This window comes from Rhipicephalus sanguineus, chromosome 4 (genome assembly GCF_013339695.2).
Source record: "Rhipicephalus sanguineus isolate Rsan-2018 chromosome 4, BIME_Rsan_1.4, whole genome shotgun sequence".
Lineage (NCBI taxonomy): Eukaryota > Metazoa > Arthropoda > Arachnida > Ixodida > Ixodidae > Rhipicephalus > Rhipicephalus sanguineus.
Window position 1 is genome coordinate 75,512,543 of NC_051179.1, and position 61,398 is coordinate 75,573,940.

Genomic DNA, 61,398 nt, shown 5'->3' on the forward strand with positions numbered 1-61,398 from the left:
GTACCGCAACGGACGTCAGCATGCTGACGCCGACGCCCTCTCGCGCTCCCCCTTGCCTGACGACAATGCCTGCTGCTCAGTGTCTCACACTGCTGTTTCTTCTATCGATGTTCGCACCATAGCTACCGAGCAGCGCAAGGATAAATGGATCGCTTCGCTAATAGACTTGCTCACTGATCCGTCGACAACACCAACCACTCGCGCGTTGTGTCGTCAAGCCCACCATTTCGCCATTGGTGACGACCTACTGCACCGACGCAATTACAACGCCGACGGCCGCCAGTGGCTACTTGTGATACCCCGAAGTCTGCGTGCTGAAATATGCGAGTCCTTCCACTCTGATCCGCAATGCGCGCACTCTGGGGTATCCAAAACTTACCACCGCATTCGACAACGATACTTCCGGCGAGGGATGTACCGCTGCGTGCAGAAATTCGTCCGCTCCTGCCTCGATTGCCAACGCCGAAAACCTTCAACGCACGTGTCACCAGTCGGTCTACAACCATTACCTTGCCCTAACCGTCCGTTTGGGCGCGTGGGCATCGATTTGTATGGACCACTTCCTCTGACGTCGGCTGGTAACCGTTGGGCCATCGTCGCCGTTGACCATCTAACGCGATACGCCGAAACCGCTGCCCTCCCAGCGGCTACAGCGCGTGATGTTGCCTCCTTCCTGCTACACCGATTCATGCTGCGTCATGGTCCACCCCAGGAGCTTCTCAGCGATCGAGGCCGTGTCTTCTTGTCGGAAGTCGTCGAAGCCATTCTCAAAGAGTGCCATGCTGTTCATCGCAAAAATACTGCTTACCACCCGCAGACGAATGGCCTAACCGAACGCTTCAACCGCACGCTCGGCGACATGCTCTCGATGTACGTCGCCGCCGATCAGACAAATTGGGATGCCATTCTGCCCTTCGTCACCTACGCCTATAATACCGCCCCTCAGAGCACTACTGGTTTTTCACCCTTCTTCCTGTTGTACGGAAGACACCCGTTGCACACCATTGACACGATACTACCCTACAAGCCGGATCCATCTGATTGTACGCCTATTTCTGACACAGCCAGGCTTGCTGAAGAGTGTCGCGAGCTTGCAAAGGCCTTTACAACGCACGAACAAGAGTGGCAGAAGAGCCTTCGCGGTGGCACCACCACTTCTGAGTCCACGTTCCTCCCCGGAGCGCTCGTATGGCTCTCGGTCCCTACCACTGCAACCGGCCTCCCTTCAAAACTACTGCCGAAATACGAAGGCCCCTACCGGGTCGTCGAGCGCACATCCCCGGTCAACTACCTGATCGAACCCATCGAACCAGCTTCGAATGTCGAGGGCGCGACATAGTCAACGTGGAGCGCCTCAAGGCCTACTATGACCCACTCATAGTAACGAGCTGTTAGGTCGCCGGACGGCTCCCTTTTCGTACCCAGGGTAATTGTGGCGAAGTAATTCGTACTGCTTAACGGTTGCGCATATATATATATATATATATATATATATATATATGTATATATATGTATATATATATATGACACAAAGAAAAAATTTAGAAGAAATCTTTTCCGTAGCGTGCAACCGGGGATTCGAAAGTGCAACCCACCGCTCCGCAGCTTGCTGCATTAAATTTCGCCACACAACATACGTCCTCTAGTATACTAACAGCGAGCTCTTTGTATGCATAGTTTACCGGGGGCAGTATACAGATCTCGGAGGTGCTTCAGCGTGTTCGCTATGACGCGCAAGATGGTGCGAAGGGAGCGCATAAAATAAGGCACCTAAATGCCAGCGTTCCTACGTACAGGGTGGTGACAGCTACATTTCACTGTAGTGACAGCCTGTCCTGCTCGAACCAATATGGCAACATCACAGAAGGCGCTAGATGTGCAATTTGAGCCAGTGCAGCGGCGGCATAGACAATCGGTGTCACCAACCTTTGTTAAGGAACGTTTGCGTCGAGGTGGCCTAGCATTAAGGGCACAGGGTAAGCCCTATACGCTCTATTATTTTTTTATCATGTTAAGGAACCATTTTTCAGTAAGTAAAAGGGTATCTGCATAACACATACATCACTGTCTTCCAAATTTCTTGCTATTTTAGCTTTACCGGATTCAATAAAATCTCACTAATACTATTATTTTGGTGATATTTTAACACGAAAGTGTTTTATGTCGGGGTCCACCAAGTACATCTGTCACGGATATGACGTTAATAAAATGGACGCCAATGGGCGAGAAAGAAAGAAAAGCCAAGAAAAAGATCCCCCGCTGGGAATCGAATCCACGATCTTGCGGCCGCGGCGGCAAGCGCCCGACGCCCTACCGACTAAGCTAACTCGGCAACAGCTGGACACGGCGGGAATGCGCCTTATATCTTTCACACATTCTCTTTCGCACGGCGCTCTCTGTTGGCGGTGTAAGTAGGCGGCGCGGAGCGGGGCGGTGCCGCCGTCTGTGAGAGGTGAAAAGAAGTAATGCTTCACGATCGACACTTACTAGCGCTTACTCCGAGATTGCGCGCGATATTGAAGGTCATGGTTACAGCGCCTCGATACCAGCGAGGTACACTGGCCGCGCTGGCGTCGCCGAGGCACCCTTGACGCAGTTACGTTCGTTACGTTCTTTCTTTGCCTTTCGCTTCGTGTTAGCGTGCGTCGGCTCATCGGAGTAGTGCAGCTTCCACATGCACCAACGGGATTTCTCCGCCGACGACTGCTTCGATTGCAAGAGCACCGACTAACAAAACTGCTGCAATACGCGTCGCAGAAAGGACGCGATTTCGACGGGCGAATGTCGTGCCTTGGTGGAGCGAGACTAGCGCCTGCGAGACGCACGCGTTTGCGGCTCAGGCTACGAATTTCTACCTCCCGTGTTCCAGAAGCGTAGTGCGTGGTAGTGTATGCATGAGGCAGGCGTCAGTCACCCATTGCTAGAAAGCGCACACCGTGCCGTTTCTCTCCTTAGTTGACGACGCTTTGAAGAAGTGCATACCGGGTACCAATGTTGATTATGAGCTTGTCGATATCTTCCTTACGCGGGATTCACGATTTGTTGTGTCCAAATATATGTTCACAACGTCAGCTACCACAACGGTTTAATCATGATCATGGGCGTTAATCGTCGCGACAGAGACATGCCGTCAACATGGGTGCATCCACGTCAAAACGGTGCTGTAGCTGCCAAACAGGAATAGACATTTTACAAGTTCTCATAGATCACTACAAAATAAGCACTGCTTCTGCGAAGACACGTTTCACTTTCGTGTTATACCGATTCCTATGACTGAGGGATCAGCCATGTTTTTTTACCACTACGACCCAAATATTGAGTTAATTTTCATCTTTCAAAATTTGTAACACGAAAACTTTGACGTGCATAATATCAATTGCGGAAGAGTAGTTCTATGCCATTATGAAGAATACAGGAAAAAATAATCAACTGGTTATGTTGGAACTCTTAGGAAATAACGTCACCTAAGTTATAAAAAAATGTTTCAGATAATCGAGTTTAAATTAAAAAAAAAATCAGCTGAAAAACGAACATCTTTTGCCACAAACACAGTTCAACTATTTAATTTAGTAGCTACGAGCTTCGTAATGATTGCCAAAGTAATTTCTTCACTTAGAGGCTTAGAATTACGACGACGAAAATATTGCTGGTTCAGCGTTCGGCAGCTGAGTATGTCGCCGGTATTTGTTCTAATTTACAAGAGAACTGTATCGGTTGCCGCGAAATTTAGGCTTCCTGCAGACCTTATTTACTCGCGGAATCTCAGCTTACCGACAGGCATGACTGACACAACATGTCATGACACTAGGAGGTACAGGTGTTCCCTCCGAGGAACAAATGCAAATGTAAAGGTGCAACACGTCTTCTGTTTACTTTACAAGTTACCCGACAATCTGACGTATACAGCTGACTCCAGACAAGTATTTTGGCTTTCGTACTGCAAAGTTTTTTGCTTTTTTTAACACGAAATTGTGTTAAAGCTCAAAATGCCATATGAAAATCAAGAAGATAAATTTAGTGTCACTAAGAACAATAATAATTCGTGCAATGGTACCAGGTGTAAACGGTTTAGAAAGAGACGCCTGCGAGCGCTAGCGTCTGGCCCTCTCTGCCACAAAGTGATTAGCAAGGCTTAGGTCAATGATGGTTTCTAAAATTTACGTCCTGAAAACATTTACGCTGGAACGGACGACGTGTATTAGATTAGATTTAGCACATTTCCATGTTACCTAAGAAAGAGCAGGGAAAAATCGAAAAGCAATTCTTCAGCAGTTATGATAATCCCGGTCAATCTTTTGAAGCTCCTATCTATATAAAAGAATAATAGGTTATCATTGTTCAACGGCCTCAGTCAATTTTACTCGATAATTTTTACCAGTTCTGTTTTTAAAATTTTTGTCTATACCCCAACTTCAGGTTCCTCGGAGCGTACAGTAGCCAAGTCAGCATTCGACGTCAAGAGAATGACGGCGTAGAGTTTCAGCCGAGACATTTCACAACAAGACAGATGTGATTGCAACCTTATTTAATTGATGTCCCAATGGATCTCACAATAGTACAGGAGGCACAGGGTGGCTTAACAAATTGTGCGAACTCATCGCGCAATAATGGCGGGCGCACGTTCAACATGGTTTACACTGTCATAACGCTAAGCACAGCTAGACAATGACATGTCTGGTATAAAAGTGCTGCAAAGAAAAGCAATGAAATATCGTGAGCAGACTGTATTGGATGTACTAAAGTTTGGTTTCGTTTCATGTAAGACTACGTGCACGAATGAGTACTCGAAATAGGATAGATGTATAACAGCGGTGGACATAATAGCTTGATGGACAACCTAATCTTCTTATAAAAAAGAGTTCTTGCGAACGATACAGGCGTCGTTGCTTATAGTTTCAATCAGGCTCATTTGCAAGAAACTGATGACTGCCGTGTGTTTTGGTGGACGTAACAAACAGAGTCAGCATATCTTATTACTGTTAACTGTACTTAACTGTCTTCAACAGCCATACCTAATGTCCGCAAAACGGAAATTTAAGCAAAAAAAATTGATACATTTAGTAGCCATGGGTTTCCACCTTCTGGAAGCTCCTTTTATGTCCTTATAAATTTAAAGAAGTAACGTTCGTATTACAATTTACAATAGCCACAATATACACAGGTCACTGAACGTGACTCCAGCATTCTCTATGCTGTAAAAACGTGCTTTGGTATTTGAATTCTACTCAGGACTTTGCAACAAAACCATCTTCAAAAGCCGATTTCATACAAGTGTATATTCGTTTGTTAAATTCATTAACGAAACGTACGTGGAGACGTTTGCACCACAAAACACGTTATTTCTTTTAGCTAACTTGGATGTCGTGAGCTCATTACAAAAGTAACGGTCGGCTGACATCTACACCCCTCCTAGAACAAGAACAAATACTTCTTAAAAGGAATTTCATAACTTAGTTAGATCTTTCTCGTAGCAGTTTGCTAACAAGGGCACGAAAGCTAAAAAATTACTATATCATTTGTGGAATTTTTACAGAGCTGTACGTTTTTAGGATGTTTCGTAGCATTGCTAAAGCAAAATATAGCCGAGCTAGCACAAACAATATTTTGCGCTAACTCGATCCTGACAAACAAAAAGAGACAGGATTGAGTGGCGTTTGTCGTCAAGTACTTGTGTTGCGGTATTATAAAGAGTAACACAGATTCATGCGTGCTCGTCGATTCGAGCATACCGGATAAAAATACTAACAAAATTATTGATTTCGGTAATTTTAACTGCACAGATAATGCAAGTAAATACCTGCCTGACAAAGGCGACATCCTTGGGATATTACAAACGTACTCTTTTCGAATTACTGTTACTCCTTTGCAGTTCCTGCGTCTTTGACAGGTACTTCCACGGATTCAAATATCTGAGAAAAAGTTAGGTTTGAAATGTGTTGCTACAATTCAAAAATGTTGAAGTGAAGGTGAACTGTTAAGAGGTTGTGCCCGAAGATGTGAGATGAACGAGGGATTTGACATCAAACTGACTCTACTTGTAGCACCATGAGCGAAAAAGGGTATCGTATAGAACAATGCATGTTCAAAGTGTAGTTTTCATCTCGTTCGGTGACAAGTGGCGTAGAGAGATATACATGGGCTCCTAAGTAAGTACATGACGTGCTTAATATGCAAATTCTAGCAGCTACAGTGCACACATTGTTAGCCGACACAGCACACTTCACGACACAAAAATGAGAAAGAAAAGAGAAAATTTGCGAAGGGCCTGAGAATGCCCTTTGTACGCATAACATAGGTCTACACCCTAAAAGCAGCAACACCTTATAAGGATTTTACTGTTTTCCCACAACAGTAATCGTCATCTGGCTTGCTCGCGTTTGTTTTCTTGTAACCTCGCCTGTTTCCAAATTTCTATCGTGAAAGCTATGTCACGCTGAGAGCACGCACGCCTTTCATGATGGGAATGTATAGGGTGCGAGGCGTAAAAGTAAGAAAAGGCAGCTATGGTAGATGACCATTATTGTTGTGGAACAAAAAGAGGCCCTTAAGGGTGCAACTATTTTCAGGGTGTGACAGGACAAGCGTAGTGGGGCGATCGCAGTGTACATACATCTCTGCCCTACCGCATTCGGTTCCACACGTTCGTGCAGATGACTCAGGACTGCGGTATAAACTACCACCTGTTATACAAAAGCAGCTAAGCCTAAGAATTGTAAATGCACGCGAGAGCGTCTGACAACCGTCAGGGTATGTCTACATGAACGCAGAATGTCCAACAATTGGCTACTTGCATAATATTAGAGAGCCTCGATCTAGTCCATTTAAATAATACGTGACGTAGCTACAGGCTGTGCTCCATTATAGGTATTGGAGCACGGGGCGTTACTGTGCAGTAAGAGCTTCCGGCGTGGATCACGATGTGTCTGATCAAGCACACGAGGTACCACATTAGTCAAGAAAATAGTAACATTTTTTTTTGTATAGGCCCTTTTCTCCGGCTATTCCGCTCGTTGTACATAGGTGGGGCATGCAGCGTGCCCAGCCATCTGTTGTCTTATATGGCACCGGCTAAATTGCGTTACAGGCACGGCGACCACCGACTACGGCTGACGCATTCCAAGAGTAATGAACTTCGAAAACGCTCCTAAATGTTCTTGGATTTAGGTACGACTTAAAGAACACCAGATGTTCAGAGAGAAATCGGATCTCAATTGCCCGTTTTTCAAACATGTTCGATTGAATGTTCTCCTAACCACTTAATAAACACTAATTATTATATGAGGAATTCAGCACTCTTCTGTTCTCGCAAAGGGTTTGTACAAAACGTTTTTGGATTTTGTACGAAATTATTTTGTCCTCCCTACCGATGTCGTAACATTACCGTAACAAAATGAAACTACGAAAGCCGGCTTAGACCAGCATGAGGGCCGTCAGCGCACGATGGAACATGGCGGTGCCCATTTTATGGGAGCGCGGTGGAAAGGGTCTATATAATTGTGTAGTCGAGCATAATTCAAGCGCTCGAAGAGATTATGCGAACAGGAGCATTAGGAATTTCGCAATTTTATAATGAACTTAACGAATTCGGAATTCGCGAGAGAGGTGTTTGCCAGCGAAGTTTACTTTTTTTTCGCGATTCTCTTGATAAAAACACCTGTCTCTTTAAGCCTTTGGGCGACTTTCAGCCATATGAACTCAGACATATTCGTTACATACCACGGATAGTGCGTCAAATACTACAAGCATAAGGTAGCCTTAAGTTACTCAAAAAAACGCAGTCACTCCAGGGTCATATTTACAACTTGAGAAGCAGATCAACATACATGAGGTATGCACACATCAACCCTGCGTCTACCGATGCATTATTGCTCTGCAAAAACCAGCTGCATCATTCTGTTAAAATGTCTTAACTTATTAACTGACTGGTATATGCTCGCACATAATAGCTCCTTGTACGTAGCACAGATATACTAGCAGTTTAATTCACAAAGACCCATATCATAATTGGTGAAGAACTGCTGCCACAACCAAGTGATTCTTGGTTCTGCGTCACATATTATACATATATTTTAATATGATCGAAATAAGTACAAATAGCTAAAGCATATGTGTCATTGTGCAAAAGGTGTGCGTCAACTACAGATTATACTTGTAAAAGAGCGTCATGACTGTTAAAGTATGAGGCGCCCAGGATCAAACATTTTACACAGAATTTCATTACTTCTGAGAGTTAGGATTGTGCAAGGCGTGCTAAAAGACTGTACAAGCGAATTGATCCCTCAACCACCTGTGTTCTACAGCGGCGCATAGTAGCGTTGCATTGTACATTCATGCGCAGATCGCGTCACGTCAAAGAATAGAGTGACTCGACTTGAGGGGACAGTATAAGAGTCTACGGATGGTGTATAGCGTGGGTGTATTGTCTGTTTTGTAGCGGCTATGCGCGCCTCTCAGTTTGTGCCACAGTGCGCCCGGTGCTGCTGGCGCCAGCTATCAAAAAACCAAATAAGTCCTATTTTTCTTCCTCAAGTTTCTACCTCAAAAAAGAAACGAATGATAAACGAACAGAACATTAAACGCAGTTTTGCATGTAACCAACGTCAAGTGCATTTTCAATTGTGGAAAAACTGCAGCATTCATTTACACCCAACAAGTTCTGTTTTTTTTTTTGTTCGATAGAGGCTTTGTTGTGGCATGACACTTCGCACAAAAAGCATGAGAAATTGGTATAGGAATGATTCCCTTGTACGAGGCGCTGCGAAGTTGTCAATCATACAAGAATAGGATGTATTTACAAGTGTATTGTGACTATTTTAGCGAACATGAGGCCTTACAGTATTAGCTACGCTATAGTCATAAAGAATATAGACAGACCCAAGTTCAATGTGAGAATACTGAAGATGCAGGCAGAAGTGTAAATACTCTCGCAATGAAATGCTCCACAAACACTGATTCTTATGGAACACACATTAGCGGCGGCTTATGTAAAAGTTGCGATGATGACTACGCAGTCTTGTGCTTCTTGTTAATGTGTTCTGTGTTGCACGTGCGTCAATAGATGTCTGGGGTTAAATTCAATATAGTTGAGCTGACATAATGCCCTCTGAGTAATGACTGCAGCGAGAAAGGTGACTGTCGATGGGCATATAGTTGAATTCAGTGCAGTTAAAACAATTGCCGACATTTCCTCATGTTGAAATTAAAACCAGTATGTGCTACAAGGCCTGAGTTCATTGCCTCAAGGACAGCAGTCCAAGTAGCAATCTTCAATATCGTCGTTTGAATTTCTCCTGAGGGAAGGTTTGGTAGGGCGCCTTCGAGTAATTAAGCGTGTCATTCAAGTACCACTATCTAGCGCATTACTTGTTACATCAGAGTGAGTCAATTGCGCTTGCCTTTATTACGTACTTGTAAATGAAGATAGCAAGGTAGACCGTTCCCTACTGAAACGTTCCGTATGCCATTCCAATAATTCCATATGTTTCCATACGGAATCCATATGTTTTCTGTATATTTTCCATACGTTTTCCATATTTTCCGTAAGATTCTTACGGAAACATACGGAATTATTGGAATGGCACACGGAACGTTTCATTAGGGTTGCATTCATTGACCTATAAAAAAAGAACTTGATCAGCCCAACTGTAAAAGGCATGTGCACGCAGTTCGTCGAACCATCGACAGTGCCGCTTCACGAAATGCAGTGGTCTCGAACACAATGGCAGACGTGCTGACAGCACTAGAATGAGGCGGCAATAATTGACATAAAGAGAAACCAACCGCGATAATAACGAAACCAAAAGACTATATATATGCAGCCGTTGGCAAGTGCAACATCTCTGCTGCGCAGAGTAAAATCGATACAAAGAAGTGTATCAAACAGATGGGACAATGAGGTGAAGCAACTGCACTCCAAGTCATATTCAGGCGCGGGGCAAAAAATGTCACATGCTGTAGACTGGTTTTTGTGGTTACTGTGCAACGATGAATACAGCTGAAATGGGAGTCGCGCCAACCGCGTGTGAATGAGGTGTAATGCTGGCTTTCGGAGGTATAGGCACCGGGCAGTCGCAACGCGTTAATGTCCATTCGTCGCGGCTGCGTTTGCACCGGACAGTCGTGCATGACGTCCAAGGCTTCTTTCTTGCTTCGTCGCCATCGTCGTCGCATTCATCGTTAGACGTCATCTACACGTCGACCGCCCACCAGTGGTCAAGTCCGGCCACGTTGGCGATACAGCAGCCCGCTCTTCGAGCTGCCGCTATGTCTGGTCCAGGAAGTTGATTTCGTTGAGGGCCGGCAGCGGACTTTCCAGAGAGACTTTCCTGCGATTGCGTAAAAAGATATAGAACGCGCGGGGTTAGGGTGCTACGCGAGTCAATTACTCACGGTTGCTTTGATTTGCTCAAGCTTTGTTTGGAGAACGTTGAACATATGAAGATTAAATTAAGTGCGTTTCGCACTATGAACATTAGTGCGAACTGGGCAAAGACGGAAACTTTGCATGACACAATTTTAAATTAGTTTTTTGGTTACATTACACGCTAGGCTTTGGAATAAAAACGTGATGCAGGTGGGTTGAACCGGCTGTCTTCCTCAGCAAAGTTATTTTAATCGCAGTCATGCCACTGGATTCAAGACTGTTAGAAATGTCGCGTCACAGGGGAGCGTTTTTGTCGCAGTCATGTACATTGTCGCCTTTTTAGTTCGCAATTTTTTAAACCCCCTTGGTTCACAGCAGCGCATTTCGATCTCCAGCGCTAGCATGGGGAAACATTCAGCATGCAAGCAATCTAGCTACTCTGAATGTTAAACGCGCTTACATTACCATCGTATACAAGAAGCGTTTAAGTTTGTAAAAGTACCCTCTGTAAGAACAGAAACCTTCACGCAAGTCGGCGTTCCAATGTGACAGAATACACAAGGTGATATCAAATTCATGTAAGCTTGAGACAGACGGGAGTGCACTAATAAGTATTAGAGGAACTGATACCTTGCTAAGTTGCTACCTTCCCACGTTGCTAGTAATGGAAGTTAACATTTAGAAGATAAGGTGTCGGAGGCTTATTCTCCGAATCTAAGAATGGGTATAAGCCGGCAGCCTAGAATGATTGCCAGTACTTTAATTTACTAAGCGAGTGGCGTACGCACTTTGTCAGGCACGTGATATGTAGATTTGGCACTGTTCAGAGAAACTTTCGGTGTAGCGACTATGTGGTTAGTGAATATACCTTCGGATGAGACGTACCTTTCGAGGAACAGGTCGAAGGAGGAAGGTGCTGAATTGGAACGAGTTGCCTTGGTGAAGTGGGCGCGATGGCGGGGAACGTCCTTGTAGGGATGTCCGAATGAGTGCTTCTTCAACATGCTCTTAACCAGGATCTGCAATTCAAATAATTGCAAGAACTTGAAGAGACATCGCTAAGCAAGGCAGTAACAGAGCCAGAGGAATATTTAACAGGGCCCTATTTCTTCGTTTACGCATAACATCCCCTCCAGTTTGTGAGTATAAAATGCAGATAAATAATAATAGGAAGTATGTAATAGATTAAAATTTCAAGGTTCCCTACACATTGCGTTTGCTGAAAGTGGTTGATAACTACTAGGGAACGTGTAGGGCAGCGAGATGGACAATGTTTTGTAAACTTCTCTGCATTTCCTTCACCTTCCCTCTCTGTCTATGCGAAGTTCATTTTTTTTAAAGATTGCGCTTGTTATCACCCCTCCCGGGACGAATGTGTGCCGCCACCCGTGGGACGGCATGGGTGCTGCATAAAAGAGAGCATACATTTGGCTTCAATCTTTTCCTCAATAATACTCTGTGGGCTTACAACTTCCGTAGCGTTTGACACGTTTTTGTTTCGAGTTGGATTCAATGAACTTTTGCGAAAATCTTCAATGTGTCTTTCACCCTAGAAGAAACATTTGAAAAAAAAAAAGAAGGCTGCTGCATTTTTTCTACATCTGTGAGCAAGGTTACAACTTGTCAAAACAGTCGTTTCAGAAAGAAGCGGTCCAAGGCGGGCTCCTTACACAGAAGCTTCGAGCTTGCACGTACAATCGGCGTCAAATGAAAGTCGAATAGCAGCAAGCTTTCGCACGGTATAGTGCGCGCCGTACTGTCATCACCATTGAGAGGCGCGCGCATCCGGTTTGACCGCACTGCGCATATGAGCGCCTGTCCATGCTGATAACTGGACGGCGCGCACTATACCATGCGAAGGCTTGCCGGTGTTCGGGTTTCATTAGACGCCGATAGTACTGTCGCCCTATGATGTAAGACCTAAATGCAAAACAGGCAGACAGATATGCTAGTTGCAATGGAATCATGTGCAACGGCATATTCAGGTTTTCTTTTTTTTCTTTTTCGTCATGCGCACTCGACATGCACCGCAGTTCATAAAGAATACAGGTGGTTTTCTGCATCCTTACCAATGTGTCGAGCTTGGGTATCGTGCGCACACAGTTGTCGATCTCCTCCTCTGTGACTTCGACAAAGACGCAGTTCTCGCCTTCAGACGGCATCGGGAACATTCCATTACGGGTAACCCATGGATGCACCTGAGAAATGGTGGAAAGAAAACGCTGATGGTATCCTATGTCTCTAACTGGCGCATGTAGCGAAATGAGTGCTACGCTGTGAAGCAGCCTCAGGTTCTGTCGAAATTGGCGACTAGTATAGCACTCGTAGATACTCAGTCAAAGGAATGCGATTTGACTGAATATGTTCACCGTGTGTTTCTTTCCCCTCGTATTTCACCTAGTTAATTGAAACACAGTCCGATACACTCTCAGTTATGGTGCTTTCGCTTTCCTGAAGTATACTGCTAACAGCAAAATTACTGATGAATGATCGCATGCATGTATATACAGTATATACAGGGACTGAAACGCGGCATCATAATTTTCAGTACAACGACTTGTAAGCGCAATATCTCGAGACAACCACGTCATATCGCTAGGAATCTGGCCTCCCAAGATAATATATGTTCGAATCAAGCAGTTCGTGCCAACATTACGCCGATATGGCCCTAAATCAAGGACGGTGGAACTGAAAGTATCAGCGTTACTTAGCACTAATTTTTGCGATCGCTTCAATCCGTGAGTACCAGTACTGTATGTATGTATGTATGTATGTATGTATGTATTGTCACGTGGTCGTGACGTCGATGAAGACAGCAGTCGGCGTTTGCAGGATGAAACTGTTTATTTGGCCGAACTTGTGGCCGGAAAATGAGAACTAGAACTACAGCAATACACGCTGTACAAATATAGCGGCGAACAGGGCGTCGTCCGTCGATCAACTGACAAGCGGGCAATCGCGTCGGCTTTTATACAGGCGGTATCGAACTTTCCAGCAATATCGCTGGTGGCGGCGTTATCTCTAGACAAAGCTGGAACGTTCGCGTGCGGGGCGCAATCTTAACAGAACGATCTACTAAAATCGTTAAGCTTCTCGAACACTGCTTCACGGCCAGCGTCGAGCGTTGATAACCGTCCTTGCTGGTCAAACTCGAACACATCAAAATAAAAGAAGCGGGCGTGGCATTGCCCTCCTCTGAAAAAGCATCGTCTCGATGCTTGCAACAGAACATGCAAAGGAAAAAAAAAACAAGTGCATACACAAATAAATTACAATAACAAAGGAAAAAGTAGAGTTCTCAGGTTCGCTAACGCGCAAAAAACGGCTTAAGGCGCACGACATGGACGACTTCAGGTCGTGCGCGGCGTCGCTGGGAGTTCGTAATGCCGTCCGGGATCACCTCGTAGTCAAGAGCGCCGAGGCGTCGAAGAACCTTGTATGGCCCGAAGTATCGCCGAAGGAGTTTTTCGCTAAGCCCACGTCGGCGTATCGGCGTCCACACCCAAACACGGTCGCCGGGCTGGTATTCCGCGAAGCGTCGTCGAAGATTGTAGCGACGGCTGTCGGTGTGCTGCTGGGTCTTGATGCGCAGGCGGGCGAGCTGTCGAGCTTCTTCGGCACGTTGTAAGTAAGCGGCGGCATCGAGGTTTTCTTCGTCGGTGACGTTGGGTAGCATGGCGTCGAGCGTCGTCGCCGGGCTCCTTCCGTAGACCAACTTGTACGGAGTCATCTGCGTCGTTTCTTGGACGGCCGTGTTGTATGCGAAGGTCACATACGGAAGGATGGCATCCCACGTCTTGTGTTCGACGTCGACATACATGGCCAACATGTCGGCGATGGTCTTGTTTAGCCGCTCGGTCAGGCCATTTGTCTGTGGGTGGTACGCTGTGGTCCGGCGGTGGCTTGTTTGGCTGTATCTCAGTATTGCGTGAGTTAGGTCAGCAGTAAACGCCGTACCTCTGTCGGTGATGAGAACTTCTGGGGCGCCATGACGCAGGACGATGTTCTCAACGAAGAACTTCGCTACCTCGGCGGCACTGCCTCTAGGCAGGGCCCTCGTCTCGGCGTAGCGGGTGAGGTAGTCTGTAGCTACGACGATCCATTTGTTTCCGGTATTGGACGTCGGGAACGTACCCAGTAAGTCGATCCCGATTTGCTGGAACGGCCGTCGAGGTGGCTCGATAGGCTGCAGAAGTCCGGCTGGCCTAGTGGGCGGTGTCTTGCGTCGCTGACAGTCCCGGCAGGTCTTCACGTAACGAGTGACGTCGGCGGGAAGGCGCGGCCAGTGGTACTTCTCCTGTATTCTTGCTAGCGTGCGAGAAACACCCAGGTGTCCAGCCGTCGGGTCGTCGTGCAGAGCCTGGAGGACCTCTGGCCGCAATGTCGAGGGTACCACGAGAAGGCTATCGGCTCGAAGCGGTGAGAAGTTCTTCTTTAGGAGAACACCGTTGCGCAAGAAAAATGACGCCAGTCCCCGCGTGAATACCTTCGGAACAACGGTGGTCCTGCCCTCGAGGTATTCCACAAGGCCCCTGAGTTCTGGATCCGTTCGCTGTCGTTCGGCGAAGTCGTCGGCACTTATGATTCCCAAGAAGGAGTCGTCCTCCTTGTCGTCCTGCGGCGGTGGGTCGACGGGGGCGCGAGACAGGCAGTCAGCGTCGGAGTGTTTCTTTCCGGACTTGTAAACGACGGTAATGTCGAATTCTTGAAGTCGTAGGCTCCACCGTGCGAGGCGACCTGAAGGGTCCTTCAAGTTAGCTAGCCAACACAATGCGTGGTGGTCGCTCACAACTTTGAAGGGCCTGCCATAAAGGTAGGGGCGAAACTTGGCTGCAGCCCAGATGATCGCTAGGCACTCCTTTTCTGTTGTGCAATAGTTCGTTTCTGCCTTTGATAGCGACCGGCTAGCTAACTTGAAGGACCCTTCAGGTCGCCTCGCACGGTGGAGCCTACGACTACAGCAATACACGCTGTACAAATATAGCGGCGAACAGGGCGTCGTCCGTCGATCAACTGACAAGCGGTCAATCGCGTCGGCTTTTATACAGGCGGTATCGAACTTTCCAGCAATATCGCTGGTGGCGGCGTTATCTCTAGACAAAGCTGGAACGTTCGCGTGCGGGGCGCAATCTTAACAGAACGATCTACTAAAATCGTTAAGCTTCTCGAACACTGCTTCACGGCCAGCGTCGAGCGTTGATAACCGTCCTTGCTGGTCAAACTCGAACACATCAAAATAAAAGAAGAAGCGGGCGTGGCAGTATGTATGTATGTATGTATGTATGTATGTATGTATTAGCAATTTACCTTAATTTCAGGAACTGTGATCCTCTCCTCGGGGTTTTTCTTTAACATACGTGAAAGCAGATCTTGCAGTTCGGTGCTGATGTTGGAGCTGCAATCGAGCAAAAAGAAAGTACAACAATATATGCGAAGGCAAATGCTAATCAACGCTCCAGATTACCTAGCCATTTGAAGCAAAGAAGTGTTGATATCGCGTGGTACAATAGATTGGACGCTAACAGATTTGGCGTACGCCTATTTGATCTTGAGCATATTTGACTCAGGCTTTAACTACTCTGTGAATATGCCCTTGAATCATATGAGTACTCCTATGTGAAGATCCATCAGCCCCAGTTTCTATCGTGTCGTTCAAAGAATGAAATGTCAGTCGTCGATTCGTTCCTTACGCAAATATATTAGGAGACATTAATCACGCGCCTGCATTTGGATCACGTCAGCGCACGCCTGAGTCTACCTGTTAAATGGAAGCCGTCCCCGGAGGGGAGAATTAATTAGCCGGTATACTGATGAATCACTCTCAGAACTCGCAAGACGAGTATGCCCATCAGAGAAGAAGAGCAATCAGTAATGTGTCATGTAGCGTATGTCGTGCAGTTAGTGAATGTTTGGCCTTGTTCAATTTGCATACTATTGTGAGAAAGAAAACGACTCTATACTGAGAAACACTTCACCGGCTTGAAATTTGGAAAAAGTACGCAACGTCGTCGGTGTCTGCTCTGCTACTTTATTTCCTGTCGCTTTAGATTAAGCGTCGATTGTGCAAGACGCCTTAGAGAACGGCGGAACGCAAAGGTCCGCAACGGTAGATGCTGAGATTGCGATACAGGAGTGGATGTTTTATTTGCGTATGTTTTTAGCAATTACCGAACTGTCGGATGACAGTAACTGTCGGGACATTCTACACTCAGCGTCAGAGGACAGGGTAGAAGAACAAAACCAAATCGTGAGAGGCGACCATGTAGGACAGTGAAGGTAATAATTTACAGAACGGAAATACTTATTAAAACCTCAGTTCAAGATATGCACTGTTTCGTAATACGATTTATGGACAGGGAGTGCTGTGCATAGTCTATGGCTTAAGATTGGGAGAAGGTCAGAGCTAGACGGTTTCGGTCTTCTGTTCGTATTGCAGTGTTGGGATCAGCGGTAAGTTCGCAGCTACGAGCAAGCTCAACTTTGGGTTTCGCTTCACACCTACCGATAAAGGGCGTGCTAGGGACCTTATACAGATTGTGTCATGGTTGACAATTGTCGCAACTGTCACAGTTAGAGGAGTCAATACCGTTGAAACAGGTGCAAGTACATATTTAGGCGTACATGTGGCTACAGCGTAGTACTCAACACGATGCAGTACCCCTAAGCGCAAAGCTCGGCTGCAAGCTTTCCTACTCACAGATTTGAGCTTTTTATTGCTCATCATGAACCGACGCGTGCTATCTTCGTGCTCTGCTTCATGGTCGTCCTCTTCACATTCTGCTTCGCCACCGAAACACAAGCACCGTTTTCTCCGGCGCGGGATGCAATAACTCCGATGGGGGGGGGGGGGGGGGGGGGTGATTCTTAGAAGGAAGAAGGAAATGAAAAATGAAAATTGGGGTGTAGAGTGCACGATGACTGTCTCTCAAGTGAGGACACCTCAACCGATACACTCACGGGGACTGGGGAGTGAAGGGACAGTGAGAGTGAAAAGAGATGGTAAAAGAAGAAAAAAAAAAGAAAGGTATGAGTGGAAAAAAAAAGAAAGGTGAGGTGGGGGGGGGGGGGGCAGGAGAACGGGCGTCCGAGTCACCGTGATGAGCGGCTAGAAAATTCGTTCGACTAGGGCCGGCATCCTCGAGAAAAAGCGAGTAGGGGCCGCAAGGGCTGATCGGCGACGGTGCACGTGGCCGGTGGGATGGAGCAAGCCTGTGGGGTCGCACACGGCAGTCCGACGAGTCGGTACTTCATGACGAGCCGCTTCCGCGCGGTGTTGAGAGAAGGGCAGTCAAACAATAGGTGGCACAGGCTTTCGATCGCGCCGCAATCGGTGCAGTTCGGTGCAGCGGCGCCGCGAAGACGATGCCTGCGTTCCGCGGGCCACACTGACCCGGTCCTCAGGGCAAGAAGAAGCGCGCGCTCGCGGCGAGTGAAACCAGTGGCTGGGATGGAGGAGGAGGGTGTCCGGCGGCGACCCGTGCGTCCGGATGCTCGCGCACCAGCTCCCGGCGAAGGTTGTTGCGTGCCGAGTCGAACGAGCTGGCGTAATCTGTCAGCGAAGTCTCGGCGGAGTGTGCTCGTTTTGCGAGCTCGTCTGCAGCCTCGATGCCCGCGATGCCGACGTGTGAAGGGAGCCACCTGAAGGACCACGTCACAGCCTCGTTCCTGGAGGGCCAGCAGGCTGAGAGCGGCGCGCTGAGCAAGAAGGGGGCCCCGTTCCTCCCTCGCGAGCTGGCGCAGGGCAGGTTTCGAGTCGCAGAAGATTGCTGCGCTAGAGACGGCCGGCGAATTGCGCAGGAGGTCTGCAGCCAGCTGGAGCCCGACTAGCTCAGCTGTTGTTGAGGATGCACAGTATCGCAAGCGGCCGAGACGACGAGTACACAGAGGGAGAAAGAAAGAACATATAAATAAAGATAGACGAAGAGAGAAGTCCTTGGGGAAATAAATTCCTTCGCGAGGAGAGATTCAAACCCGCGTACACACCATCCCAAGGCTATAGCGGCCAGCAGAGCACAGCATGGCCTTTTATAGTGCAGTATAGCAAGCGGGGAAGGAAAGGAAAGGGAGGAAGGGGAGTACAGATGTGAGGGTGAGGAAAAGAGAAAGGAGGAGAGGAGAGTAAAAAATAACATAGAAGGAAACAGATAAATAGGGAGAACAAAATGCAGAAAGAAAAAAAATGCAGAGAAAGAGAGAGAATGATATGAACAGCGAGAGAATGAGATAGTAAGAGGAAGCAAGAAATACAGAGATAGAGAGAAAGAAATGAAAGATAGAGCGTTAAAGATAGAACGACCGAGAAAGCAGAAAGAAATGGAGAGGGTGAAAGAAATAGAGAGGCTAGGCTGAGGAAGACGGGAACGCCACCAGCTGCGTTGCTACCTCAGTCTTCGTACCACTAGTGCGGAGCTGCCCTGCGTTTTTTTTTAAACGTTACCGAAAATCGTTGCGCAGCTACGTTAAACATGTTTCCTGCGGTAAAGAACAGTACGGGCAGAGGCCTTGTGCACGCGCAAGGAAATATGCCGGACTTTCATTTCTCGGGAATTCGTGAGCATGGTACGCGTATCGGACACTCACGGAAAGACTACGGGCTGGTTTCTGATCTTGTTGTACAGGATGAGCACGCTGGGATCGTGGAAAGGAACGTTACCCACGACGAAGGCGTAGAGCGTCACACCCATCGCCCACACGTCCACCGCCTGCGCAGACAGGTGCAAGGGTAAAGTCAAAGTCAGACAGCTTAATATAAGAAGTGGAAACCAGATTTTATATTTACAGTTTATTCTTTTGATGAACACCTTGCACATACAGAGAATCAGAGCTTAATAGTATAATTATTATGCCTAAGGGCAGACTTTCGAAAAAAAAAGTATACGTTGCTGGGCTAGTTGGTTCATAATCTTCAAAATTCGCTAGCGCGAAATTGACAAGGACTACAAAGGAACACAGAAGTACAGGACAGGCGCTACTCGCAACCTGAGTAGCGCCTGTCCTGTACTTCTGTGTTCCTTTGTAGTCCTTGTCAATTTCGCGCTAGCGAATTTTGAAGGAAAGAATCAGAGTTAGCGAATACAGACATACATACATACATGCATACACGCATACATACATACATACATACATACATACATACATACATACATACATACATACATACATACATACATACATACATACATACATACATACATACATACATACATACATACATACATGCAATCACTGGACTGGCACAACGGAAGACACATTAACGGGGACATTGTAGAACCTTTCTTGAGCTGCCGGACAGCACATATTTTCCAAGCGCAACGCGTGTTTTGGTACACGCCATAGCATGGGTGCCACTTTATTTACAGCAGCAGCATACCTATCTAGCCACCAAACGAACACCACTGTACGCTCCAATATAGCATCGGTGAGGTGTCGTCCTTGCGACATTACTGAAATTAGTGGCGGCAGTCTACGTCCTTATCTTTGGCTGCGTATATCTTGGTGCAGCAATTGCAAATGTTTTTTTTTCTAATTGATATCTCGTGTACAATGTTATGTTGCTGCTTCGTGACATTTTGAAATGTCTTTTTGCTTCATATATTAATTTTGCGGCAACACCCACAATTTCATCGGGATGATGATGATGAATGACATGTTACCCGATCAGTGAGAGCTACGTTCTACTTATATTACAGTCGTGTGGCATTCAGCCTATATGTGTTTTATATCGTAAATTTCTGCATGTCAATGACGACTCGGCTCCTCTCTCCTGTCTGTTATTATCCAACAGTTTCTGCGGTGACCTTTATTTATCTCAAACCGTAGGGAGTGAACGGCAACCTTGAAATCGAATTACAGTATGTTGAATCATCTCCGAATTTCTTTTTATGCAATACAGACAAGTCTCGCGCTGCAGGGAATATTTTAACACACGTGTTTTATAATCTCGGGCAACAATCATGCTGTGCAAACAACAAGGTGTGGCCCTTAGTGTCACTGCATAAAATTTACTTGCTAATGCCTTCCTTGTGAACTTTATTATGCCTTTTTGGTTTCCATTTTCTTGCGCCCTATTTAGCATCTGCGTTTGCATTTCTTATTTGACAACGTCATATTGCACGCGCGTGCTTTTATTTCCGATCAACCTGGGTACCTCCGTCTCAATTCTGTGCACGATTTTTGAGGTACCGATTTTATGTACTGTAGCTGCCATGCCTTATCATACGCGTTCCTTGCGGCCAGCCATGAGGGATGGTGGTCTTTGGCAAGAAAAGTCTAGTGTAACCTTCTTACCCATTTGTCTGCAAATGTCAAACAACAAATACGTCTGCATAAACAAAGAATAACAGTTAAGTGTTCTATGTGTGCTGGTGAGTATTTGTCACACCGATCGCGGTAGCTCAGTGCTCTCCTGATCATCGCAAGGTCGTGGGTTTGGTTACCGACTATGCCGGCAATATTTGGATGGAGGAGAAAGGAAAAGGTGTTGCTTTGAGACGTTTTGGAGAAAGCCTGACATTGCACAGTAAGACATCTACACAATGGACACCCGAACGCACGTATACGAACACAAACCCACGGGCACAGTTGTCGCTACGAAACATGTTTGAGCGCGAGTAGTTAAGCATGATAAAAAAATGAAGGGGATAATTTGAAACACAAACGTGAACCAAGCTGATGGAGCTTTAATAAATGAAGAATTCACACTGGCGTAAAAGTTTCAAAATGGCGTCATCCTGGCCGTCGCGGCAATCATTCCGGTGTTAGAAACTTTTCAAATACTTAAACGCACAATTTTTTGTAAACTGCTCTCGGCGACCCAGGATGTGACTGGTGCCGACCTGTACAAACAGCGACGTTACTCATATTCGTTTCCTTCACTTTAAATACTGCTGAACGCTTTAGGGCGCATGTCATGCGCTTTCATTAGTGCGGAAGAGGATGCACTGTTTATAGGAAACATAGCTGCAAACATAGGATGCAAACAATCGGTGTAATTCCGCAGGGGTGACCCAGATACCAGAGGTGCCGGCTTTGCGTTATTAATAAGCACCCGCTGCAAAATAATTGCAGAGTTGCCCGAGGGTTCGCCGTAAAACCCTGTTTAGAAGGTGGCCCGCCCTTTCTCTTCGTCAACGTAATTAACCGGAACAGACGCCTCGACGGCGCCTCAGGGTGTGCCAGGAAACATATCACCGGATAATGAAGAACTCACTTTGCCGCTGTACTCGCTTCGGTTCTCTGCGACAAAGAAAGAAACAAAAGAAGAAAAAGAGTCAAACACAAGTCTTTGTTTTGTCAAAGCAAGAGACTTAATGCTATGGTCATTCGAGCAACACGCACGATTCGAAAAATAAGTGGCCTGCAAAACAACCGCGACAGCAGCAAGTGGCTATTTTTATTTGTTCAGTGGTTTATAACTTGTGGGACGCTCATTAGGGAGTAAACAACGCTGCAAAACATTTTCCCGGCGTAGTCATAGGGCTTGTTTACATTCCTGTACATGTGCAGCGTTGCTCGGCTTCGCTCCTTCAAATTACATGGAGCAATCACCCAGAAGTTAATAACGACAATGACACGCAGTCTGCGCATGCGAACGCCGGGAAACAGCAACAAGAGCTGCGCCAAGGACGTCATCACGGAGCCGCAAGTTTGTGGTACGTTCGGTTTTCATCTGCAGTTAATTCCTTCATCTAGATACTGCACGCCCTCGCCAAACTCAATCGTTAGCACGAGCGAAAAAAAAAAAACACTCCAAGGCTTCAGTCATGACCCGTAAACAAAGCAGAAGCGACGGAAAGGACTTTACACATTTCATTGAGGATGCTTAGGCCCGCCTGCAGCTAAGTGGGGTGGGTACATGACACTGAAAACATTGTCTCATTTTGAACGTGCGCAGTTATATTCTCATGCAGATAGTATGTTCGCAAATATGAGTAATGAAAACTTTGAGGACAAGACGTACTTAAGCGAGCCAATACCATAACAAACATTCCAAGGCAGCTAGCTGGTCAGAGCATCGTGGGTTGTGCTAGCCATCACTACGTAGCTATGCAGAACCGCTTTTGCGCACGTCAAGCAATTCGTCGTGCGCTTGCGATATTTACGTTGAAAGTGGCCCACTCTTCGACTTGCACTATCGAAGCGCTTACACTGTGAAGAGTTGGTGTTACGTTGCCACTACTACAAGGAGAATTTGCTTTGCGAGAACAGGCCACACGTGAGCAAGCAAAGAAAAAACTGCGACAGAAACTTAGCAGGAGTGTCCCAATGAAGATTCGTACGTTGGTGAGTGAAGTCGCACAATCCATGTGGAATACGTCCTGTTTACTACAAATGCAACTTCACCGCCTGGACCCGTCACCCCAAATTCAATTTCCATCTGGAGTACCTTGATCCGTGACAACCATTTGCTCCCTCACGTGGCTTGGAGTGCGTTTTACAAGCGTCTTTACTTGCCGCATCGGAATGGCAGACAGTGCTGCCAGTGGCCACTGCGACAGTGACGATACCTTACATATCTGGCATCATTGTTCTTCATACATCTTCGAGGGACAGTCCTCTCAGCCATATTTGCGTGCCTTGACGAGCAATTGGTCATAGAATGCCGAACGTTCGAGATTGACCCCAGAAGACGACGACGCTGCTGCTGATGTTGCAGCTGGCAACTAGCCTCGGCGGACGACTATGACAATCACGTGTATGCGTTTCTCGCTACGTCCCTCCCTCCACCTTTATCAAAATATTTAGCGTAAATGACCGAAATCAGCTATCATTAACTAATAGGAGCCGATATCCACCATCACTTGACCAAAACTACCCAGAAAAGCCTGTATGACAGGGTTGCTTACTGCGACAACTATAGTAGCTTACTTTCTTTCTGCGCCGACTGTCTCTCTTTGTCTGTGTGTGTGTGTGTGTGTGTGTGTGTGTGTGTGTGTGTGTGTGTGTGTGTGTGTGTGTGTGTGTGTGTGTGTGTGTCGCTGCCACGCTGTTGCGCACACAGTCACACACTTATATGCTTACCAGGAGACCCCGCCAAAGAATATTTGCGCATTAAAGGGCTCTGAATTTGATAGTCTCAATTAATTTTATGCAATGGACTTCGTCTTCACGGGCAGGCGTTCTATTAGGACGTACATTACTGCGAAATCCCCCTCCCCCCCCCCCCCCCCCCCGCCCACACACACACATACACATTTTCCTTGAACCGGTTCTCTGCGTGTACGTGTCGTAGTACAACTCGCGACGCTACCCGTTTCTACGAGACAACGATACCAACGCGGAGGCGCCCTCGCCGCCACGCTGCTAATCTGTTCTTGCTTGTGAATAAAACTGGTCTATTCTCGTTTCTGTAGCTGTCAGCACGTGTAGCTTCTCGCCTCCGCTAAACATAAGCTCTCGACAGCTGCTCCCCACGGCTGGTGGCAGCATTGGCAACAGCGAATGAAAGCGTGAAACGTCGACTTCAATGCACTACTGGCAAGTGACGCGGAAGTTATTGGACAAGTTACCAATCCGTTCAAGCGCCTGTTTTTCCTGGATAACAAGAGCGTGGGCGGAGAAGCGACGTCACATGTTTACTGGTGCTGATTGGTATATGAAGCAGACTTAGCTAGGCGTACCTAAGCCATTAAATCTTCCACCGGTACACTTCTTAACGTCACTAGTACCGATGCTACATGAAGCATAATTCCTTCAGTTACTTCAATTACTTACGTATGTTCTAAACAGCGCATAACAGGTCGAGTAGTTATTTTGCTTAGGGAAGAAAGCAAAAGAAAACGTATATATATAGTGGTAACGCCGGAAGGCTCATCCATAGTGCTTTGACTGTCTTCAACACCCTGTAAAAATCGATTTATTTACCTTCGGCTGTTTCGAACGCGGCGCGCCTCGTAAGGGGGGATATATTTCCTTTCTCTCTCTATCGTTTTGCTTTGAATCGATTGACTGAGTTTCTGATTAATGATATTGGAAGAACGGCACGTTCTCGCCTTCCTCGCGCGAATGTAAAGCAAAAGTACCCACTCGCGGTGCAGGTAATTGATCGGTTCGACGTCAGAAACACGAAACTCAAACGCGGGCGCTAAAGACACCAGTGTAGCAGCGCCGCGCAGACCGTTCCGTCGATTTGAGCAAGCTCAGGTGTGTTACGCGGGTGTTTTAGGCGAACGAAATTGGATTTTGAAAGTGTTGCGCGTGTGAATGCTCGTCATTATAAGGCTTTCAAAATGCCTTAGTCTCTAACATTACCACAGCTTGAAATTACTGAAGTGTTCGGAAGCCACAAAAGTTCAATGCGAATGTCCCGGAAAAAGTACAGTGAAGCCTATGTTCAATTATCGCTGTGTAGCACGTTACCGCAGCTCAGCAATTAAGTCAACGCTTGAGCGGGCACTTTCGTTAGAAAACACGTGCCGCTTTCAAAGACGCCTGCGATTAGATTACGGGCGATGGCTGTTGAACAGACCCTACCATCCCCTGCGTGCCGCCATATATTAGCGGACATAATGACCATGTTAACGAAAATTTCCACCTTCATCTAGATACGTTGTTCCGCCGATAACAATCAGTAATCGACACTATAGGGCTGTGTTTCCACGAGGCAAGCAGAGCCACCTTATTGACAAATCTCTTCTAAAACGTTTGATCTTATGAAACTACGCGTTAATGCATCTGTTGGTTGCTCCAAATGCCCCTTTCAGCGTATTGCACAAGCGGGGGAGGGGGGGGGGGCATGTAGGAGAGCACGTAAAAAAATTGGGGGACCCTTAAGCTTCGCCTTTAAGAGTTGAACGCAATAGCGAAATCCGGCCCCTGGTGCGCACTTCAACCACTAAGTGCATACTTATTAATGTGTATTGTTACACACACACGCACACAGACACACAAACGCGCGTGCGCGCGAGAATGGTACATACAGGTTTTTGATCTAAAGCAAGAGTCGCATGGCCCCAAGATACACGCCGCGCGCTTGCCAACTCGGAGGCCATGAAGAGTCTCACAATGCCTCACAGATGGCAGCACATTATCTAGCGTTTGCTGTTTGCTTGATCAACGCCTCCTCTGGAAAGGCGGCATTGGCTTGATATGTTTTCCGCTAGATGGACATAGTTGTCCATTTCCTTTCTCGATTTTTCGCTCACAACCAACGGTCCCGACACCGACGGCGGAATCTCTGCGACACGAGCTCTCTAACGCTATCGCGTTAAAAAAGCACTATAGTAAACTAAGTTACCATACACGCTCGAAATCGATGGGCGAAAGAAGTCCCGTTGTCCGTGTCTGCTAGCGCTATGATACCTTCTGACATATTCCGCATGACACGCTTTATGTTTCTTTATTGCGATAGCAATTATATGGACAATCTAAACGGGTTTTTGCCGTCGCCGTTGCCGTCATGTCCCTCCCGTATGAAGTCCAAATTGATAAGATCCCCCCGCGCATCGTACGTTCTACCGCCGGTAAAAGCGCGCGAGTGGGGTCGACGAACGCGGCCGACGCAGAGATCAAACGAGCTGGCCCATTTCCGTCGCTCGGAGGGTGCATGCGATAACATCACCCCGCTAGGCAGGCCCGCCGTCGAAGTAGACAGGTAACGCCCCGCCCGTCTTTAACGAGCATGGAAAGACGCATGCACCCTCCGGACCTCGGAGGGTGCATTCGCTCGGGGAAGGGGGGAGGGGAGTCGCGCGAGGAGCAACTTTGAACTTCGAATCTTAGGGCGCGGTCGCGATCGCTGGCGCGAGCGGTATCTCGTCAGCCATCTCAGCGGGCGGCTCGTATACCCTTCTACGTGCTTCGCTCTCAACGCGAAGTGACTATGCGGAGAGCATCTCTCCCTGGAGAGGCCGTATACTCTTACGCCAGCGCTTTGTAGTTACGCGAGATCGGATATAAAACAGTTAGCTACCAGCCTCACTTTGTATAACACTACAATTTGCTGCTATAGCATTAATTGCTTCACCCTTGCGGTGAAACTGTGACTTTCTTGGTCATGCGAATGCCGCAGAGATAAAGTGAAGGGCAGCTCGCGTGGGAACGCGACATTTGTGTTTTTTTTAATATTTGTACTCCCGCGAATGCGGAAAAGACGAAGTGGACACGCTGCTTGCGCAGTCGCGTAATATTTCCTGTACCTCACATTGCGACCTTCAAACAAAGGGGTCGAAGGCTTTCGCCTTAAAAACCCAGTGTTGGTAGATAAGACAGTACGTATTTAAATTTATCTTAATCACATTCCTTTACTACATTCACGGGTAGCGCGTTCCGTAATTCCATAACAGTAAGTAAGAATGGTTTTTTGAAAGCTTTCGAAGTACCGTGTGGCGTTATAGACCCAGGTTGTTAAACGAACGGTGAGAATTGAAAATGGGTGGAAGGGAAAATTTATGACCCACTAAAAAATCACAGCATATCCACGGAGTGAATGATGATGAGTGGGCGAAGCTGCGAAGGTTCATCGGTAAACCGTGAATCTTCCGTGAATTCTGCCCAGCAGATCATCACCGACGTGAGATCGGGCGCGTTTATACTAAAGGTTCGATGAGAGTTATGACGACTTGCAGCTCACTTTAATTTTACATGTACGCTGTGAATTTTCATTGTTTAGAAAACCATTGCTTTAGAAAACAACTGGCGTCTTTCGTTAAGCAGCTGGCGTCTTTTCGTTTTGCTTTTAATTAGAAAACATCTGGCGTCTTTCGTTGGTTTATTTCATCAATCAACGACGTTTTGACAAAATTTTTATTGTTTAATCACGCACAGGAGAAATCTCACCAGGCACTACCTTGGAGGTAAACAATGGCTGCTAATGGGAATGAGAGACAGAAGAAGTCGGCTTTTAGCTAACACTTACACTTCTACTTCTACTAACGTTTCCTACTGGAACATGCCAATGGCTGCTAATGGGGAATGAGAGAGAGAAGAATTCGGCTTTTAGTTAACGCGCACGCTGCGAATTTTTTATTGTTCAACAACGCACAGGAAAAATCTCCCACCGGCACCACCTTGGAGGTCAAGATCTGGTACTAGCGTTACGACTGGTTACGTACTACGACTACGAGGGACGAACGAGTGCCGCTTTAAGGAGCTTCGCCCCTAAAACAAAAGTTGATTGAACCAGTATACCCAAGCTCTAGAGGAGCTTATACACTAAACACTTATAAATTGCGTCAGTGTAACTTACACAAACGCTAGACGCAATCTTATGCAGACTGCAGTAATACACTCAACCTGAAAACCCAGAGTTATTGTGAACACTTGCGACGTAGTGTTACTGATGTTTCGCGATGAAGTAATGGAACCATTGTCAGTGGCTAGAGCGCTCCGTCCTGTGTCCTTTCTGAGTCTTCGTACATATCGCGCTTGTTTCATCATGAACCTATACCAACACACCCAACTGGCAGTCATCCGGAACCAACATGCCAGTCACAGTTTAAAGCGAGAAAGTGCAGCGAGATTCTTCCTTGTTTTATGCGACAGAAACACGACGACAAGATACAGGACGCATACAACACGCAGCCGCGAACTTTCAACTAAGTTTTATTTGAAGAAACACAGCTGGTTATATATATGAAAAAAATGATACCATTATTGTGACTTTAGGAAGCCGCTAACGCATTTCAAATGCAGTCTCTTTATCTGTAAATGCCATTCGCGGGTAAATAATGCACGTGCGCTCGGCCCACGAAATGTAAAACGCTTGGATGATCTCTTTCTCTCTCTTTACCCCCGGAACGTGCCAGAAATCTGGTCTGTTCATGGTTTGGGCAGTAATGGCAACGCTTACAGTGTTCTGCCAATATGTTACAAGTATTTGACAAGTGTGCTACACCAACCCGGACCACATGAACCTTCTGCTTTTTTAATCGAGGTAATATGGTAATTCTGCTGAGGGTTTCAAATTACTGAGGGATATTCAAGTTTTTTTCCGATGAGCGTATCATATAGGCGAGGTCGCATACGGGGACAGGAGACGGAAAAATCCATATTTGGAGGAGGCCGAGTGATTTAGAACAGTCGTTTCTAAGGTTTGTGATCCACTTAAGTGGATTTCCTTTGATCGAAGAGTCAGACAAGCCGTTATTATTGGTACTTTGCTCCTTTGGTCTACTTGTCTCGTACAGCGACCACCCTGAATATACTTACTGGTATTGTTCTCCTTTGTTTGACATGCTCTAGTCCATATAAGTTTTCACTATAATCACTAAGAGAAGGTCTTGCGTGGTGACCGCTCAGAACGTATAAAAAGCCTACAACAGCTGTGTCTAGAATTCCCACCTTTAACTTCGTACTTTAGACGACCGGTATATATCACTCTTTACCACTATAACTTAAAAAATCGCGTTTTTATACACACACGGAGGTAATGAGGACAGCAGGCTGGGGCTGCTTGGCGTGGTGGCGCAAACTGGAAAATAATTTTGCGTGCGCATCTGGGCACACACAACAGTGTTTCAAATTGTTGCCAATTTTAACGCAATGTCTCCTTAGAAATAATCACTTTCGAAAGCAACGAAGTCCTTCGTATCCCCAGGGAGTAAGTCTAGGGACATAAATATATTGTAGGCGTCACAGTACTATTTATCGATCGCTGCAAACTTTCCTGTGCATGCGTACTAGCAGCACCCGTAAGCAGAGTGCGTGATTTTCTTCTAGTAATGTCTTATAAGAAAGGTTTAGTCAAATACTCGAAAGGCCCAGTTCACGATACTTTTCTTTTTTCCCAGGAAGGCAACAGGATGCACTTAGAGAGGCGGAAGACCGCACAGAAAAGAACCTAATGCTTGTGGGCTCGAAATGCGCCCCAAAAACATCGGAGCTTCTTATGCTAAAAGCTAGAGCAAGGGGACGGCCCCCGACAGATGAAATCGTAGAACCGAAGCTTTGGCTGAATGGAGCACAAATTTCTACAGTAGACTCGCTCAGTGTCCTTGGTCTACACATCCAGAAGGACGGGTCGGGCGCAGCCACCTTACCAAAACTTTAGGAACACGTCACTTAAATCGCGCACTTGGTACGATGGGTATCAAAAAAAGGCATGACTTGAAAGAACAAGATACTCTAAAAAATAATGTAAGCGCTCATCGTCAGTAGAATTAATTATGGGACCCCTTACTTAGACCTCAAGAATGCAGAAATTGAAAAACTGAATACCCTAATCCGAAAGGCCATCAGGACTGCCGTGAGATCTCTGAACGTGCTTCCTCACAGCGGCTACCATAGTATACACTCAGGTCTCAGCAACACCTGGGAGGAGCTCGTGGAAGCACACAAATTAAACCAATTGGAACGTCTTAGACTTACTGGGCGACACTTCGAAAATTAGGCTATCAGTTCGCATCCCACGAAATATACATCCTACCCACCATGCAGCAAAAACAAAATCCAGAAGAGAGAATGTGCGACAAGACTACTGCCGTAATACAAAGAAAAGATACACCGACGCAGCGAAATATTCAGGAATCCCAGCCCGTGCTGTTAGCGTAGTCGACAGCCGAGGCAAAGAGAGAACGGCAGCTAGTGTTCTAACCGCAGAAAACGATACGGCAGAAGAAACAGTCATAGCCCTGGCCATCTTATGATGAGGAAGCAATAATACCAACCAAGTCCTCAAGCAGCTTGTCAAAATTTTCAGAAAAGAAGAATTTCCAGGCAAGCCTTAGAAGTTCTCGCAGATACAGCAAAGAAGAACCTTCCAGAAACGTACATCGTTTGGACTCCAGATCACGAGTACATGATGGGAAATGAGACGGACGACGCCTCCGCCCGAGCTCATGTTCACCGGGCCTTCCCACAGGACGCACTAAGGAGGAAGGAGGATGTACCCAAAAACTACAGCGACATCTGGCAGCACTACCGATTAGGCAGAAGAACCTATCCGTTACCCCACCCTAGCCTAACTAGGGAAGAAGCAGTAACCCTCAGGAAATTGCGAACGAGCGCATACGTTCACGGTATACTAGTTAACCGCATCTCACCGACTGAGAGCTCTTACATCTACAAGTACTGTTATGCCCCGGACACTCCCTGCCATAGGTAATGGGGACGCATACAAAACGCTAGCACCGCTACGCTAACCGAAGAGCAGTGGGTAGCCGAGTTATCAGACCCGGACCTAAAGAATCAGCGCATCCTAGTTCAGCGGGCACAAGACATGGCGCAGGCCCTCGGCTACCTAGAATAAGGAGGCTGCCCACCTTGGGCACACAGGCCGCTTGCTCACAATAAATGTTTATTTTCTCTATATATTGTAAGTGCTTTTGCCACTGCTTGGCCGGCTTCTGTTATATATTCAGCATCCAGAGTAGCTGAATTATTTTCCTACGAATATGTTTAGCTTAAAGCGTGTTGGTGAATACGAAAACAGTTTTTTATAGTGACAGAATGACTGGCTTACCGCTGAGGGCTTCCGGTGCAACGAAGGCCGGCGTGCCTGCTGTACCAGACAGCAGGGCGTCCACGCCTTCGAACTGGTTGCAGACGCCGAAGTCGGCAATCTGCGAATAGCAGCCACGACAATCCACCGCTGTAAGCTATATCCGTTTGGCGCATGCATGAGTTCGCCGTACAACTGAATGACTAACATTGAAAGCAATCATGCAGTCATAGGTTTCCCATGATACCCAGTTTCTGATTAAGAGTCTGTTGCGTTACTGTAAAGCATGCAGTGGTTGTGATGTTTCACGTTCATGTATTCTTCTTATGACGACACAACATGTTTCTTGCATAACCTCTCACGCAACAAGTATACTGATTCGTCTTACGTAATAAAGTTTCTTTTTAATCGCTGCGAGATGTGACACAAGGGACACACCTATGTTTGCTACGTACGTCGAGTGTTACTGTACTTTCTCTCCTGTACTTTTAATCAGCAGTTCACCTTGAGGAGGAGAAAAATACTATTTAAAGTACATCTGTTGAGGAGTATTCGTTCGTTATTTGATTTTAAGCGAAGAACACAATTTGTATACGTTATATACCTCGATATATATAACTTGAGCGTCCTATTTTTTTTCTATAAACATTACAGTTACCTGTACTCTTCCTTTGTCATCCAGCAGCAGGTTCGATGGTTTGATGTCACGGTGGATAATCTTTTGGTGGTGAACTGAAACACACAAAAGCGAACAAAGCGCTATTAAAACTAGTTTGTTTATATTCATAGGGTGATGCTGACCCTACATTTCTTTGAAGCCAGCGTAAGTTTACAAAGATTGTTAGCCAACGTTTTTAACCTTTCGTCTACTTCAGTAATGACAACGCAGCGTAAACTACACATAGATATTTGAACCGTTGCTTCACGGTACACACAATAGTGTTCTCATGGACAAGGGCGTCTCCTTTCTTGGACAGTTTTTCGATCGCCGTACCACGCGTGTCTTCATGCCCTGGAACCTTTTTGTAAGAAACCTGCAGGCTTACGAAAATGGTTGGACACAAATTGAAGACAACGCAGCCAGTCATGGACAAGAAATCATAGGTGAAACCTTGAGGGACAAGAAGTGAGTGAAGTGGGTTAAGGAACAAACGGGTGTTGAGGACATCTTAGTCGAAATTAAGAAAAAGGAATGGACATGGGCAGGGCATGTAGCTTGAATGCAAGGTAACCGCTGGTCATTAACAGCAACGGACTGGATTCCAAGAGAAGGCAAGCGCGCCAGGGAGAGGCAGAAAGTGAGGTGGGCAGATGATATTGAGAAGTTCGCAGAGATGAGCGCAGCAAGAACGACCTGGTCAATTCACGAAACGTGGGAGTGGCCATTGCCCGTGGCCAGACTGATGATGATGATGACCACACATGTTACCGATCGCCGTAATGAAGAAGTTATCGCTAGAAGCGATGATTATTAGCAATGTGCACTTACGCAAAAAAGCGTGTCTTTGAATATCCAAGTATAGTTTTTTTTTTTTTTTCATTCATGAGGTTGGATGGCACTAACCGAGTTCTGAAAAAAAGAGACTCCAGAAGGTATTTTCAAGAATTCGAGAGCCACAGAGGCTGTGGGCGTGCACGAACGTCGTTCGGCATTGCTCTCGTGAAGAGACAGGATCGGCTTTCATACCTTGAGGCGAAATTTCACGCTACGACAATGCCACGTTGTGCCGATATACGGGGTGGGCGACAACACAGGTGCGCGAGACAGGAGTGATCGGTGAGGGCGACGAGGAGGCCGTTGGCTTTTCCAACAGAAAAGAGAGCAATACAGACTAGTTCTGTTGTGAATTCTTCCTCCTCGGTGCCTCTCCAGAACGAAACTACACACCGAAGTGCGCACGCAACGCTTGCTGCTGCAGAGACACCCACGCACGCGAACTCGCGTTCTGAATTTTCGCGTTTCAGAACGTGCGCGAGTTCTTATTGATTGACGGAAAATGCATGCGTGTGGCCTAGCAAGCTTACCGAAATCTGAACGCTCCGCAAGTCTCTCACGGCTTGCGAGGAACGCATGCGCGTATGGCATGCTTCGTTACGCGCTCTGTCATTGATCAAAACAAACGTTCGTTGAAGTCTGCAGCGAACAAGCAAAGGAAGCTAACTTCTCCCCGCTGCCAAGGATGAAAAAAAAAAAAAAAGGTTGAGAGCTTTGAGAGTTACGCCTTGTTGCGCATAACTTTTTGGAAGAATTATCCCATACCTTACAATCGGAGCTGCGAAATAAGATTAGGCATCCTGCCCAGTTTCTTTAAGGGGCTGCTGTGCATGCTTTGCTGAAGGCGGAAAGTGGCCGCGGAAGTCAATCGACTGTATGTTCTACGGAGGTGGCTGGCGTGCTTAGCGATAAGCCGCCGAAAATGACAGGCTATGACACCGCTTGTTTGCTAGAGCTCGGGTAATGACCTGGCGGGACTTCGCGTGACAGAACAAAGCTTCAGTGTGGAGCGCTCATGAGTGAAGATGAGTAAGCTTGAAGCTAATTTTCACGGCGAAACGCCCGTTAATCTAATAATGACTGTTGGGGTTTACTTCCCAAAACCGCTATATGATTACGAGGGACACCGTAGGGGAGGGCTCCGGAAATTTTACACGGGTCTCTAGCGTTTTTCATCCATCGAAATGCAGCCACCGCGGCCAGGGTTCGATCCCTGGACCAGTAGTCTCGGTCAGTAGTCGAGCGCAGAACCGCTAAACCGCCGTGGCGGGCACACGTTAAACTTGAATAAAAAAAAATACTAGGGGCAAAAGAAACTAAAAATACGGTACACGTTCTGCTATTGTTCGGTTTCGCAACGCTCGGTCTTCGGCTCACGCACTTGATCAGAAGCCCGCTAATGTCATCAAACAGCTGGCCAATTGCGTGTACGCAAGAGGATTGAGCGTTGGAAAGCCGACCAAAGGCCCAACGTTTACGAGATTCGGCCCCATATATAACGAATGGCACAAATGTTTTTTTTTTTTTTAACATTGCTTTTTCCTTGTAGAAATGGGAGTGCTGCTATACCTGCACACTCAAATTTGGTTCCTGCGCCATTCTAAGTTTTATAAATGTCGCCTGCGGTGGGACGCACTGATCTTGCGAAATAGTAGATACCAAAGGGGCAAGGCAAACGACAGATTCTAAGACCGCCATCGTCAGATATCAGGTCGTAAACTGTTCTCTGAACGTTTCTCCCGACAGAAAATTGACTGCGAACGAGGCTGTGGTCACGATAGGTGCGAAAGTCGACAGGAAAGGCATCAGCAAAATATATAATTATAAATAAAAACAACTTTGTTGTCACAGTCCAGCAACGTGCAAAATTCTTCAACAAGCGCGCTAGACTACATAAACAGGTACATATAACTGACCAGTTGATTTCAGCCTGCGTGCCACGCTACAGTGAAAAAAAAAGTTTCGCAGACTCCGTATTATTTCGACCCTGTATTAAAAAAGAAAACTTACGGGAAGTATTCTTCGTGATACAGAATTCCAGACAAGCCTAGAATTCTGTGAATCGTTTGAGAAGGTTGCTCATGGTATCCGTGCTTATAACAGGAATAAACGATTCGAGTGTTATATGTTGTATGAAAGCTCGCATCTCCTGATAAAGTTTTTTTTCACCACATGACGGCAGTGTGTCCTGTAGACCGGCTTCCACGCTGGTATCTGGCCATGCCGATGTCGGCGTAGTCACCGCCGTGCGGAAAATGGCGCCAGTGTTCCGGGACGGCGCCGCCTGACGGCGAGGATTATGTGGGACCACGAGGAATGGTATTTTCTCTCTAGGTTCTTGGAACACATTGCGCGGGCGACGGATCAGCTGGGGAAGTCCCTCGGGACGACCCGGCGTACTCATTCCCGCTCACCCGAATGCGCCTACGTTCGAGAGACCTGAATCGCGAAAGGCAAACCTTACATTTCTGACATGGGCCCGCCAAGGTGGTCTAGTGTTATAGCGCACGACTGCTGACCCGAAGGTCAGGGGATTGCCGCGGCGGCCTCATTTTCGATGGAGGCGAAAACGCTTGAGGCCCGTGTACTTAAATTTAGGTACACCTTAAAAATTCGAGGTGGTCACGATTTCCGGAGCCCTCCACTGCGGCGTCCGTCATAACTAAATCGTGGTTTGGGCACGTTAACCCTAAATAATTATTATTATTAGGGGCTAACTTTAGTCGATCGTTATCCTGGCGGGGTTAGTCAAACATCGTCTATTCTGAATCGTGTTGCATTTGTCACGCTACAATAGCGTGCTATCAGCGGTATAATTCGGCTAGCGGGCTTACAGTGTACAAGGTGCCGATAAATGTCCTGTTTGTTTTCAATGCAATGTACTGTCTTCCGTTCGTTGAGTGGGGCAGATATCCCACAATATATACTCTAGCATGGTAGAACTGCACGCAGCTATCCCTCATAGATGTGTTTACAATAAATGATTAGCGATATTTAACTGTGTGTTTAGAACAAAATGTGAACTATTTACACTACCATTTGTACTCGACTATGGGAGAGCAATATGCCGTCCCTGTAGACGAATGGAATATGTGAAGCTTATGAGAAACATCGTTTTAGAATTCAACTCTGTACTTTTTTTTTTTATCGGCACCATACAAATACGCGCCATACGTGTGACCCTTCTGATATGTGGGACGTTGCGCCGTTTATAAGCTTTGTGGTTCGGTGCGGTACTTTTCATATTTTTCGTTCTGGCTCTCTAGTGCCGAAGCGTTGGGTCTTTTGTCACTGCAAGTCGGCAAAAGTGTTTGTGAAACGAAATTCGTCACTTCCAGCAGAGCGCTTTTGAATGTTCGCAGAAACTTGCGCACCACGGTTCAAACTTTTTTATAGCCACGAAAGAAGCAACTGATCTATTCGGTAGACGGCGAAAAACATCGAGCGTTCATAGCCGTGAATAAATTTACCTTTGTTGTGCCGAAACTTTTTGTTATCCGCGTGCTCTTTTTCGAATTGCTGTGTTTGCTATGAGCAGCACTAGTATGCAGAAAAAAAAAAGAGAGAGGAGCAGCTAGCTCGGCATTTCGGTTTCGGCGCAACTTCTCCTTTCAATATAATTACTATAGAAACAAGAAACGAAATGTGATTCATTTTTCACTCACATAGTGTAACTAAAAATATGTCTGGCGTTCAAAAGGCCTACATTCCCATTATTTGATTTAAAATTATTGTTTTATTTGATGCTAATCTGAATATTACGAACCAGTAACTTATAGCGGCCGAATCCAATCATAAACCTCGACTGTGGTATACTTGTTCGATTTGTTTGTCAGCCCAATCAACCAAACTGAAGGCAAACGCTCGTGACGCAGGAAATTAATCGCGTTGGAACGGAAGGTATGTACTTTCTTTGGATAGTTGATTATTTCGCTGTACCACTACAGGACAAGAGACACGTGCTGGTCCGAACACTCCACGCGGTCTTACTCTTATTTCTCGTGACTGGCCGAGTAATAGGGTTGCAGCACATTCTTTCCTGCGTCCTTTCTTCTGCTTAACCTCGCATTCCCGGTCTTGTATAAGCCCTCTAGGGAACCGAAAGAAAAGAACTGAGTTCCTAGATTAAGGAAAGACTCAACTTGGAGCTCGTGAGCTTGCTGCGACGGGAGAACACGAGAGCACGTGTACACAAAGGGAGAACGTGACGTCGAAAAAGAGATTGCTCGATGCTTACGGTACTCCATTCCCAGCACGACGTCCCTGAAGTACGTCCACGCTTGAGTCTCGGAGAGGGGCGTACTCGTCGGAATCTCAATCACCGGCCTGCGACGCGTTGCACAAACAACAGAGGCAATGCTCGCTGCAGCGGGTAGTCGTAGTCTATATGCTTCTCAAGGTCGCGGCAAGTGCGTACATCAAGAACAGAATCAGTAGTTCAGCAATTCTACGAGGGCGGGTTCAATGAGTCAATCAATCAGTCAATTTGTGTTTCTTACATGACCATGTGTACACCGAATCGAGTTCGGTATATAACATGGTCCCAGAAGAGACGACAGCGAAGGCACTCATCAGTACAAAGGAGTACCCGAACAATTTTATTCTTTTTTTTAAAGGGATACTGAACAAAATTTTCACCGCCGAGATAAATGGCCCAATTGAAAGATTGGGTGCTGAAATTTTGTTGAAACAACCTTCATTTCAGCCAGAGACTAGCAGAAAATAATGAATTTAATGCATTTTTCGCAAATTGCCGCGTCTAGCGGCCGCGCCGCGAACTAGAGAGGAAGTGACGCGAAACTCGGCGGATACTGACTCGCCAACCATGCTCGCTGCAAAATCGCTTACCAATCGACATCGCAAGCCGCCACCCCCTGCCGCGCGTCTCTCTCAAAACGTGTTCTCACGGTCGGGAAGGTGTTCTTGAGAGGAGAGGTGGAGAAAGGGAAGTGGCAGGGCAGGAGAGAGCGTGCCGGTTGCCCCCCTCTTGCTGGAGCATTTGACGTCACGGCCGTCGACAAGCGCAGTGGTGTGCAGCCACCGCGCTCTCACAATCCACTAAAAATAAGGCCAACTGCTCGAAATTAAGTGAAATAAACGCTGTTTATAGGAACAGTCGTGTCGTCCGAGTCGAATGCAAGTGTTTTCGTAGCTTTTTCAAATTTTTGTTCAGTATCCCTTTAAGGAAATGATATTCTTACATTCCCTTGGGTGATTTTACCAAAAAGTGTTCTTAAAAAGTGAGGCTATAATTGCCGATCATTTCTGTTGGCAACAAATTTAAAGGGCCCGATGCTTCCAAGTTGTATTCCAAGTATACACACATATTCCAAGTATTACATATATATATTCCAAGTATTACACACATCCTTCATGTGGGCCAGCTGTGAAGCTACATACAAGACGCACATGAATCATATACGCGTAATAAATGGGTTCCACATCAAGAGCAATTTCAAAAGCTTGTTGACTTTTATTTCTGGCTATCCATAGTACTTTCATGTGATCAGAAAACACAATTAAATGTTATCTGAATTGTATTCAAGATTGTCACGAAATAAATTCAATATTGAATTGTTTTCTGAATCATCCATGAAGTAAAACTCTCTCCAGCTTGTCAAAAAAGCGATTACATTTCTGAATACTTTTCTCATACGAATTTAGGTGTCACAAAACAGCGTAGAAACTACCATGAACAGGGGATTATAGGGTGCAGCATGCAAGCTTTTCGTCGGTGTGTGAGCGTGTGCTTGTGATCATAGCCATGATAGCCAGCTGATCACATAATAATTATGTAAAAAAAACTCAAATATTTGGGTAGCAAGTTAGGCTATGCGCACCATGGTAGATGTCTTGTGTTCCAAATGTGAACTGCGCTTATTATTCAGTTTGCGAGTTGGCATTCAGAGCTCGGCACTCGCTCATCTACCGATCAGACAGCGACGAACGTCAGAAAACGAAGAAGGTTTATAAAAGAGACCGGAGTACTTACCCTTTCTCGAGAAATTCGAAAACTGCAAAGAAAAAGAAAAGCAAGATGAAGTTCTCGTCGACCTTATACGACAAGAATTGATCGCGGTATCGCTACATTTTCTCACAGGGTGAATAATGATATCTATGAAAAAATCTGGAGGCAACCCCAATCTTTGAGTTAGGTGCCTGGCAGCGGCACTCGCCCGTAGGCATTCGTGTGTCGTAGTGTATTTCTTAGGTGAACTTTGGGTTCCGCACGCTACCGAAGCCACGTAGAAAGACGCGCGTGGTTGAGGTCTGATCCGTCAGGTGCTGGAGCCCGAACAGATTTGTTTCTGAGACGTAATTGCTGTTTATAGTAATTTCTACTAATGGTATGATTTCTAATCAATTTTTGAAAAACTGTAATGCCCACTATATCATTACGACTCTTAGTTTAACCCATTTCATCCCTTTTATACATATTGTGACGCAACGGTTAGCGCGACCTTTATTAGTCCCCGAAAGCACGGTGAAGCGACCACACCCGAGGCACTGATCACAATCAAGCCGAGTTCCCACTACAGATGAAGACGACGAACACCCATGATGATGACCATGTACGAGGAGGGTAGATGTGTCCAATGAATGCCCACACTAACTTTCCCCCCCACGCGAGAGCGGTCATCCTGACCGCGGGTTAAAGCGAAGAACGCCTTGCGAAAGGTTTCATGCGTGATACGTGGACTATATCTGCAGCCCGGCAGCGGCGGTCCGCTGGGAGAACAACGGGTGCCACGCGATAGTTGACGGGAGACGTTTGCTCCAAGACCGTGTAGGGGCCAATAAAGCGTAGTTGAAATTTGTCGCACAAGCCGGGAGTGCGAATGGGTGTAAGAAGCAGCACTTCATCGCCAGGGCTGAAGGACACGGCGCGATGAGAGGCATCATAGTCAAGCTTGCGGTCCTGTTGCCTTGCTTCAGTGTTGACGCGAGCCAGCTGGCGGCAATGAAGCAGCCGGGACACGTATTCTTCACTGGTGGATGCAGATGGTTTAACAGGCGCAGAGAAGAAGGAAACGTCGAGGAAAGAAGAGGGCAAACGACCATGGACGAGGTAGAATGGCGAGTAACCTGTTGTGCGCTGTACGGAGGTATTGTACGCGAAAGTCGCGAATGGCAAAATTGCGTCCCAGTTTCTGTGATCCGGTTGGATATACATGGCTATCATGTCTGACAGCGTACGATGAAAGCGTTCAGTCAGCCCGTTCGTTTGAGGATGGTAACTGGAGCTTGTTTTGTGGGTGGTGCCGGATGCCTTGATCACTTCGTCAACGAGTTGTGAAAGAAATGCCTTTCCACGGTCGCTCAGGATGACACGAGGAGCACCGTGACGAAGGATTAGGGATCGGAGTATAAAATCAGCAACTTCGGGAGCTGATGCGGAAGCCGCGGAAGCTGTTTCGGCGTAGCGTGTCAGATGGTCGACAGCTGTAACGATCCATCGATTACCGGCGACAGTCATAGGGAGTGGACCGTACAGATCGATGCCAACTACCTCAAATGGCTCCAGCGGACACGGGAGTGGCTGTAGTTTCCCGCTTTGAGCTGATGTGGGAAGCTTTCGACGCTGAAAAAGGACGCACGAAGCAACGTACTTCGCTACGCTAGTGGACAAGCCCGGCCAGTAGTAGCGACATCTGATGTGATCGTACGTTTTCTGAAATCCCAAGTGTCCAGCGGTCATGTCGTCGTGGTATGCCTTGAGGACGTCAGCTCGAAGAGAGCGAGGTAGAACGGGCACCCAGCGTTGACCATCAGGATGGTAGATATGGCGGTACAGGACACAGTTGTCGAGCTTGAATTGCGTCAGCTGTCGACGAAGACGTGCATTAGGGGGCCGCGAAGTCCCGTCAAGGCGGTCCATGAGGCGGCGACAGTAAGGATCAGCGCGTTGGTGAGGTAGCAATGAACGACACTCGTTCAAAGAAGTTGGGCCCATAGTAGCTAAGGATGAAACGTGTGAAGAAGGGACGGCCGAGAACTCGTCGCGTGCGGTCGTGGTGGTGTCGTGATACGGTTCCGAAGGAAGCGGGCAGCGCGAAAGCGCGTCGGCGTCTTGGTGTTTCTTTCCCGATTTGTACGTAATACTAAAGTCATATTCTTGCAAACGAAGAATCCAGCGACCAAGGCGGCCAGATAAGTTCTTGAGTGTCGAGAGCCAGCACAAAGCGTGATGGTCTGTAACCACAGTAAAGTGGCGGCCGTGAAGGTAAGGTCGAAACTTCTGTACAGACCAAACGACGGCTAGGCATTCCTGCTCGGTGATGGTATAATTCTTTTCTGCAGGTGTCAGTACACGGCTGGTGTATGAGACGACCCTCTCGCGTGAAGACTGGTCTCGCTGTAGCAGAATACCACCAATGCCATGACCACTAGCGTCCGTATGCAGGAGTGTAGGTGCGGTTTCATCGAAATGGCAAAGGACTGGTTCGGACGTGAGGGCACACTTCAGATGGACAAACGCCGATTCACATTCAGGAGACCGCACAAAGGGAACGCCGGAGCCGAGCAACTTGTGCAAAGGCGAAGCGATTGAGGCGAAGTCTCGAATGAATCGGCGAAAATAGGAAGCGAGGCCGAGGAAACTGCGCAAATCTTTGGCTTTTTCAGGACGCGGGAAGTGCTGGACAGCGGAAACCTTGTCTGAATCAGGACGAATGCCGTCCTTGCTTAGGATGTGACCTAAGACTTTAATTGTCTTGCTCGCAAAACGGCACTTCTTGGTGTTCAGCTGAAGGCCGGCGTTGGCAAGACACGTGAGAACTTCTTCCAGACGTTGCAAGTGCTGATGGAATGTTGACGAGAAAATAACAATATCGTCCAAATAGCACAAGCAAGTTTTCCATTTCAGGCCTCGCAAAACGGTGTCAATCATGCGCTCGAATGTTGCTGGAGCATTGCAAAGGCCGAATGGCATGACGTTGAATTCGTAGAGGCCATCTGGTGTTGAAAACGCTGTCTTTTCTTTGTCGTCCTCGTGCATGGGTATCTGCCAATAGTCCGAACGCAGGTCTAGACTTGAGAAATACTCGGCACCCTGTAGCGAATCCAAGGCATCGTCTATGCGCGGCATGGGATAGACATCCTTGCGGGTGATGTTATTAAGGGCCCGGTAGTCTACGCAAAATCGCACCGAGCCGTCTTTTTTCCGTACTAAAACAACGGGAGATGACCAAGGACTCGCGGAGGGACGTATGATGTTCCGTTGCAACATATCGGCGACATTTTCTTCAATGACCTTCCGCTCGGATGAAGAGACGCGATATGGTCGACGGCGTACGATAGAAATGCCATCCGTCTCGATCCGATGTGTGATAATGGACGTTTGTCCCAAAGAGGAGGAATGGGCATCAAACAATGTTGCATGCTTTTGTAGCAAGGCAAGCAAATCATCTGACTGCGATGATGTCAGGTCGGGACTGATAGTCGCAGCGAGAGCAGACGTGCCCGGGGAACGTTCAAGAGAAGGAGGGTCAGAGGACGCCGGCACGAGCGGAACAACAGAGAGAGGCTGGGATTCCGTGACGCAAGCCATTGTGGTGCCTTTAGGGATGAGAATTTTCTCGCACGTCTGGTTTGTAGCGTAGAGAAGTCCGTAGCCATCGTGGAACCGCACTATCCCTGAAGCAAAGGCTATCCCTCTAGCGAGACAGCGTGCAGATGGCAGGACAAGCACGTCCCCATAATCGATCACGTCAGAGGCGATGGTAACTATTCGTTGATGACCAGGTGGTATCTCGGTATCCTCCACAGCGAGCAAGCGAAGTGGCTTGTCATCCACAGAAAGGGCATAGTCGGTTCCGTCATGTGAAGAACACGTTCTCGACAGCAGATGGAAGCGTTTGCCGTAGACAGAAAATCCCACCCTAATATAGCTGGTGGGCACACGAACTCAGTACGGCGAACTGTACATAATGGAGAAGTCCATCAATGAAAACACGAGCGGTGCACATGGCGGAAGGTCGAATGGCGTCCCCTTGAGCAGCGAACAATGTAGGTCCATCATAAGGGGTGGTGATTTCCGGAGACGGGAACACAAAGAGCGATCAATAACCGATAAACAAGTACCAGTGTCTATCAAAGCGTCCACGTATAAACCTTCTACTAAAACAGATACCATATTATACGGACGCACTGGAGGAATTTCTGTCTTGTCGTTCAATGCAGCTTTTCCTCCAAAAGCTGCATAGGTTAGTTTTCCGGGCGATGGTCGGTGAACTGCGAAACAGGTCGCAGTGGTGACGTAGAGCGGCGAAAGGGCGACGGTGAGCGTCGTCTAGTGGGGCGGTAAGTTGGTGCCGTCTCGGATGTTGCACTTGGGGATGGAGAGCGACGTGGCGGCGGAACGTAAGGACGGCGTGGAAACGTGGCCCCGGCGGCACCATCATCCCGTTCGTAGGCGTCGAATCCACGGCACTCGTCCTGCTGACGCTTACGACAAAAGCGTGCAATGTGGCCACGATACCCGCAGTAATAGCACACCGGACGAGGCGATCGCCATGTTGGGTGAAAGGGCTGGCTAGGTGCACTCGGTGTCATCGAAGCCAGGTGGACCGGCGTCGAGTGTGCCGACATCGATTGCACGACGCCTGGTGAACCAGCGACGACTTGTGCGTACGTTGGCTGGAGTCGAGGCTGCTCATCAATCTTCCTGCCTCTCCCAACCTGCTCTACCTCCTGGAGCTCCGCTCAGGTCGCCATCTGTACCAGGTGTCCGGTAACATGCCTCAGGACGAGCCAACCGGCGCACCTGCATCTACCCCGCACCTCCGCCACTTGTGACGCAACGGTTAGCGCGGCCTTTATTAGGCCCCGAAAGCATTGTGAAGCGACCACACCCGAGGCACAGATCACAATCAAGCCGAGTTCCCACTACAGATGAAGACGACGAACACCCATGATGATGACCATGTACGAGGAGGGTAGATGTGTCCAATGAATGCCCACAATATTTTTATTTTTATCAGGTTTTTCGGAAAACTTACACCAGAGCTTGACAGTGTGGTCTTGAAGATAGCAAAGAGTGTCATTCAGTGTTCGTGCAGTTATTAAACAGAATATTCATATTAATAAATACACTTGTCATTGCGTTCACGTGCGTTCACATGCAGCATCGAAATGGATGCCCGAAAGTAAGACCGCTCTTCGAAAATTTGCACCCTAAAACGTGACAATGGCATATTTTTCTCATATCATATTACGATGCATAATAGTCAAGAAGCTCAAAAACAAGCAATGAAAAGACATGTATTGCAGCAGTCAGGTCATGGTGGCGCTAAAATTTTTCAACAACAGTTGAAAATGTGAAAAGTATGCGCGAGATCGAAGCTCTTTGACTACGTCTGTAAAACTCGGATCCGAGATCAGGCCAGTCCTTAATGCCTAAAAAACACGCATACGCAGCCCTCAGATTTTGGACAGCAAGCGCTCAATGATCTCAGTAGTGATTCAATGTGCCAGTGGACAACCAAGTGCTTGAGTGGAGTTTTTAACGTGTTTCCAGCTGTAATTTCAATGAGTTCACTGTGGTAAGTCTTGAACGCGTTGTCCATGTGACTAATTGAGAAAGCGCGTATAACACGACCGCATTCCCGACCGCATTCCGTTTGAGATTCGGTTTTAATATAAGAGCTGCGTTTCAAACTTGCACCTTCGTGGTAAACGTTACGGCGACGGCGCGTTTTAAACACGATGTCGCCTGTGATAAAGAGAGTAAAAAAAAGATCTCAACTATCTTTAGGGGACATCCCTTCATTAGCTGCCCACATAAAGGTTTTCTTGCTAACTTTGCTCGGGAAGTAATACTAGCACTGTCGAGGTTGCATGGAGTGCCCCAGTTACGTGCAAAACCAATATGTTTACTTTCCTAGCTCCCCAACATGGAAACTTCGTCCACGTGTCGTCTTTCTTTTTGTTTGCCCTCACTACCATCTGTTTTGGTTACTCTTTTTTTTTTTCGATTCGTTTACTATTTTGGTTTTCGTATAGTTAGCCGGCCTGATTCCTATGTTGAACGAGTGGTATGACTAACATCATGGCGTGCTCGACGGGTACACGGAGCCCCCGTCTGCGCTTCTCTTCCCCCCTCTATCTATAGAGGACTGGTTCGTAGATCGATGCGTCGCGGACTGAAATAGTGTCTGCTTGGCGGGTGCATCAGGCATCGCGGATGTGTTGCCCCGACTGTGCCTCCTCCTTTTCCTAACAGAAAACTGCACCCGCGCATCGAGATCTTCGTCGAGGACGTATATAGCTAGAAGATACTGTGCCTTCGCGTCATGATCAACCTTCACAGCGTAAGGATGAAGCTAAGGATTTGGAACGAGCGACAGAGAACGCGGAAACTTTAATGCCGAGCGTTCTTACCGAAAATGAATTTAGGAGTTTTAAAAGCAGTTCCCTGGTTCGTACGTAAGAAAAATCATCCTGCTACTTGAAATTCTGATAAAAATATTTAGCGATGTGAGGTAGGGCGTACAAACTATGTTAAGCGATAACCTCGAAAAATGAGAACATTGTTTGTGAGAATCATGCCGCACTTATTCCAAGAACACTATCTCCTTGTAAATTCTTATCATGACAGAAAGCTGAACCAGTTGGTAGTTATTCGAGAGAGAAGACGGCAGGCGTGCGAGCACGGACACAAGAGAGGAGCCATGCAGGACGGCGAAAACGCTGTTCGTGTTGTCCTGACTTCTGTCTTGTGTGCGTGTTTCCAGGCCTACTGTCTTTAATCAAGTAATGCCGGTGTGACAATTGTAGACATAAAGAAGAATTGCATTTTGGGAAAAAAATTAAACATCTCCCACTAAAGGGGACCATGAGGCGATGCGAAACCGGAGCACTTGCACGATAGCGTTCCGTTGGCAATCGTTGGGCATGCTACGGACCTCGCGTCGTGGAACGCGAAGAGGAAAGCTAAGCGCGTCGTGTCCTCCCTCTAGCCTGGCCGTTAATTCTCACAGGGCGAGCGGGGAACGTGGTCGACAGGCGCGCGAGGGGAGGTGAGTAGGAGAGGAGAGAGAGGGGGATGGGACGCGCATGCGCTCATCGCGGCATTCCGCTGGAGAGGGGTAGGGGTAGCGGAGAGGGTAGAGGGGGAGTAGAGAGGATATGCGCATGTGCAGTAACGGTGGTCACGCCGCACACAACCACCGGATTGACCTCCGCCATAAGATGCTTCGCATCTAAAAGAGATGCGTCTCGGTGGTCGCGTGATGGGCTTTCCAAGGCGCCGCTCAAGAAGCTGATGAACGCCAGAAAGAAGACGCCATGCCGATGTCGCTCGAAAACAGCGTTCTCCCTAGAACGCTGTTTCGAAGCCGGAACATTCAATAAAACTCTACGTTTATGCACCTGTTAGAAATATCCCAAAGGAGATTCTGCGTGAAATTTTTTAGTGGCACGGGCAACGAGTCACACTCCTGCTTCTCTTCCAAGCACTTCCGGTCGAGCACCGACTTCCGGTTTTCCCCATAATCAGACAATAGGTGTTTTAAAACGTAAGACTGTTTAGACATCAACGGTCTTGGTTAAAGTTAAGAGTTATATCGGATACGTGTAATATCGAAGCAAAAACTTATTTAAGATCAGAGCCAATGAACTGCGAACTGTCAGAATACTCAATGAAAATTATTTCAGTGATGTCATAGAAGTAACAGACGGGTTTTTTGCGAGCAGCTAGGATCGTAGCTGCACCTGGCGTAGCAGATCTCAATCAAGTGCATGTTTCCTCGTGGCCACTAGGATTCACTTCAGCAGTGCGACGGAGCACACACACACACACACACACACACACACACACACACACACACCACACACACACACACACACACACACACACACACACACACACACACACACACACACACACACACACACACACACACACACACACACACACACACACACACACACACACACACACACACACACACACACACACACACACACACACACACACACACACACACACACACACGGCAAGTGGTCGAGTGAGGCAAAATGCAGTTATGTAAGAGTCACGAGCAACGAGCATACGAATGACACTGTTTACTCACCCATGTAGAGGTTATCGCTATCAGGGTCATCTAAAACCTGGAAAGTAAGACGTCGTGATTAAAATGACATTCACGAACCAGCGCAATAGTCTAAGTAACAGCAAGAAATAAACTCAAAGTATTGGTGGGATGGATCATCGCTTGTCATTAAAACTCATTACATCAACAGCTGCCCTCTTGTTGTAACATAGGGAGACACAAAATAACACCAACTACAATCACAGGTGCTCAACTGCAACCTTTGCCGTTCAGCACCCGGTATTGTAGTTTGTGTTATTTTACGCGTACGTCTGTCTCAAGATCGCTCTCATCAAAATAATCCAAAAACAGAAGTTAAGGTGTGTACGTGTTTTTCTTAATAGCAAAACAACGGAATATGAAAAGAGCACTGGACAATACAAGGCTAGGCTAAGGTTTTTGGCCCCTGCGTAGCAATCTTGCACAACGCTCGCACGAAACGAATGAAATGACAACTTATTATCTTCGCAATAAACATTCTTTGATTCTTTTTATTTCCTAACTATCGATTTACCCAGCTCGTGTAATGCATTAAAAGGAGAACCTGAAATCCACTAGAATATTATACACCACTTATTCTTTTCTGAAAATTCCTCAAAGGCCTATACCTCATAAATACCAGCTGCTGCTGCAGCAGGACCGTACGTCGCAAAGCCTACGTGATCTACGGTCGCTCTCATACGCTACAGGAACACCGGGCGCAGTTCACACCGTAGTGTAACGAAGAGTTGGATAGTTATTACACCTTTTACACAACGGTGAGCCTGCGAGCCGAATCTCAAAATTACAACAGTAACACTACAAATAACACACTAGAATGTCTATATAACATCCACACAACAACAACATAACACACAACATATCGCGAATGGGGCGTCGCCGACGTTCGACCCCACACGGGAGTCCGCAGGAGCGTGCCGCGAAATCACCTCCATAGACCTCCCCATGAGTTACAACCGTCGACAGGCAGCGCCAAGCCCCAAAAAGTCAAAGCTCAGCTCCTCATGACCCCGCATAACATCGCCGCCAGGCGGCGCTACGGCGGGAGCACAGCGCGAACTCTCACTCTGCGGTGACCACGTTAACTACTCCAACGCGTACCTAGGTAGCTTTACAAGTCGTACAAATAAATAATTAAGCACTGCATTTTCTCTAATAAACGAAGAAAACTCAATACGATGAAATATGTCGTACCTCAACTAACTTGACGATGTTTGGGTGATTCAATTTTTTAAGGACGGCTATTTCGTGGTAGACTTGGTCCAAAGGATTGCTGGTGCTATTGCTGCGCCCTTTCCGAGGGGGTGGCTGGCGTCCTGGTGAGAATAAAATGAATAAAATAATTTAGAACTTGCTTTTTTCAAGGGAAAATATGCAGTATGTGGAAGAAGAAAGTCTGGAAAAAGATTACTTTTTACCCACATTACAAGTATAACCGCAAGGTTACTTGAGCACAACTTTTTACCTTTGTTAAGTTTTCATGCGGTAATGCACATGAATTTTTCTATTCGTGCTGGAGGATATGAAGCTGTGACTAACAGTTTCATATGTAGTGTAATCAATGAGCGCGTTTTGAGTGCAATAATATTGCAATTCAGGAAGGCTTTGTGTTAATGTAATTCATTTCAACGAAAGCTCATCGATTCAAAGCCATTAAATAAGGCATTCTTTGCAACAACGTATCGCGCGCGAAAAAAAAAAAGAAAACGCCAATTACGATAAGTCAGTAAGGTCACTCACGAGCCTACTTACTGAGTCTCGCTTAGACTCAAATCGAGCCGTGAGTGTGACTGAATACGGCTTAGAAAAAATACGTATGTTTGAGTCCGAGTGATTCTGATTGAGCATGAGAGAGAGAGAGACACATCACTTTATGTTTGTCCTTGCTGGGGTCAAAGGAGGCGGGGGCCGGGGAACTAGCCCTACCAGAGCCCCCCTTCCTCAGGCGGCGGCCAGACCTTGGGTTTTGAGTTTTACCAGTCTGAGCCTGAGCGAGTTCTGCTTAATAATATTTTAGCGAGGTTGAGTCCCAGTGAGCCTGATTGAGCACGAGTACGAGTAAGACTGGCTGAATACAATCTCGGCGAGTCGGTGTCCGAAAGAGCCCTAAATGAGTAAAGCTCACTCAGTGAGTCTGAGTGCGCTCCATTTATTTTGCCGGCCTATACCAATTACACAAGTCTGATAGGTCAGGCACTGAGGAATCAGATTTTATTTGTTATGTTTTAATATGTAATTCATCATTCCAGCCGCATGCGTCAATATATGTAGCACAACTTCCCTTCACTTCATACACTTTGCGTGCCAGGGGGCGTAGCGAGAATTTTTTTCGGGAGCGCAAGAGGGGGGGCTCAACCATCTGTATACTCGCCAGGGAGGTCTATTGGTTATGGTGCTTGAGTGCTGACCCGAAGGTCGCGGGACCATATCGCGGCCACGGCCGCCGCATTTTTGGTGTGGGCGAAAAGGCTTGAGGCCGTGTACTTAGATTTAGGTGCACGTTAAAGAACTCTGAGTGGTCGAGATTTCCGGAGCCCTCCACTACGGCGTTCCTCATGATCATATGATGGTTTCAAGAAGCTAAACCCATAATTATTAAATATATTACGACCAACTTTTATATACGTTTGTGCATGTGTTTGGTATGCGTTTATATATGCGCATAAAAAACTGAAAATTTTCAGGGGGGGCGCAGCTGAACCTCCCCCGTTTAGGTATGCCAGTGTTTCTGGCGACAAGTCTCGATCACTGAAAAAGTACTATGTTGAGTGTATACATCGCGCTATTTAATCAGAACATCAGGGTGACCTAAACTGCTGACTAGAATTGTATGTAATCCATCCTCAAATAAATAAAGTAGGAGAAAAGATTCGAACTAATTACGAAACTTAGAAGCTACTTCGGTAGTATGTAGATAGGCGAGGAAATATAAACGCAAGGTGGCACTCAATATAAAGATTTTTTGAAATAACAATCTGATTACCGTAGGAACAGTGCCCACTATAAACCTTTCAGATGGGCATATGAAATTTAAAAGAAGAACGTCAGTAATAAAAGTGCAGAACCATTCCAAGCAAGATTTTCAATTTAAAGGGCATAGAATCTTTTCTTTGCTTCATAAAAACTCACCGAACATTCCAGCCCTCTTCAAAAGCTTTTTCTTGGACAAGATCTTCATTGCCTGTGGCAGAACAAAACTCGCATTTCATTTCGCACCCGGAAATTCCAAGTGGATGAGCATGTTGAGGCACGACAGCTCGGGATCTCATAATTCCGATACCTCTTTGCTTAGAAGTTTTCCCAGTGACCTGGTTGTTACATTTGAGAGCAATTTAGACAATTCAGCGTGACCTTTAGTGCTTAAAATGCTCTTGGTTGGTCCTTCCGGTATAAGCAATTGTGTTGTCTTGCTCGTGACAGCTTGGCTGTCACCTCTCTTAGTGTCATCAGTAATAGTGTCCTGCATTGTGCGTTGGCGTATATCAACTTATTTTTCATTAGGGTATCATCAAACGCTTTATGCTATTGTAGCCGTCTAAAGTTAAGACCTTCTATTTCTTCACTCATCTCACACGTGTATATACTTATGACATTCTATTACTGTAGACATTGATAAAGATAAATGTAACATTAGGACTTTGTGAGATCTGATCAAAGGAGATAGCTTCCCAGGTGCTTACATAATGGCTGTCGTCTTCTTCGCTGTACGCCAGCTTTACAATACCGAAAGAACCCTGAAAGAGGAACAAAGATATTGTGTTATGGCGCACAGGCAACTGGTTTTTTGTGCAGCTGTGATGACAGGTAATACGAATAGAGCTGACAAACATGCAATCATTACCAAGAAGCAACTGCTTCCGTGAAAACGCAATGAGCAAAGCTAACAGCAATGCGCCAACTGACCTGACCTTTACTCAAATTGCTGCTAAAACAAAAAACATCTATCTTTCATCGTGGATCCAATACAAGGTGTAATGGCGTTGACATTCTTGCCGCGTACTTGTACCTACGGTGACAGGCAGTCTGTGAACCCCAAAATAGCATCGGCATTCTTATGTCTCCTCTTCTATGAGAACAGACATCGGGAGACCTGTCTGTCTTTACGGTGAAATGTCGATTGGGGCTCAATGATGCCGACAACGTACTTCAAGGCAAAGGTGCAGCAGGAGCTGACTAGTTAAGTGGAAAAGAAATCTGTCCCCAATTTCCGGTGTTGTCTGTCGATGCGCAGATACCCGTATGTTGCTTCATTTGCCGGTGCAGTGGCAGCAATGGTATCTACTTCGATTCTGTCTTGCGCGCTTCCTTTGTAAGAACTACGTCCTTTTGTTTACTGTTCAAATCCGCATCCTCTACGAACAGAAGTGTTGATAAAAAACAACACAGGACTATCTCCGCTGATTGTGTTTCGATATTTATTCTTTTGCTGCTATAGAAACTCGATATTCTCGTAAGACGTCGTGTTCTCCAAAGTCAGAAACCTAATTAATGACACAGCTGAGCTTTCCTTCCTCTGAAACAGGCGGGATATAAGTCGAAATAGGTCGATACCCACTGGTTAAACTTTCCGTTCCTCTGGACCCAGCGACATACTTCGTATGCAGGTTCGGTTCTTTTTTTAATAATGACGTTATAATTTGTTGCCGCTTGTTGTTCACGGCTGTCCTTCTTATTTTGGCAACTCTTGCAGATTAAAGTTAAAATGATAAATTCTGACGTTATGTCTCAGTAAAGTTTTCAAAATGTTCTCTTTGTATGAAAGCCCGAGAACACCTGGGGCAGACATACACGAGGCGCGCACACAGACGATACAGTCGAGTCAGTATCCATAGATAGCAACGTCCCTTAAAAGGAGAAGAAAGAGTCTTGTCTGCAAGGAGATCTGTCTTGCAAAAACTGCCGGCAGTCGCCCTGCACCAGCACTATTTGTCAAACGCGCCACACTTTGACTTTCACCACGTTCCATCTAGTATGAACACATCTCGCGTTATTCAAACAATGCTGACCGAAACGTTCCACCATCCCCTCTCTAACTATTTGTCATGAATGAACTTTGAGAGAATGCGAACAGCCTCTCGCATTTATATGCGAGGACCTCGCTGGAACAAGACGAAGACGTTTAATGTTGAATGACAAGATGGAGGAGAGGTCAACTTGAAAAGCGGGTTTTGACAAAATGTCGCTTGCACCATGAATGTGGGTCAATCTTGCGTTTTTTCTCAATTTGGTAATGTTTGGGCGCTGCGTCGAATTTACAACGCTTAGAAATTGTGAGTTAACAATGACGTATACAGTGAGTCGTTGGTACACTTGATGGCGAAGGAATTAAAGTTCCTTTCCAGTAGTTGACTGATTAAGCTGATTGAATAAATGCACCCCCTCCAAGCTATCGTTTTGTTAGTTTTGATAACGTACAAAGATTGCGACATGACAGCATTTACGGACTATTTTTAGAAAGAAGATTATTTTTACTTATTTACGAAAAGAAAAACATAGGAAAGTAGGCTACTTTAAAGCCGGCTGTGCCATCAACATAATGGTAGCATTGAATAAACACACATAAAATGATGGCTGATCCCTCCGTCATAGGAATCGGTATAACACGAAAGTGAAACGTGTCGTCACAGAAGTAGTTTATTGTTTATAGTGCATCGGTATGTGAGAGCTTGTACAATGCCTACTGTTGTTTCGCAGATATAGCACCGCTTGATGGTGGACGCATTTCACTCACGTTGACGCCTAGTGGCATATCTCCGTACCGACGACTAACGCCCATGATCATGATTTAACCCTTGCGGTAACTGAAGTTCTTAACATATACGTGGACACCGCATATGGTGAATCCCGTGCAAAGATGGCATCAACAAGCACGTAATAAACACTGATACTCGATATGCACTCCTTCAAAGCGTCGTGAAATACGAAGAGAAACGCTACGCGCGTCGTGTCTTCCCTCTAGCCTGGCCGTTACTTCTCATAGAGCGAGCGGGGAACACGGTGCGACAGCCAGGCGAGCGTCGGAGAGCTATTTTTCGATATGGATAGATGCTATGAGCGATGCTTGAGCTAAAGCTGCCACCTCACGGTGTGTTAATGCGTTGACGAAATTAAACATGTATTGGAAACGCGCTTTGGGACAGTCGTAGCAACGGCGCGTTTTTTTTTTTTCGAGCCTGGTGGCACAAATGTCACCGCCCCGTTATAAAGGGGACGCACATAGCATCAATCCATCAATCCAAGAGCACTGCGAGAGGAAAGTGTGAAAGATAAAAGGCGCGTTCATGTAGCCTCCCTAATTGTTTGGCGGTAGCTCAGTGGGCTAAACGCCCGCCAGCCATCGTCGCGGACCGAGAGGTTATGGGTTCGACTCCCGTCAAGGGAACTTTTTCTTATAGTTTTTTTCTTTGCCATCTGATGGCGTTCATTTTGATGACGTACTTCCGTGACGGAAATACGTCATGAAAGTCTTGGTGGACTCCGGCATAAAACACTTTCGTGTTAAAACAAGAAAGACTGCGCTTGCGCTTAAACATTTGCGTTGGAAAGTTTCTGGGTTTTAACTTCATTTGAAAGTGAGCGTCTTTCCTGCCATGTGTACAATCTTCTGAAACGCTTCAGCGCTCCCTTTTGCATGATACTAATTTCATTGTAACGTTCATTGTTATCAACTGCGTGACAATGCACATGGGACGACGCGTTGGAATGAGATATTTTATGATACTGTAATGTTGTTTTGGCAGCTCACCTGTCCGATCTCCTCCTTGAGCCTGTACTGGTTGAGCTGCGTGTAGCCCTTGTGGGCCTCGATGGAGACCCTGCGTGACTCGCGTATGCTGCGGCCGAGCCGGGGTGAAGATGAAGGCGAGCTGAATGGTGAGTATGGGAGTGCCGGATACAACGCCCGCTCTGGACCAGGACCCACCAGGTGTGAGTCCTGCACACGCCAAGGATACAAGGGGCACAGGATTGCTGTTAGTCTGGATCTCTTGATCTCGTGATTAGCGTTAGTGTGTCGGCGACTCTTCTTGCAAATTGCGTTTGTGCAGAGTGTGCCTTTCGTTAGGTTCAAACGTATTGTTAAAAAAAAAAACGTTGAGGGAACCTTTCCACTCGACAAATGCCTCTAGATATATTCTATGCTTGACCCCCCCCCCCCCACTTCCCTTCACTTACCTTATTTTGTATAAGTGTACCTCCAAGTGTGGTAACATTCATATATATAGTTAGTTATTTAGTAGGCTTAGCTATGGTGACTACAACGTCTGAAGAGTTGCATTCGCTAACGTTTATGAATAGCAAATAACAAGCTTAGTCTACTGGGGCTGAAGCCACAAAACTTCCCTTTCGCAAGCGCGTTTTCCTATTTGTCAGCCAGCTTCGCTAATGATGTCCCGCATCGTGATTGGCTTGAATATTCTCCTACGAAAAATTTTAACATAAAGCGCTTCTGTGAATACGGGGGCTGGTTATCTCCTATGAGCCTGTAAGACATGGAATATAAGGTGTCTTATGAATATTTTCCGTGCTCTCTATCTGTTGCAAACTGTCTTAACGCACTGTGTTATCACTCCTTGGTGAAAGAAACAAGAATCCTTGAAAGAAAGAGTTAAACTAATGCGTCCGGGCAAAGTAAAATTTTTACAGGTTTAAGGGAAAGCGTTTTAGCCATAGGTAAAACGACGACCAGAAGCCCTTTTCAAGGATACATACTGTATTCAACGAAGAGCAGTTAAAACAGCTTCAATGTACAGGGTGACACAATAGCGCCTTTAAAGACAAAACCACAATGTACAGTACGTTTTCGTAGTTTTGGTATGTCGCAAGAAAATAAAACGTCCTTACCAGTTCTTTTGGCTCATAGGGATGCTTAATGTTTGCACTAAAACGCACCAGCAAAGATGCTTTTGTTTTGTCCCACGGATGCACCGGTCACCTTTAAGACTAAAACTCTCGTTGCCCCGTATTTGCTAAGTTTTCTAACCAAAGCTTCATCTATTGTTGGCTATCACAGCGGCAATTATCTCGCTATATGTGTAAATGCAACATGGCGAAGGCGATGTTACGATGCAAGGCGCCAGGGAAGAAAAGCCAGAAGCGCGCGTGACGAGTTTCGATTATATCTCCACCTGGGACATAGAGTAGGTGATACGCGGCAGTCGACGCCTTCGCTGCAGGTCTCCGGCTTCCAGTGGAGGGCTTTCGGGATTCGGCAGACGCTGCGGCGACGGCGACCGCTGCTGCTGCTGCCGCGGCGACGACAACGGAGGCAAGAAGACCTCCGGCGGCACCAGTTCCGGCGCCGTCAGGAACGGGCTCGACACACGCCGGCATGGCGACAGCGACAGCCTACGAGAAGCAGGATAAAGATAGTCAAGAATTTACACATCATGTCCCGTACAATCAATGCTTGCTTACATGATGACCGCAACTCTTGATGACTGGACTGGACCAAGATTGAGACTAGGCTGTAGGGTAGCATGTAATGTTGTGAGCCATTTTAATGTGCCGCTGCAGCATTTGCTCGAAGCAACCAAAAGCAGAAAGTAATGGTGGGGCAGCCGCAAAAAGGTGCACACCTCGCGCACTATGCAAATCTAAGTCCATGACGCATTCTGACTTTGCAGTCAAACGTAGTTTGAGAGTTCCTGAAAGCGTTTGTGCGGGAGTGGATGTGTGAAGCGAGAAATCGTATGGGTGGCGTTAGCCCATGCGACGCCAGTGGCAGGACGATGGCTATAGCATAACGTAGGCTCGCTAACGACAGCTGTTTTTACACTGGCGAAGAAATTCTACGGCTGGTTTCTTCACAACTTCTGGAGAAAAAGAAGACCACAGATCCTTACAGCATCTCTGCCCAGGTTTCTTGCTACAAAAGAAGCCCCGCCACGGTGGTCTAGTGGTTATGGCGCTCGAATGCTGACCCGAAGGTCGCGGGATCGAATCCCGGCCCCGGCGGCTGCATTTTCGATGGAGGCGAAAATGTTTGAGGCCCGTGTACTTAGATTTAGTTGCACCTTAAAGAACCCCAGGCGGTCGAAATTTCCGGAGCCCTCCACTACGGCGTCTCTCATAATCATATCGTGGTTTTGGTACGTTAAACCCCAGATATTATTATTATTATTGCTACAAAAGAAGGACTGGGATTGGGAAAAGATCCCGAAGGTGGTTTACTCTAACACAACATCTAAAAAAACCAGAAAAAATTCCTTCTGGCACATTTCATGCAGCAATCACGTTATTATGAGGCAGGCCGTAGTAGCGGGATTCCGGCATAATTCTGACCATACGATTTTTACAACGAGCACCTGAACGTGAGTACGTGGGTGTACTATCATTTCACCCTTATCGAAATGCAGTCGCCTTGCCCAGGAATCGAACCCGCGTCCTCCAGCTTCACAGCGTACACCTTAGCCGCTAAGATAGAACGAAGGGTCAGTAGAGGGCCTCAATGTCGCACCTTTCAAGTTCCTCGGCCGCCGACAAGACGAAGCGGCGCCGCTGCTGACTTCGTCTGGCGTCGAGGCGGCCGATGAAGAGGAGGTTGTGGAGAAGCGGGGTTGCCTCTGCGCGGGCATCACAGCGGCGGCGACGGTCACCTCTCGCACGGGGTCCTCGCCCGCTCCTTCCCACGGGTACTGGTGCCTGAGCTGCGCGGTGGGCGAGCTCTCTAGGGCGCCCCGACCACTGGTGTTGCTCAGACGACCCAGGCACAGGCCCTCGAGCAACTCCGCGCAGCAGCGGGGCGGCGAGCCGGTGTTCGCGGCCGCTGGTACCTTGCCACGCAGGGGCTCGTCATCACCGCAGTCTTCGACGCACGGTGGCCTGCAAATGTATCGAGGAACGGAAAAAAACAACTTGCCACGCAATGTCAAGGAAAGAAGATGACTCTTAAGGGCTCGTTTTCTTTGTTAGACAGAATATTAATGAGAACTAACAGACAATAACGCCAAGGAAAGTATAGGGGGTGTTATCTATAGTATTTAGAATATAAATGTGAAGAAAGTAAAGTGGACGAAAAGATAACTTGCCGCCGGCAGGGACTGCAAAAGAAGTATTCTGGCAGAAACAACTCAGGTTGTTGCCTATGTAAACGCGAGCGTAACAAATGGATCATATCAAACATAAGAATAGATTAGCTAACACTTACCACCAGCCAACGAAATCCATCATTTAGTTACCACTTGACAGTTATAGCCGAAGTTAGTCATCATTTAGCCAACACAAGACAACAAAATCTTTTACACCACACTAGCCGGCACTACCCAGTGTGGAATTGTGCTGGTAGAGGCGAGTAAATACTGCACATGAGGGCACCGCCATTCACAAATTGCGAAGTGGTGATGGTAGGAGGATAGGTGGAAGGATTTCCGCTAAGGTGAATCGCTCCTTATGTAAAACCAGATCCAAACCAAAATTTATAAATGCCTACCACCAAGGAGCAACCTCTCCGAAAAAAGCATTCACCCTGTAACGTTACACATACGGATGAAGGTTTCATTATTTGCGGTCGGAAGGTACTAAGCAAATAGGTCTGATGAACGAGTTTAATAGTAGGGCAAGTACCTGAATGTGGGAGAAATAAAATGGCATAGGTACGAATCGCTCTCTCTCTCTCTATAGCCAATCAAACATAGTCCTCTAAATGTGTTTATTCATGATCAATGCGTATCATGAAATAGATATATAGAGGCACGCCCCATACATAGAGTAAGATGTCTGCATGCATAACAGAGTGGGAATACATGCGACAAATGCGGTAAAGCGACATCATAAAACTATACGAAAGGTTTGTTGTAACGGCACTCTTGTTGCAAGTTTAAACGCGAGTAGAGTAATACGACGAACTGTTTCATTTGTTCTAAGGATTTAGATTTACACTCAAAGACCACTCAGCAAAACTGATACACACCTCCCTGCACAGAAGGATCGCAGAAAATATGGCAGCTATGCGTTACACTTGGAACACATATCTGTATTATTGTAGGGTAAAGGTTTCTGGGTCGAATTTTCTTTTAGACTTACAGCACTCAATCTAACGCATCCTGGCGAATAAGAATGTATACTATGAAAGAAATAGTGCATTCCTTTCACGCAAAGCGTGGAGTAAGACGTACAAGCGTCACAAAGGCAATATCAATAAAAAGTTGTCAAAGTGGGAGACCCGTGCCGACGTTTCCCGGCAAACAAACTTGCTTCCAGCAAGGCTAAAGCCACTCACTAAACTTCGTCGAAGTACTGAAGCATGGAAAGACCACGACAGCCATGCCATTAATATTAATCTCTCTAGTTTACGCTGGGACCCTGGTTGATTGCAGTATAGCTTTGACTGCAATACTGAGTGAAATCCGGCTAGACTGATACCATGTAGTTTCAAAGTATCCATCCTAACCATCATTTTAGCGACATGCACATTGCAAGGATTACAATGAGTTTCATCATGATTTGTGCATGTGTATGTAGGAAAGAAGATTACTTTTAAAGGCTCGTTTTCTTTGTTAGACACAATATTAATGAGAACTAACAGACAATAATGCCAAGGAAAGCGTGTGTATGTGTCACTCATCAAGTAAAATATGGTTATCAGATTTCGTGGGTGAAAATACAACGCAAGACAGAGACCACCCTAATGAAGATGCAATGCTTCCAAACTTCCCATCCTGCTATGCGCATATTAAGACATACAACAAATTTTTGTGTATTAAGACCTTCTTGCAAGCTAGTTCGTTCATAGCGAATTGGTGGTTTATTGTGCAAGCACGAAGTAGGAAAGACGAAAGGCAGACGCGCTCTTTCCTGTCCGTCTTTCTTTTTTCCTCCTTCGTGCTTGTGCAGTACGCCACCAGTTCACTTCATGTATAGATTCGTATAAGGACACTATGCTGAACAGCGCTGTATGAAGTAATTATTTCGCACTTCTGAATATCTCCTTCCGAAGAAGCAGGTGCATAACTTCATAGTGAGAGGTGTCGAGTCCTTCATGTCGAGCTCAGCAGCGTTGAGCATTTGTGGACTTGTACATTGTGGTACCAATGAATTATGTAGTTAATTAATTGCACGCATACATAACGCGCCTACGAAAAATCGAAGGCATCAATGCTGGCACACGCATCAAGTAAAACAAGTGTTAATTACAGGGTCAGTTAACAAGAGCAAATAAGCACAAAAAGATGGAAAATATAGAATTCAGAACAGGACGTAACATCATATAACAGCAGAAGAATAAAAACCCAGCAAGAATCTCGTTCGCGAGTTGTCTAAGTGATGAGCAAGCGTAAACATTTATTGTAGGTTGTGGCTTTCCATATAGCGTTGTTTCCGGACGGCACCGGCATGGCGCCTTTCGTCTTTTCAACGTTCGCCAGCGTCAGGAACAGCACCACAGAAGGAGCACGCCGGCACCAAGAAACGCAAGTCTGGCATTACAAATTCGCCAAGTATAGCTTTCTTTTGATTGTTACGATCCGGTACGCTGGATTCACATCTTAGAGATTCTACCTGCCTTCATAGAATTGTTCTTTTGCACTTGTTTTACATGGCGCGTACAATGCATTCGTGTGGTTCCGATATGTTCGCTATCTCGTTTTGAACAGTGCTGGCGTGAGTACGAAATTCAGAACCTCGACGAATACTTAATTTGTTTTATAGATTTATTTCTTTATGGCGATGATTGTCTTGCGTGACAGAGGGACCGACATTTTGGCAAGTGTTCTTGTTGAGTCGACATAGAAATGTTTACGCATTTAAAATGAAAATGATGATAAAGCCAGCTTCACAGTAATCATTCACTATCTAAACTGAAAATGCAAAGAATAAAGATGTCATTATTAATAACGTTATAAATATTATTGGTAGTAAAGTTGACTTTCCCTCGCAATATTCAATTAGTATAAAAAGGAAAGAACAAATAAGCCTACTTCCACATACTTGGTAATTTTCACCTTGGGGATATTAACTCTGAAAGAGAAATAAAATTTGTTACATACTGATAGGTTGTCGTGAAGGAAAAGCTTAAATTTCTTATTGTGTGTAAGCTCACCGATTGAAAGAGACAGGTTTAACTCTGGGCCAACTGCGACGCCGCCTGTCCAAATACATCTAAAACGCAGAAATATTTTTATAAGACAAGTTCATTTGATTTGAGTAAAGTTAGTTTTAATTACAAGAAATTCTAGCAAGCAGAATTTTCAGTTGAGGCCTGAGATGTAGTGTGAAATTTCTAAAAAATTTCGAAGTAAAAGAACATAGAAGCAGGCTGTTCGCTTAACCGTATATGCGCACTAAAAATCGATGTCGAGGTTCTGAAAGTTTTATTTGGTGCAGCATTTAAAGAAATTTGATATTTAGAAATCAGAGCTAACTTCGGTTTGTTACTGTATATGAATTTCATAAAATTTGTATTCATATATTGGTGGAGCACTTCACACTCGTATGTAATACATCAACTTTACTATTAGATACATTTTAAAGAACCATTATACAAGCTTTCTCTGCTTGGTTGAAAAGTTCTCAACTTGGTTGCTTCTTTGAGAATTATTCAAAAATCATGAGAACATATTATAGAAAAACAAATTCAAGTTATTATTTCTTGAAAACAGAATTGCTGTTTAATGAATAGGCTAACAAGCAGAAATTTAGGTACTTGAAAAAAAAAAAACATGGTTGATCCCTCCGTCATAGAAATCGGAATAACACGAAAGTAAAGCGTGCCCTTACAGAAGTAACTGAATGTTTACTGTACATTGATATAAGAGAGTTTGAGAGAGAGAGAATAAACGTTTATTTGGAGCAAGCGCGCTGTGCGCCCAAGGTGGGCGGCCTCCTTATTCCAGGTAGCCGCGGGCCTTCGCCATCTCTCGTGCCCGTTGAACCAGGCTTCGCTGATTCTTCAGGTCTGGGTCCGATAGCTTGGCCTCCCACTGCTCTTCAGTCAGTGTAGCGGTGCTAGGGTTTTGTATGCATCCCCATAGCATATGACATAGAGTGTCCGGGACATCACAGTACTTGCAGATGTACGAGTGCTCAGTCGGTGAGATACGGTGAAGTAATATACCGTGAACGTAAGTGTTTGTTTGCAGCTTCCTGAGGGTTACTGCCTCTTCCCTAGTTAGGCTGGGGTGAGCTGGCGGATAAGTTCTTCGGCCTAGCCTGTAGTGCTGTAAGATGTCGCTGTACTTTTTGGGTACATCATCTTTCCTCCTAAGTACGCCCTGTGGGAAGGCCCGGTGAACATGAGCTCGGGCGGAAGCGTCGGCTGCCTCATTTCTTATCAGGGACTCGTGACCCGAAGTCCAAACGATGTACGTTTCTGGTAGGTTCTTCTTTGCTGTAGCTGTGAGTATTTCTAAGGCTTGCCTGGAAATTCTTCCTTTCTGAAAATTTCGACAAGCTGCTTGTGAATCGGTTAGTATGATTGCTTCCTCAGCACAGGTTGAGATGGCCAGGGCTATGGCTGTTTGCACAATTTATATTGATGTCTGGCATCTTTAGCACCGTTTAACGTGGATGTACCCACTTTGATGATTGGTGGTACATCTCCATCCCGACGACTAACGTCCATGCTAAATGATTAAACAAAACCTTGTGACAGCTGTAGTAGTTAACGGTGACAGCGTAATCAGAGAACGAGGTGCGATAGCCAGAAGAGCGTCGCATATTGGACGCAGAACTTGGTCGCCATCCCGCGGCATGTTAAAATGTGATTGAACACCGCGGTCGGACTAGAGCGAAACGCAAAGCGCGTCGTGCCGCCCCGGTAGCCCAGGACGCGATTTTTCTCGGGGCGAGCGCGTGAGCGGGGAAACGCGGTGGACAGCCGGTGGGGGGGCGCGGGGGAGATAGGGTGGGGAGGGGGGGGGGGGATGAGCGAGGCTGGGACGGGGGCTGGGGCTAACGGGACGCGGTTGGGGCGGGATAAAATGCCGTAATCAAAGAACGAGGGGGATAGCCAGAAGAGCGCTCGCAGATTGGACGCTTACTTGGTCACCATCCCGCGGACATGTTAAAAGTGTTGAAATGACGCGTTTGTAAAGTATCTAGAGGGTGACGCAAAGCGCGTTCGTGCCCGCCTCTG

At 46.5% G+C, this 61,398-nt stretch overlaps 1 protein-coding gene across 1 annotated transcript; it reads right to left on the minus strand.

Moving 5' to 3' along the window:
* Positions 1 to 9,594: 9,594 nt before the first annotated feature.
* Positions 9,595 to 54,670, minus strand: LOC119390259 (calcium/calmodulin-dependent protein kinase kinase 2). The gene is made up of 16 exons (XM_037657835.2): positions 54,455 to 54,670; positions 53,074 to 53,262; positions 50,009 to 50,062; positions 49,458 to 49,509; positions 47,523 to 47,644; positions 46,311 to 46,347; positions 38,228 to 38,249; positions 36,473 to 36,561; positions 31,399 to 31,472; positions 30,762 to 30,861; positions 21,573 to 21,598; positions 18,944 to 19,065; positions 15,671 to 15,758; positions 12,433 to 12,561; positions 11,249 to 11,382; positions 9,595 to 10,325 (listed from the first exon to the last, which is right to left on the minus strand). Exons 1-16 carry the CDS (start codon positions 54,461 to 54,463, stop codon positions 10,262 to 10,264), a joined length of 1,311 nt encoding a protein of 436 aa, XP_037513763.1. The 5' UTR covers positions 54,464 to 54,670; the 3' UTR covers positions 9,595 to 10,261.
* Positions 54,671 to 61,398: the final 6,728 nt, after the last annotated feature.

Bases quoted from the DNA above. Each gene is read 5' to 3' on its own strand.
- LOC119390259 (XM_037657835.2), bottom strand. The intron at 19,066-21,572 runs GTGAGTTCTTCA...CTGTCTGCGCAG, and splicing joins GAAGCGAGTACAGCGGCAAA to GCGGTGGACGTGTGGGCGAT. The intron at 15,759-18,943 runs GTGAGTGTCCGA...GCTCGATTGCAG, and splicing joins AACCAGCCCGTAGTCTTTCC to CTCCAACATCAGCACCGAAC.